This window comes from Phalacrocorax aristotelis, chromosome 2 (genome assembly GCF_949628215.1).
Source record: "Phalacrocorax aristotelis chromosome 2, bGulAri2.1, whole genome shotgun sequence".
Classification (NCBI taxonomy): Eukaryota; Metazoa; Chordata; class Aves; order Suliformes; family Phalacrocoracidae; genus Phalacrocorax; species Phalacrocorax aristotelis.
Genome location: NC_134277.1, coordinates 125,631,896 through 125,690,791, shown reverse-complemented (window position 1 = coordinate 125,690,791; position 58,896 = coordinate 125,631,896). Strand labels below are relative to the sequence as shown.

The following is a 58,896-nucleotide window of genomic DNA, read 5'->3' as shown; positions in this document are numbered from 1 at the left end:
GGATTGTGTTGCTATTACATTAAAGACTTATGAGAAGCTGTTTTAAAGGACAACTGGGGGGTGACTTCCTCTCTTCCTGCCTTCCATACCAAAAAGAAACACTAACACGGATGCAGAAATGGCTGGTTCAGTCCTTTTCAGCTTCTGAAAGCTCACTGAATGTAAAGAAAGCAGAATCCATTAATATTTACCATTGCAGAACAATCCTGTTAGTGATGATGAACAGATGTTCCCCTGTTTTACATGAAGCTACCCCTCTGGATAGAACAGCAGCCATTTGTTTTATCTCAAATTACTACCATACAACTTGCTTCAGATTAAGTGTTTATTAAAATTAAAAATCACAGAAATACAATAGAAACTATTTACATATTTAGCTGACAGGCTGCTTAAACTGCACAGTTTGACTGAAGGAAGCCAATGGAAAAGAAAAGCAATGAATATTTATGCTGTTGAACTTCAACTGCAGGCATACTGAGGCTTTATCGAAAGGGATTTAGCTTCTGCAGAGTACCGTTGCCTAAATAATTGGGCTGAGGGGTGGCAAAGATCTACCAGGTTTCAGCTGTAAGAACCAGTGTCCCTTGGGGAGCATGGGGGGGGGGGGGCAGGGGTGAGGAAAAAAAAGAATAATCTATGGTGTAGTTACATTGCAACTGCACTAGCTCAGCTGTTTGCAATTTGATGGAACAATTCTATATGTGCCGCTTAGGAAACTGCATTCACTTTTATGAATTAGATTTCTATACTGAGCAACAAACCTATAGTGTCACTGCACTGTAACTTGATATCCCATTGCATATTTCCACAAATTGGTTTTGATAGTGCTAGGGCTAGTTTTAGCTTTAAAATAGATTTGAGGTTAGCTGATTAAAGCAGCAAAAATGTAAGGAATATGCTTCAATAATCACAGATGATAAAAAATGTAAGATGAATATATTTTCACTGAGCAGTCTCAACAACTGCAACAAAAGTATTAACTTCCTTCAAAATCCTGTGCTTTACCATGGACTTCAGGGGGTGACTTTGGCCTTGTGGGAACGTGAAGGCTGGATACAGAGCTAGGTGTGCTGTTGCTTCTGCCATTGGGTGTGGTCATATTGCACTTCTGCTTCTGTGATGGCTGTGCGATGTGTTGAAAATGATTTTTAATTTGAGTAATACAGCAGTAATGCAGAATTATCTTCAGTGTAAATAATTACTTACATACATAACCCTTCCTTAAAGGAAATTATGACACAATTTAGAAAGTCTTACAAGAGGTAACAGTACTCCCACTACTACTGTGAAATAAGGAGGATATAAAAATGATTTTTGCAATATACTGTATTTCAAATAAGATTAAGAACATCACTATATCTTACATCTGTAAGTTCTCCTTCATGGCTTTCTTTTGAAAACAGCTGTTCATGCATCCTCTCACCCCTTTTATAAAGGTCTCTGTGTAATGTATTCCATGACTTAGATCCTAAGAAGTCATCGTCAAACTGTACCAGTGCGTGATCGCTTTCCTCCTCCCTCCCCACCCCACAAAGCCTGCTTGGTTCGGGATGTTTCTGTGGATGCAAAACACAGAGCATTTAAGGAGAACTTCAATCTTTAGAGGAACTGTTCTAACCAAATAAAACCATGATTATTTCTCTGCAGAAGTATGCTTCCCTTCCGCATTTCAGTTTCCACACTCAGTTAAGACATCCAAACTTGAAGTAATTGGTTTGACCAGTCTGTTCAAATAATAGTCTGTGCCAATGATCCATGTCAACAGAAAAAATGTTCTTTGTTCTATGGCTGTTGTTGATACTGCCCTTCTGTGGCTGTGTAGAAGTCATCAAGCACACTCTGTAGATAATCAAATGTTGGCCTCTCTTCTGCTTTGTCTTTCCAGCATGTTTTCATGATATCGTAAAGCTCAGCTGGACAGGTTTCCATGCGTGGCATTCGATACCCACGCTGCAGAGCAACCATCACATCTGAATTGCTCATACCTTCAACAGAAAAAGGACGTTTTGATCAAATAATGATCTCAATTCTGAAAGAAATTTTTTATTTACTTTGCTCTAAGCATCTTCACCCAATACTATAAGACTATTACTACTTAAAGGTAGCTACTACTATGAGATCAATAAACAAGGCTGAGCAGTGTTCTGGAAGTGAGAGACTTGCTTTGAAAATCCTAGGGGAATATTTCTGTTTCCCCAGTTGAGTGTAGCAACCTCTTTAGTGCCAAGTCTAACAAGACTGGGAGGGTAGATCATAATTCTTGTCTCCAGAACCAGCTCTGTTTGGTTCCTTTGACCAGTCCTGCCATGTTTATTCTGCTTCCAGCATTGGTGAGATTCACAGCAAAAGCCTTTGTCTCAGCTGCAGAGCTTCTAACCTGCTTGCTGTGGACCCCATCCGTACTGAGACAGGGAGCAGCCTGCCTGTTTGCCCACGCTCCCAGTCACCCTGCCCAATGTAGTAACACACTTTCAGATTTTCTTCCACATCAGCTTTTGTGTAAGTGCTGCTGATTGCAAGATTAATGTTGTCACTCACGATATTGTTACTTGTAGCAGGCAATTTCCCCTCCCTTCTTCCTCATCCTATTCCTATTGTGCAAAACCATCTTGCCAGCTGTGCAGTGCTTTGCTTTGTTTCCCTGTTACGGTTTTCTTCCAGAGAATAAGAACTCTAATTAATTAGCAGAAGTGCATTCTGACATGCCAACTAACGTCACGTGAGAGAGGCCTCCCCTGGACTCCATCCTCCTCCTCTCTCCCCTACCTCCCTTTTTAAATCCTGGAGAGATTGGTTCACTGAACGATTTCGACACCTATTCTCGGAAGGTCAGCTATATGGCAGGGCCAACAAAAAGGCTCACCACTTCCTACCCAGAAACCTGCCTTTTAGCTTGTCGCTTCCTCTGCAAATCCTATGCATCCCAGTGGGTAACTGTGCCAGGATTACCTTCTCCGGGACAGACTCTGAGCTTTCTGTACTCCTGTGAATGCTGTTTCTCCTGATGACTGGGCACATGGGAAGCACCTGTGCTTCAGCCTAGATATTTGCTACTGCCAGTGAAGACTCTCCCTCTGTCGAGAAGGGTATGCCAGAACCCACAGCCACTGGCTGCTCCGCAGGCTAAGCGTTCCAGGTGCTGCAGGGCTGCCTAGGTCTACAAGTTCTCATGGTTTTTCTCAGGCAACTCAGCTTCCAGTGAGGTGCGTGTGTGAAGCTCACTGCTCCTGCTTATGCCAGTTCCCCATAAGTCTGGGGAGATCAGATACGCTCTGCTGAGAGGAGGCAGGACAGGTCCTGCTCCGCACAAGGTCGGCAGTGGAGGTGCAGATGCGGTGCTCCCCCAAGTGCAGCTCTGTTGCTGCATCTTTGTGCATGTTATCTGCCTACTAAAGCTATGATTTAAGCCACTTGGCAGGTAAGAACACATTTGAATTACAAACAAATTACAGCTTTATCCAGTATAACTACTTTCATTATTCAAGAAAGATGCCTATACTTCATAGAGTTGACTTCAGTTCAAGCCTTGGAGTCTGGGTCTGGATCAGAGTGCTTACTTTGGGCACATCTTTTGTATTTTTAGTTCCGGTTTGGAAGGAGGAGTGAAGTTTTTCTGAGCTAACATTGCACATGTGCGTAGAAAAACAGTATTTTGAAGGTAGCAGTGGAATGGCATGTTGTCACAGAATAAGGAATTACTGCTATATAAAGACAGAATAAATATAGGAAGTAAGCTGATGAAGAATTTTACAGAGAACAGTGACTGCTTGAGCTTAAAGAAATGGATTGTATGTAATGTATGCAATAACACAGTTATTCATATTATGCAAAGTCTTAGCAAACTGTGTGTAACGCATGAGGACTGCTACTACTGGGTTGCACAGAACGGGGCTGATTCTCTGGGTTTAAGTACTTTATAGGATTGTGATTAGATCTAGTGTCCGCAAGACTGATTGTTAATATCCTGAATGCCAAGGACAAAGCCGGTGTTTCAGCTAACTTGCAGGAAAACTATCTATCTGTTAAAAATAGTTTAAAAATAGTTTAAAAATTTTTGTCTTGTGAACTTTATTTATCAGTATTCCATAGTAAATACAATGTCATGAACATACTGGCATATGTTTTGGGTTTTATTTAAAACAGAAAGGCTTACCTGTCTGCCCCACAGTCCATGCAGTATTCTCAAAATAGCTACTTTTTAAACTTTTCCTTTTTTTTATTTTTAATTTTCCTTTTGGCTAGAGAATTACCTGTCTCATCAAAACTATATCCTAATCAGTTAAAGAAATATATTCCACGTGCACATCTGTTACACTTACACCCTCTTAAATGCTAGCAAAGGACATTAGCTCTAAAGGTTTGTTACATGTCTGTTAATTTACACGGGGTTCTACCTCCACTGTGAGCACAGCGGTACGGAGGAAGAATCCCACCATACAGAAAGTGGCATATCTTGTGAAGAGCAGCTGACATAATTGGAATCACAGAATGGTGGGCGTTGGAAGGGGCGAATGCAAGTATGGATCTTGCCAGTACTCAACATACTATATAATCACCTGGAAATCAGTTTTAACAACCAATTCAACTTACTTATTTGCCCAGAGATTCAGATACTTGTTTCTGAAACTATAGTCCCACTAACTGCTTTGAGTTTCTCTGGAAGAGAAACAGCTGTTGGAATTTAAGAACAAAGGTCACAACAGCCCCAAGTTTCTTGGCTGGAAATGCTTCCTACCAAGTTGCCTGCCTAGATTTTCTTCTCAGGTATTAACTACTTGCCAATTTCAACTTGAACTATTTCATATGCAGCTTTATGCTGAATACTGTCTAGTTGCTGGAGCCGGTTAATAATCGGAAATAATATTTTGAAGCATTCCTGTTAGAATTGAAAAATCAATTTACTGATTCTCTCCAGTGGCTGCTTATTACAACCTATCACTGGTTACTCTTGCCGTGCTGGGGTAATTTGCCCAAACCTCTCACATCTCTTCATGAAAAGTAATTTGGTCACCCATTTAATTTTGCCATCCTTCTGATATTCAGTATCATCTTTCAGTCTATTCAGGCTATTTCAATTTATACTTCCATTTAAAATAGACGTATATCCCTCTTCCATTTTAATCCAAGCAATGCCTGCAAACTATTACAATCTTCCAGTATGCAGTCAAGAAGCTTTCCCTTCTAATTGCTGGTTGACAGGTGAATCCACAAGGTATGGGCCTATTTATGGTGCTCATAAAAATGCTCCCATATGAAAAAAAAAAAATTGCCCAGACTTCCCCTAGAAGAGAGATTTTCCCACAGTAGAACAGCAGTACAGTGTCTGCTGCGCAGATCGATTTTTTTCCTTAAAATAAAAATACAATATGTTTTATGGAGGCAAAGAGAGAGCAGTCTTCGCTGCAGACTTAAGCATTGGATTGGGTTTTGTATTTCTGTAGTGATGGTTTCCAGGCAAGCTCATAGGTTTGCTCACGGAAGGACAATTTTCAAGGCATCTAGAAATAACTTTGTGAGCCCAGCTCAACTGTCGGGATACATAGGCATGTGCTAACGGGGAAAAAAGTATCCTGACTGTGGGAAGAAGCATGCATTATTCGGCTGCATACAGCTCCCATCTGATCTTTCCTGGGGACATGAGCAGTGTTTAGAATAGCTTTGGGAGGACCTGCAACTCAGTCACATATTTTATAGCTCTTACCTAAAAACCAACCCAGATCATATGTTTAAACACTTAGCTGTGCAAGCAGCCCTATCATCTCTTGAAATTTAAGGGGGCTACCCTTGAGCTTACGTGCTTTCCTGGTCTGGAGCCTTACCGAACAACGAGAACGTCTGGTTTGGCTCTACCTCTTGCATGGAAAGTTGATATATTCTTCCATAGTATAGTGTAAAGCCGGCCACCATCACCCCTTCCCCGCTGCCTGAGTCTAGCGGGAGGTCCCGTCTCCCTGTGCCCGGAGGTGTTGCGCCTACTGTCGTTTCAGGACCTGGGACACGGGTCACCCAGATCTGCCCCTTTGACACCTCTGGCAGTTCAGGATGCAGAATTCCAGCTGCTCAGGAAGTGGTGGTGAAAATATTTTACTCTGTTTAAACAGCAAGAGCTGCTGCACTGGAAGCGCTGGGAAAGCTTTGCTTGGATGAAATATCTGTTCTCCCTTTACTGCCTGTAAACTGCAGCATCCTAAGGGTTCTTCTCCATCTGGTCACTCCATCTATGAGATGTGCAGTACAGGTGAATATGGCTGTACTTTCCCCGTTTGCCCACAAAATCAGAGAATTAAGGTTAATTTTCCGTAACCCCAGTAAGCTTAAAGGAATGCGGTCTGCTACCCTGAGTTAATCAGCTATGCCTGACATGTGACAATTGTGTGTGAGAAAATATCCTTCATACAAGTTGCTTCTGTGTGCTGGAAAAGTTAATATGTATTCTGTTTAACAGAAAGAAAAACGAAATGTAAAGCACACAACCCTTTCACAGCCACTTAATGCAGCTATGACTGATGTACTCCCCTGTGGTCTCATACCTGAACCGTACGGCACAATGAAGAGTCAGTATTCCTAGCGGTACATCAGCGCTGCTTTAGGGGCTGCTGTCATATTTGTTTAGATTAGCTAACGCTGACAAATTATTACAGCCTATTTGCTTGTGAAAACACACTTTCTTAGTACTTTCACATATTACAATATTAAAAACCCCAGCAGCTGACATAGCACCATTAGAGACTGAGCTGCTGACCATAAAGCCACGATCTGTGACAATTCGGCATTTGCTGCAGTTGTAACACCTTTTGAATATGTAAAAATGACTACTTGTTCATGGTGCCATTAGTCTGTTTGCTAAAATTTACCTCAGAGAGGCACGTGGTTTATGCATATGGTGACTATAAGTTTTCAATGCAATAACATTACCTGCAAGACATTTTCCAAATCACTGCTGTCACTGCTCTCGGATGCCAGCTCTTTCCCTGCGTATTTTCTTTGCTTTTTAACACCAAAGTATAAATACAGAGTAATGGTATAAACACACGCCCGTACCTGGATAAGGAATCTTTCCATATGTAACAATTTCATACAGGAGAATCCCAAATGACCACACATCAGATTTTATTGTGAAAGATCCATAGTTAATTGCCTCTGGTGCTGTCCATTTAATAGGGAATTTTGCACCTGAAAAGAAGTACAGCCTCAATCAGTCAAAGGCAAATTCAAACACTCAACGTCAAGTCACTGAAAGGTCTTAAACGACTTGCCTATGATACCCCTAAATTGGCAAAGTTACCAGCAACTCCTGTCCAAGAGTTAGCAGCAGAGATGTGCTGCAAGATGCGTGTTGCCACACTGCATGTCCTGTGTCAGAGGTGCAAATAAGATGCCGCAAGTTACATGGCACCTTTTGACTCTAAGGGTTGGTGAATTTCTGCTAAAACCAGTCACCATCTTCCGTTCTGCCCAGTGGCCAGGCAACAATCTTACAGTTCCCATCAGCTGGAACTTTGCAAGACTTCAACTAACTTTTACTATTTTAAAGAAAGTCAGTCTACCTTCCGCATACACTTTGACACATAAAATCCCATATAAAAGCAAATTCCTTCCAGTTAAATAAGAAAAGTTCAAGCAGCCTTCATAGGGAATATACGTTAGCTGTTCAGACAACAAAGACTAATATAGGCAGATTCTCTCTATGCCCTTTTTAGTCTGCTCTATCATTCTGGCACAAAACACCAGGTAAGCTAGGAAACTTTTCTGAACGGCAGAAAACCCATCCAAGAAATTCAGCATAAAGAACATATAACCTGAAAGGTTCACTTAATCAACATAAAATGTGCAGAGCTAGCTAAAAAACACAGGTATGGGTTCTGTACCTCTGAAAACTGCTTAATCGGACCCTTCCCTCTGATCTGTTGTATTACTGTTACCCTGTAACTGCTGAAAAGCTCATCTTCCTTTAATCTCAACTGTAGTGCCTCGTTCTCTTTCTTCCTCGTACCTTAGTTCTTCCCCTCTCGTCCTACATTACCACAGTTTCCACCCAGACTGTGGGAAAATGTGAGGTAGCGTCTTTAAAATGAGAGGGTGAAAGCCAGCCAACAAACCTGCTCAGAAAAGGTACCCTAACGCAATCTGCGCACGGAAGCATAAATAAAAACTTCTCACTACAGCAAATTGACTACACGCTTCTTGACAGCATTAGCAAAACCGACATGGCGAAACCCAGACAAATTTCTTTAACGGTGTGATTTCCCCTCTTGCCAGTCCTGCCCCTGCTGCGATGTTACCTCCTGTCCGTGTGCTGAACAGGGACATGGACCCAGCCTTCCCGACACGTAGCTGAACATGCAAATCAGTGCTGCGGCTCTTAAAGCAGCTTCAAAAGATAACCGGTTCTGCTAAAAGTTTTCTTGTTACCAGCAACTACACCTGCTAGGGCTCCTTCCTTTCCCAAAGTGAAAGGAGGCGTATATGGCGCTTAAAGATGTGAAGAGAAAATAAGATCATATTTTCTTGGCATTTAATTCAGGGGGATGGAAGCTGTGGGTGTGCAATTAATTTGTTCAGTTTAGAAAATTTTGTGTGCAGTTAAGTACTCTCAATTTTCTTTGCTCTTCAAATTTATTTAAAACTAACTTTTCAAAAAGCCTGGGGAGCAAGGAAAGGTTATCTGTTTCCTTATCCTTTTTAAGAGTTGTTGGCGTTAGAACGCTTCCTCTAGGATGTTGTTATGGCACTGTCTGGCCTTGTGACCATATTGTCGTTAGATACAGCCTCACAGAGGTTGAAGTTTTAACGACAAAAATAAAAATACCTACCTTCCCTTGCTGTATATTCGTTGTCTTCGATGACTCTTGCTAGTCCAAAATCAGCAATTTTGCACATCAGTAAGTCCGAAACCAGAACATTCGCTGCCCTCAAATCTCGATGGATATAATTTTTTCTTTCTATGTATGCCATCCCTTCTGCAATCTGTAACAAAAGACCCCGACTATTTTGATATTTCAACACCACACAACACCACCAGCAGATCTGAGCTCTCTGTTCTTTCAGTGTATGAGCAAAGCCGCATCCATTTATTCATTGCCAGCATCTCTGGAGCAATTTTTAGATGGAAGCAAGGAAAGGGTGATTGCCATGGAAAACGTATGTGTAGATCCAGTCATGCAAAACTATCCTTACAGTAGCAGCTTCAAAAGAATTGTTTGGGTGACTAACAGCTGGCAGGATTAGAGATATTTATTAGAGACATTTCCTGAAACAAAGCCTTAATTAAAATGTTCCTAAGATTTCTACTGAAATATTCTCTTCCCCAAATTATTACCAGTTTATTTTCAAAATACGAAGAAAATGGAAGGAATTAGTAAGTTAAACAAGATACACATGTTCTTTTAAAGATTGATGAAGCAACAGCGCAGAGACAGTTAAAAAAAAAACCCAGCAACTTTCTATTTACCCAGTATAGGCCTGGACAATCAGGAAACAATTACTAAGATAGGGCAAACAACTTTATTTTCTTCAACAACATGTACCCGTTCATACATGAGGAGTGTTTGGCAACAGCCAGCTCTCAGATACTATCACAAGTAAATTTAATTCGTATTTCAGCAGCCCAAATTAATTTCCAAACCAAATTAAAGATGATTAATGTCCTCAAAATATGTACTGGGGATGATTTTTTCCCAGACTAACTTTTTTTTTTCCCCCGCTAAAGAAAAACATTTTACTTGTCAGAAAAAAAGAAACTGAAAGAATAGTTTCTAAAGTCAGAGCAACAAAACTGATGTGTAGATCGTATTCTGTCCAAAAGTTTAACAGGAGCTAGGGAAAAAAAGAAAAATAAACCCAGTGCCTGTGAGCTGTCAGTTTTTCTCTCCCTGTGAGACTGCGGTGATGGGCCATTCCCAGGCAAGGCCCACGGTCCAACCTGTGCCACAGGTACTTCTCCAGGCTGCCTGCGGGTGGGTAACAGCTGGCTCTGGGCCAGGTGGCTTGGGGAGTGCACAAGCTCTCAGATTTGCTAATGAAGCAGCAGCAAAGCAGTAGGGTCCTTTTCAGGTGCCAGCTCCCCGCACACACATACACAGGCTCTCTCCACCTCAAGAAAAGACAAGTGCACGGATCCCTTGTCAGCACCGGCGTTGCTCCTTTAGCCGTGCGATAAGGCAGGCAGGAGCACCTGACCAAATTTTAAGGAAACATTAACATGAGTTCTTCTTACCCATTTTTAAAAAGGCCCCGTGTGGTACTGCAAAGGCACACACTGACACCACTTACAACACAAAACCACACGGTCTTTGTTCCTCTTTTTCGGTTTAGTCAATGGAAAAATAGAGACACTTGCCCTCCCACCTCCTTCCACTGTGAACCCCTTCTTACAATGCAATATATTCTTCAGAGCAGAGCGTTACGTTGCCTTGTACAACACAGGGGGGTTCTGGTTTAGAAAGAAACTCTGATGATGAAGAGAATGAAGAACACCTGCATTTCACATTTTCTAGAAATAAGTAAGATGTTTTATAATGGAGGAAGCAGCTACTAGTGAATAATTGCCACAGAGAGTCTCACTAGACACGTACAGACAAAATAGAAGAGTAGCATTTGATCAGAGTCTGCTCTGCCTGTCTCTCCTCCCCATGCGATTACTTGGATTTGGGGACGAAGGAGAGATGAAAGGGAAGGTCTTGCTGTAAGATCAATGCTGAGATTGGACTGGTCAGCTTGGCAGATATGACCAAAATGAAAACATTAGGTCCAAAACATCAACCATCACAAAGGAATCATCTTTCCTCCTACTTCCCTGCACAGATTTAACATTTGGGCAAACTGCTGGTGGCTGGGGAATGAAGAACCACTTCATGAGAGAGACATTCGTAACAGCAATATTTAGTTTCCAACCCCAACCAAGCAAAGCCATTGGAAAGACCATTTTATTTCCTCTTACTTGTGCCAGACTCACTTAAGTCATCATCTGATTAGTCACAAATGAAGAATGTGACATCAAATGATCCATTATGTTTTCAGTAAATAAAAACTACATTTCTGTGAAGTTCCAGGGCAATGGTTTTGACTGCATTGAATCAGAGAAATTCAAAGAAGCGACGTATGTGCAAGCATTTGGGCATGCAGAAAATTCCCAAGTAGGAAAAGAATAATAAGCAAGGAATTTTGAATGGGAGAAGGAGGGGAAACACAGCAACTGGACAACTGAATTCATACATCTGGTCGCGTTAAACCTTTGCTTGTGGGAAAAGAAAAGAAAAAAAAACGAGGATTTTTTTATCAAGGAAATGGGTGCCAGAGCCCATGTGATAACCCTTTATGATAATTGTTGGGTTTTCATTGCCAAATGATATGTTAAAGGTAGAGAAATTCATGTGAACAAAAGAAAATTAAAGCCTTTTCCCCCCTCTTTTAATGATCATTGGTACCTGTCAAGACTGTTCACCTACATGTAACTACTACTAAGGAGCGGGATGGGAAAGCTGATTTGGGCTTCTGCAATACGATTTATGGCCTTTAATAGAGGATTCTGCCCACACTGCACAAGTGTTACTACCAGGAAGGGAGCAGTTTCCCCTTCACCTTTAATGAACTACTGACACACTTCTAGAAATACCCAAGTTAAATCCTTTTAAAAACAACCAACCAACAAATTTCTCAATGCTAAGAACCATGCACCCAGGGTAAGAATGGAAGAAAAGTTTTCTGGAAGACATAAATCACTCCACAAGACAGCCTCCGTACTGTAAACCCTCAGCTAAAAGTCACGCACTAAATGAACGACTGAGCTGCAGTTCTGCAGACAGCCCTGCCACCCATTTGGGGCGCGATTTCAGCTGGCAGCGCTCCTTCCTCTCTGTTCCTGCTCCTTCTACCTGTAAAACAGGGTAATTACTTAACTTTCCAGAACACTTGTGGGTCATTTCACGATCAGGTATAAAACTCTTTCAGAATCCTGAAAGAAAATGGTAGCAAAAGCGTGGTGCATAGGATGGTGCTCTGAAACATGCATTCCCCGCTTTCTGACCCATACTTTCAGCTTCTGAAGGTGTTCGGGGAAAGACGTAAAAGCAGCAGAGGACTTTGAAGTAGGGAGGGGAGAACCCACTGTCACAGAAGAGCTACACTTTCTGAAAAGCAAAAGTGCTTGGTCACAACTCGAAGACTTCCACGGTGAAACATCACAACAAACATTAAACAGCACGTAGAGAGATGGGCAGTTTTGTGTTTTTTTTTTCCAAAGGTGAAACTCAGCTAATATTTTTTTTTACTGCAAAACCAGAGAACTTCTGGATTCCTTCTCTTCCTTTGTTTTTCAAATCAAAGACATGCTTGATTTCAACTTCCATTCCAAAGGGCTGTGATCCTCTTTTGCAAGTTATTTCAAACAAGGCATGTTTTACACTTAGTTTGCCATGCTGTTTCTTCACGCAGAGATGGGCTTACGGAAACTCGTGTAATGGATTCCGCTTGTGCATTTCTAGGCTGTATGTAAAAATGTGGAATACTAAAGAGGCCAGATGTGTTTGCTTAGGGTCAGCCTGATTGGATGTTTTTACCTCATGCTGAGAATGCATTACATCATGTTGAGAAGGAAATTAAGTGACAGGGATCATGAAACAGAGTGGAATGAATATGAAAGGGAATGAAAGAATAGCAAAATATGAAGATTTTTTTTTTTTATTAGGAAAGCAAGTTTTAAACAACCTGGAGGGCTGACAGGTACAACCTCATGGAAAAAAGTCTCAGGAACAACCACACCATCAAAAAAGCCCAGCAATTACAAGTGCAAGGGCAAATCACAGTTATTGTAAAGACAGTGCCTGATGAGAAAAATTTAGAATAGAATAGAATAGACTATTTCAGTTGGAAGCGACCCACAACGACCATCTAGTCCAACTGCCTGACCACTTCAGGGTTGACCAAAAATTAAAGCAAGTTATTAAAGGCATTGTCCAAAAGCCTCTTAAACACTGCCAGGCTTGGGGCATCAACCACCTCTCTAGGAAGCCTCCTTTTTGGTAAGAAATGCTTCCTAATGTCCAGTCTAAACCTCCCCTGGTGCAGCTTTGAACTATTCCCACACATCCTGTTCCTGCATCCCAGGGAGAAGAGCTCAGCACCTCCCTCTCCATCTCCCCTCCTCAGGAAGCTGCAGAGAGCAATGAGGTCATCCCTCAGCCTCCTTTTCTCCAAACTAGACAAACCCAGTGTCTTTAGAAGCTCCTCACAGGACGTTCCTTCCAGCCCTTTCACCAGCTTTGTTGCCCTCCTCTGGATATATTCAAGGACCTTCACACTCTTCTTAAATTGTGGGGCCCAGAACTGCACACAGTACTCAAGGTGAGGCCACACCAACGCTGAATACAGCGGGATAATCACCTCTTTTGACCGGCTGGTTATGCTGTGTTTGATGCACCCCAGGATGCGGTTTGCCCCCTTGGCTGCCAGGGCACACTGCCGACTCATATTGAGCCTGCTGTTGACCAGCACCCCCAGGTCTCTTTCTGCAGGGCTGCTCTCCAGCCACTCCTCTCCCAATTTATGCTTGTGCCCAGCATTACTCTGTCCTAGGTGAAGGATCTGGCATTTGGACTTGTTAAATTTCATCCTATTAATCATAGCCCGATGCTCCAGTCTATCTAGATCCCTCTGTAAGGCCTCCCATCCCTCAAGAGAGTCAACAGCACCTCCCAGTTGGGCATCATCGGCAAACTTGCTAATGGTGCATTCAACTCCTGCATCCAGATTGTTGAGAAATATATTGAACAGAACTGGCCTTAGGATTGAGCCCTGAGGAACACCGCTGGTGACCAGCCAGATGTAGCCCCATTCACTACAACCCTTTTAGCTCTGCCCTTCAGCCAGTTCTTCACCCAGTGCATGGTGAACCTGCTCATCCCACAGCTGGACAACCTGTCCAGAAGGATGGTGTGAGGGACAGTATGAAAAGCCTTACCAAAATCCAGAAAAACTACATCCACCGCCTTCCATTTATCAACCAGGTGGGTGACCTTATCGTAGAAGGATATCAAATTAGTTAAACAGGATTTTGCCTTTGTGAACCCGTGCGGACTGTGTCTGATAATTGTATTATTCTGCAAATGCCTTTTAATACTATCTAGTAAAATCTTCTCCATAATTTTTCCAAGAATGAAGTCAACTCTGGGAAAAAACAGAAGGGTGTGACCTACAATTTCCAAAATAATGAGGAGCAATTTGGCTCCTTCCCAAGAACCTCCCCAGTCCTCCCCAGCCCTATTTTATCTATGATTTTAAACAGAAATAATGTAGAAATTATTACTTAGCGATGGTTTAGGTATACTTTTAAAAGATTTCCCTTTGTCTTTACAGATGTGGCTTTCTCCTCTTTTCAGGATCCATACTACAAAACTACATGTGGAACCACAGGCAGTAGAAGGCAGGGATTCATGCAAAAAGGCAGCTTCAAAATTCTGACTGTATTGCTGCTGCCCGCAAGACAAGAGGGGCTGAACCACTGTGCTCGCTCCCTGGGGCTGGGATGCTGCCCCTGAGGGTCCAGCCATGAACAGGACATCCCAGTCACATCCCTCATCCTTTGCTCAGCGGGAGGGGATGGTGGCCTCAAAGCTGGTCTCAGCTGCCCACCAGCTCAGGCCCAGGGCTTGGCGGATGCTCCTGCCAAAGCAGGTAAAGCAGCGCGAAAACCAGATTGGAAATAAGTCCAAAGCACTTAGGGTGGGAGGGAGCATCCTGCTGGTAGAGTTTAAACAGAGGAAATAATAGAGTATTTCCTGAGGTTCACACTGCCTTATGTTTGGTAATTCTCAGGTCCTAGGGAAGAGCCCCATTAAAAACAGCCTGCAGTTTTGAAAGGTTTGAAGCAAACATGTGTTATTGATCTGGACAAGATCGTCTTTGGTCTGGGATTAACCAAAACCAGGTTCCTTTAAATAATGTCCAGATGCATAATAAAATAAAACATACTTCTTGATCACAGAGTTTTCAAAAAGAGAGTTCATCTTCACGTGACTGTCTATGAAGAGGGTGTAGACCCTTTGTATCTGGCAACTGAAAACTGTTGTGAAATGGTCACATTTTAATCTTCAAGTGATGTATCAGGGTAATACCAATTTTCAGTTTGCAGTGGTTCTTATCCTAAAGGTGAAGTCAGAAAAGGCTGCTAAAACATATTCCTCTTGCTCAAGTCAAGCAGCTATGTACTCAAAGCAGATCCACAGGGGGGAAAAAAAAGGATTATTAAAGTAACATATATAATTATGCACTGGAACATTAGAGGGTATCATTAAAAATTAAAGAAACCTTAAAAGGAATATGGTGAGACTGCAGTGGAAATCTCCCAATGCCAAATAAGAATTAAAATTAATTCTGATTTAGGACTTTCCCTTTTCCCTTTAAAAAAAGGAGAGAGAAGGATTAAAGCACTGCATCAAAAATATTAATTTTATTCTAAGTGTATTATAATTTTAATTTGTAGCCTCAAAAGGCAGAAAGAAGAGGATAAAAGTTGTCAATGAAGTTGGAGATCGTAGAAGAATTAATGAAAGCATCAGCGCTGCATGGGAAAGAAGAAAGACTATTTTTGTGACAAAGCTTTGACCAGTCTGAAAGGTGTGATGTGAGTATGTTCAGTAACAACTGATATAATTTTCTTAACCACAGCCACTACACGTGTGTGCGCTACACGGTAGATAATGGATTTGCATAAGCAGCAGGAAGAGTTTACACATGCAAAAGTTTCACTGAATTTGCGTCATACATTTTCAGCAGCTCTCATCAAACAGAAGCAAGTGTGATTTCAAGAATTATCTCTGGGGCAAGATGAAAACCAACTAGTAAAATCCAGAGTTTGCTGGTCACTTTATTCCTGAAGGAGCTAGGCTGTTGCCTGTAGACGACCAAGGGGAATACGGGCAATGTCCCTGGGGACTGTCTTCGACCGCTGCATTAGCAAGACTTGGCGGTACAGCTCATGGACAAAGCAATGAAATTCGCTTCTCCTCCAACTCATAACTGGGAACCAACAGCACCTTTGGGTTCCCTGAGCCCGCTGGCTGAGCTGACGGGCAGAAGCCCCAGAAAGGGGAACCGCTTGTCAACTGCGTCAGCTAATGCCTGCCAGACGTACAGCAGTTGCGAGACCAGCTGATGAGGTTGCCGTGCTGCTGACCCTTGCACCAGCACTGGTCACGCAGGCAAGGAAATGGGCCCAGATTTACTTTCTCCATATTCCTGGCTGGTTCTGGCATGTCTGACATACTGACAGTTTTCCTGACTTCTACGGTAGATGCCGAAGCTCTGCTCTGTACTAAAGCAGATAGTATGTGCTTGAAGGTATGTTTGCAAAACTCAGCTTCCTTTAAAAAACACTGCTTTCAGAGACTTCTAGCATTCATCTCTAGTGGCCAAAATCATCTTTGCCAGGGCATAGCTAACACGAGATTTCCCCAGCACCTACTCATATGCACTAATTAAAACACAAAAGAGAAACTCCAGTTCTTTCAAAGGGCAGATTGCTTTAGAAACTGAGCTGGACCACCTTCCTAGGAAGCATTTTCTTTCCATGTTTTCCACAAACCCCATTTCATAAATGGTGATTCTTAGTACAGAAGAAAAACCCCATAAGAATACTGAATCCACAGCTGTATGCCAACGTAGTCACTAGACGGACATGTAACTAGAGTAGAATCACAGAATCATAGAACAGTTTGGGTCAGAAGGGACCTTTAAAGGTCGTTTAGTCCAACCCCCCCCTGCAGTGAGCAGGGACATCTTCAACCAGATCAGGTTGCTCAGAGCCCCGTCCAACCTGGCCTTGAGTGTTTCTAGGGTTGGGGCATCTACCACCTCCCTGGGCAACCTGTTCCAGTGGTTCACCACCCTCATCATAAAACGTTTCTTTCTTATATCTAGCCTGAATCTACTCTCTTTTAGTTTAAAACCCTTATCCCTTGTCCTGATGCTATAGGCCCTACTAAAACCTCTGTCTCCAGTACTCAGCTATCGCTATCAAAAATGGCACTCAGTGAGTGTGGATGTTAAGCTAACAGAACAGCAAAATCAGTGTAGCAGAGTAGTATATTTGATTACTTTCTTGAAAAATGCCATTTTTTTACCAGGTGGTTATTTCACCAGGGGGAGCAGTCCTTACTTTTCTTTTTGCAAAATCAGAATGTTTCACCCCTTGTAAATGCAGATTTCTTTCAAGACTGTTTAAGGCAAAGGTGTTACAAAAACAGCGAGTGGAGCACTAACAGCAGTGTAGCAATGGAAACACCAGCCTACACCGCTTGGAAACTAGGCTTCAGCTGGGGGTTCATGTTCAACTACCTGCACTACATTTTTCACTTATCTGGTTGTCACAGAGACCACATCCTCCCCTCCCTTTCTCCCATTCCCAGTCTCTCCTTATCCGAGGAGGCCATTGTAAGGTTGCAAAAGTCATTCCTCTGGATAAAAAGGCAACATGCTAAGTGGAAGCTCCTCTTGCCCCTTTTCTTCCTGCTGTATCACAAGTCTGTTGCTAATGTACCCTTGTGCAACGGGTCAGGTTCTTTCAGTAGTTTTTGTTGCAACAGACGTCTTGTCTGCACACGTGTGGATGTGAGTCAGCCAGCTGTGTAGCACGGTGGGGAGCCGGCCAGCCTAGCGCAACGATGCAGATGCATGAGGGGAAAAATAAGCCAATCCTCAGCTACCATTTTTTTTTGCATTTTCAGTCTTTCTGAGAAGCTGGGATAGTCTGGTAAACTGCCTTGCCAGAATGGTGTGATTAAACAGTCAGGAAGAGCTCAAGTGTGTGTCCACCAAGGCAAAAAAAAAAAATGCCTGATCTCATTTAAGTAGTTCATGATGAGCTTCCTTCCATGCTTTTTTTTTTTTAACCTCTTCTGAAACATAGCTCTCCAAATTTCTTTCCCTTTAGGTTGTATGGAGAGCTTAACATCCCTGTTGTAAGAATAAATTAGTGCTCCATTTGTACAAACCAGAGTCACACTAAAAATACTAGATGCATTTTATATTCTCCTTTATATACAGCCTGCATTCTGCAAAAGTGTGATCCACAGGTCTGCAGTAAAATTACCATTACCTTAGCAGTAGGCCAACACAGTAATTTCACAGTAATTTACATAAGAATTTGAAACCAATAATAGTCCCTTGGGTTAAGAGAAGTGTGACCAACTGACCTAACTTAAGAAGACAAAATGACACATCTATTAACACTGAAGGAATCTCATAAACACAAACTCACAAAACTTGTACCTACACTTTCAACACACAGCCGCTCAAATTGAAAGCAGCTTTTCCACAAAAGAAAGCGGCCGCGTACCACTGCCATCTAAGTAGGGCACCAGCGGTATCTAAGAGTTAAGCGTAACTTCACATAATCCCTTTGCAACCTCTTTTATCTATTCCTTCCCTTCAAGTAACCTTATTTACTCAGACCAAAACTTATCTGAAAATTAATTTCTTTTTTAATGCAAAAAACCTTCGGATAGAGTTTCCCAGCATGAGTTTCAGACCATAAAGCCTATTATTTTTGAGCATATTTCTCAAAATTTACCTGAGCAGAGAAGTCGATTAGCTTTGGAAGCAACAATTTACTTCCTTCATCACTCTTCAGAAAATCCAGCAAACTTCCTGTTACAACAGAGAAAGATTAAGTCAGTGTAGCTTATTACCAAAACAAAGGTCGCGCCAGGTCCCCAATTTTCTGGAACACAAAATTTTTGCAGTGAAGTGGATTGATGTATTTTCAAGTTGACTCCAGTAAGGCAGTTTTTTTTTTTTACATGATTTAACAACAGTAACATCCAAGTCAGCATGTCAGGCGTCCAAATTTTGCCATTTTCCTGGGTATAGAAAACTCCCATCAGAGTATACCTTAGTTCACAGTAGTGTTGAGTTTGATAAGTACTCTAGTCTACAGGCTATCAGGAAAGCTGTCTAGGAGAATCACACATATCAATCCTTTCCAAGTCATAAAGAATAAGTGGTTCAACACTTGTTTACCAAGTTATCAGCAGAACTGCTTGAAAACAGAACAAAACAAGAAACACTACCACCCAAGACAATCTGAGAAGGAAACCTCACTTATTTTGTGCAGTAATGCTCTTATAAAGGCTGTCCTTTTCTAGTAGTGCAGCCGCCCTTGTAGGACCACTCATCAGTCACCTTATTACAGACATATTTATCAATTCAAGGGACACATAAGGCCATTTCTAAGGTTTATTTTAATTGCCTTGCTATGACACCAGAAACAAAGGTTAGGTAGGGAGCCCAAAGGAACCAAAGCTATTTTGGGGGTTATGCCCTGCATCTGAAACAATTAAAAATGCTCTATTTAAGAAAACTGTAAAAATAGTTTATTTCACAAATGCAGCAATGAATCATAAAATTAAAGCCTCAGCCCACCTCTAGGATAGCTGGTCCTTCACTTCATATCAGAGCATTCAAAGAATAATGCTAAAATCACAAGTTTTCCCTTTTTTATTCCTTTGTTTTTAAAGAAAGGGGACTGATCTATGAGAAGCAGAAGAGTTTACCAAAACACTGCTTGCAGATCCAATGTTGTTCTCACCTTTAGCCATGAATTCTGTTATAATATATATAGGTTCTTCTTTGGTTACTACAGCATAAAGCCTAACGAGCTTATCATGCTGAAGTGTTTTCATGAGGTTGGCTTCCTCCAGAAAGGCTTGCACAGACATTGTTCCAGGCTTCAGAGTCTTCACAGCCACTTTCGTACTGTTATGATAGTAACCTGAAAGGAGGGACTACGATCAGTGCACTTGAAGTCACTCTGTGCTGCACAGCGCCTCGACTAGTAGGAATTTGTAAAGCAGGTGAGGTTGGATTCCAGTAATAACTCAGAGCCTGAGAGCAATTGCCAGACTTAGCACAAATATTTGCACTAGAATTCCTTTTACTTTGCAACTGATACAACATTGCAGTGAAAAAATCATACATTTCCTAATTTTAGAAATCAGTTATCTGAAAAAAAAAATTGTCTTACTTCTTACCGAGTTTTCATTTACAAGGAGCCCATAAAATATTCAAAGAGTCAAGAGATGTTTTAATGAATGTCCACATAAATTGTTTCAGAATCTAATAGAGTCCATGGGTTACTTGCAAGATTCTGGAGCATCTTTATATGCCATTATTATAAACATATTATACATGTCAGTCTCATGCTTAAAATCCTTTCTCTAACCCTCAGTGCTCAAAATGGAGCATTACAGAAAAGTGCAATCAAATGAGGATTCTCATGGCCAACTAAGATATGCTGACAGGACTGCAATCCTCCAGCATTGAGAGTAAGATTTAAAATGTGATAACTTCTTATCCCATAGCCCATGCCAAGAGTGGAAGAGACTGGCTGTTTCATTTCTCTGTTTATCAAACCTTCTAATGTGATATTTATTTATTTATATAAAAAGCAACTCTTAGTAAAGAGGAAAAGCAGTGAATTATTTTCTGCTTTAATGTTTTCCAAATGTAAAATAAATGTTAAAATATAGTTTTTTAGAGAGTAAAATGCTCTGTAAGGAGTAGCAAGCGCTGATCCTAAAGTCTATCTTGTGAAGTAATTTAATTTGAAAAACAAAAGAAATAGAAGGAAAAGAGAGAGAGAGGGAGGGAGGAATGTAAATGCAATTCTTGTCCCCCACCATACCCATTTCAACATTGTAAAAATATTTCTCGGAAGAGGTAAAACTTTCATGACTCAGTGAAATAGCCTCATTTCCTTATTCAGCAACAACCCAGTATTACCACAATGGATACACCTCTAAACTGGAGCCCACCATTTCCTTATACAATTTATCATGCTATTAAATAATTTATCATATTATTTATTATGTTAGGGTAACATAAGAAATCAGTGGCAAAGCAAGGAACTGATTTCCAGATCTTAAGGGATTGCACTAATCACTGCATCTTCTATCACCTTTTTTAAAACAAGGAACATCACCTGAAAAGCCATTATGTCTATCACAAAATATTCACCTGCATGATTATTAAATATATTTTTCCAAACGTGGTCAGGTCAAAGCAGTACAAAAGTATGCCTCTAAGCAATCTAATAATAAGAAATGACAACTACAAGTTAAATCTGCTGTAAAAGCTCAGGTATACAATTTATATCTATCAGAAAAACAGATGTTAATATATTGCATAATTATGTATAAATTATATTATTATAAAGTGAGTGTTTCAACCGTATAGAGCTCAGCGATTGTGATTATGAGGTCGAGTGCTTATGGGTAAGGATGAGGGGGAAGGCGACCAAGGCAAATACCCTGCTGGGGGTCTGTTATAGACCACCCAGCTAGGATGAAGAGGTAGATGAAGTGTTCTACAAGCATCTGGCAGAAGTCTTACAATTGGTAGCCCTTGTTCTAGTGGGGGACTTCAACTTACTGGACATCTGCTGGAAATACAACACAGCAGAGAGGAAACAGTCTAGGAGGTTCCTGGAGTGTGTGGGAGATAGCTTCCTGATGCAGCTGGTAAGTGAGCCTACCAGGGGACATGCCTCGCTTGACCTGCTGTTCACAAACAGAGAAGGACTGGTGGGAGATGTGGCGGCTGGAGGCCACCTTGGGCTTAGTGACCATAGTACGATTGAGTTCTTGATTCTTGGCTAAGTAAGGAGGGGGGGTCAGCAAAACCACTATCATGGACTTCCGGAGGGCAGACCTTGGCCTGTTCAGGGCACTGGTTGGGAGAGTCCCTTGAGAGGATGTCCTGAAGGGCAAAGGAGTCCAGGAAGGCTGAGCTTTCTTCAAGGAGGAAGTCTTGAAGGTGCAGAAGCAGGCTGGCCCCATGTACCACAAGATGAACCAGCAGGGAATAAGACTGGCCTGGCTGAACAGGGAGCTTTTGTTGGCACTCAGGAAAAAAAGGAGAGTTTACCACTTTTGGAAGAAGGGGCAGGCAACTCAAGAAGAGTACAGGGATCTTGTTAGGTCATGCAGAGAGAAAGTTAGAAAGGCAAAAGCCCAGCTAGAACTCGGCCTGGCCACTGTTGTAAGGGATAAAAATGTTTTTACAAATATATTAACAACAAAAAAAGAGCCAAGGATAATCTCCATCCTTTATTTGATGCAGAGGGGAACATTGCCACCGAGGTTGAGGAGAAGGCTGAGGCACTTATTGCCTTCTTTGCCTCAGTCTAATAGTCAGACCAGTTATCCCCAGGGGTATTCAGCCTCCTGAGCTGGAAAGCAGGAGTGGAGAGCAGATTAAACACCCCATAATCCAGGAGGAAGAATTTTATGACCTGCTGAGCCACCTGGACACTCACAAGTCTATGGGGCTGGATGGGATCCACCTGAGAGTTCTGAGGTAGCTGGCAGAGGATCTCGCCAAGCCACTCTCCATCATTTGCCAGCAGTCCCAGTTAACAGGGGAGGTCCCAGGTGACTGGAGGCTTGCTGATGTGACGTCCATCTACAGGAAGGGCCAGAAGCAGGATCCAGGGAACTACAGGCCTGTTAGCCTGACCTTGGTACCGGGGAAGATTACGGAACAGTTTATCTGGAGTGTCCTCACCAGGCATATGCAGGACAACCAGGTGATCCAGCCCAGCCAGCATAGGTTCATGAAAGGCAGGTCCTGCCTGACCAACCTTATCTCCTTCTATAACCAAGTGACCCGCCTAGTGGATGAGGGAAAGGCTGTGGATGTTGTCTACCTGGACTTTAGCAAAGCCTTTGACACTGTCTCCCACAGCATCCTCTTAGAGAGGCTGGCGGCTCACGGCTTGGATGGGTGTACTCTTTGCTGGGTGAAAAACTGGCTGGATGGCCAAGGCCAGAGAGTTGTGGTGACCAGAGCTAAATCCAATTGGTAGCTGGTCACGAGCGGGGTTCCCCAGGGCTGAGTTCTGGGGCCAGTCTTCTTTGATATCTTTATCAATGACCGGGATGAGGGGATCAAATGCACCCTCAGTAAGTTTGCAGATGACAGCAAATTGGGTGGGAGTGTTGATCTGCTCAAGGGTAGGAAGGGTCTGCAGAGGGATCTGGACGGGCTGGCTGGATGGGCCTAGGTCAATTGTACGAGGCTTAAGAAGGCCAAGTGCCGGGTTCTGCACTTTGGTCACAACAACCCCATGCAACGCTACAGGCTTGGGGAAGAGTACCTGGAAAGCTGCCCGGCAGAAAAGGACCTGGGGGTGCTGGTTGACAGCCGGCTGAACATTAGCCAGCAGTGTGCCCAGGTGGCCAAGAAGGCCAACAGCATCCTGGCTTGTATCAGGAATAGTGCGGCCAGCAGGAGTAGGGAAGTGACTGTCCCCCCGTACTCAGCTCTGGTGAGGCCACACCTCAAACATTGCGTTCAGTTTTGAGCCCCTCACTACAAGATGGACATTGAGGTGCTGGAGTGTGTCCAGAGAAGGGCAACAAAGCTGGTGAAGGGTCTGGAGAACAGGTCTTATGAGGCTGAGGGAACTGGGGTCTGGAGAAGAGGAGGCTGAGGGGAGACCTTATCACTCTCTACAACTACCTGAAAGGAGGTTGTAGTGAGGTGGACGTTGGTCTCTTCTCCCAAGTAACGAGTGATAGTACAAGAGGAAATGGCCTCAACTTGCATCACGGGAGGTTTAGGTTGGATATTAGGAAGAATTTCTTTACTGAAAGAGTGGTCAGGCATTGGAACAGGCTGCCCAGAGAGGTGGTGGAGTCACTATGCCTGGAGGTGTTCAAAAAACATGGAGACGTGGCACTTCAGGGCATGGTTTAGGAGGCATGGTGGTGTTGGGTTGACAGTTGGACTTGATGACCTTAGAGGTCTTTTCCAACCTTAATGATTCTATGATTCTACTTTTCTATCCCATACCCTAAAGCAAAGCACTAGTTCCACTCCCAATTTGTTGAATACTTTACTAAACGTACTCATTAATATCACTATTTCTGTGAAGCAATTGTGAGCAACACACTCAACATTAACGATGTAACTATTTTACATTCACTGAAAAGATCCATCAAACTATGGTTCTACTTACAGAAAGTTTATGTTACTACAACACCTCACCCATACTGATGTTTTCTGCAGGAAAACGGTCCACCCTGACCCTCTGGTGGTAACAGACAAAGCAAATTAGCCAACGCGAGCACTAGAGAGAGTTGATTCTGATCTCTCTCACATCCATTTATTTCATCAGGTTTTGGGAGGGATGGGACACCAAAACACTGAGGAAAGGCAGACATGAACTCTAGGAGCACACACAACAGCATCTGTAAAAAATGGACCTTTGACAGTCTGGCAAAACTGTTATTTGTCACTTCTCTTGCCCACCCATTATCAATAAAACCAGCGTTAGCTTGATTTGGGCTCAGGACCACATCAGACCTGGAGCAGGCAGCATCTTTTAGTATGCGTCTGCACCACCCCAGTTTAACAAAGTCCTAGGCCTCATGTCAGGTCACTTACCATTACCATGAAAACCTCTGTGGTAAGATCGCCTGCTGGCAGACTGTACAGGTAAGAAACTGCAGCCTTTGTGCAGGCAGAGGGAAAACTGGTGACCTCAAAGTGCTTCAGCTGGTGACAGCAAATTTAACGTTCAATCTGCATCACAGAAGGGTTCCAGTGACACACAGGGAGCTGTGGGAAGGGGTGGCTACAGCACTGCATCACTCCTTCATACAGTACCTGCAGCTCTGAACCCCTCACTAACCTCTGCCTTGGCTGAACTGAACCTGGCACTTGCTGTGCCATGGTATTCTTTGCCATATAATATGAATGAACATATGGTCAGTTTGCTGCCTAAACATGAATTAAAAAAGGTAGGTAAGCAACAACATTCTTGCTTACATCTAGAACACCTGACACAAAAGTCAGATTCTTTGCAACATTCAACTCATGTAAAGCTCATGTACTGTAAAAATCCATTTCCAGTACTGATGAGATGTAACAGAAAGTTTTCTTGGGTCATTTTAGATGCCTTTTATTTTAATAATAGAAAAACCAGAGTATATCATACAGCAGAAAAACTACAACTGCATAAGAAAATACACATCCAAAACGTGTATTACTTATATTCTAATTTGGGGGTTACCAAATGAGAGAATCTTTTACACCTGAGATGCAAGCAAAATGTGTCTCATTAATAAAATACACTATAATGGCTCCATTTGGCTTGTTAACTTTTCTCTTAGCCCTGCTTGAGAATTCTCTTCATGGATTATTAATATGACAGAGCATTATGGTTCACATCATATCAGTGCACACTAGGAACAAAAATGCATAAAACATAGACCCTGCTCTTGCAGTGCTACTCTGGTTCATCACATCACTAAAGAAGCTGCCCAGATGCACTGAAATCCACGGTCAAAAAAAACCTTTCATACCATGGCAGGAAGCAAGTCTCTCTGCAGTTTAGACTTCAGTTAAAAATGAAATGTGATGCAAGCAAGAGTATGCAAATCTGAGGAATGTAATGATGTCTCACATGGAGAGCCATGTTTTTCTTTACATGTTAGAATAGAATCCTCCAAAAATTGTTAGTGTTTCAGGTATTTATTTTGGAATTCATTATGATTATTTTGACAAAGCAGTATCTTGGACAGCCAGGTTGCCCCCAGATTCTTGCATGGGCTTAATCAGGCCAAGCTGTGATATGAATTTATAACAGACAATGAGGTTGAGCCTCAGATCTCCAGGACTGAAGATGAACGACTTTGTGAACAAGCCTACAACATGCAGCTTTCTCCTCCCTCTGCTTTCACAATAATTCCCTGCAAGGTTATACTGAGAACAATTTGTCTGAGCTATGGAAGTACGACACTGTTAGAAGCCAGATAACATCTCAGGTCATTACAACTGCAGGAGGTTTTGGAGAAGAGATTGAAGAACAGCAGCTTCTCTGCATCCTGTTGTGTGTCAGCACATCAACCCTCCTTTACCAACTACAGCCATCACTCAGCTGAAGAGCAGAGGAATGCGACAGTAGCTCCATCTCTAGCTCATCTCCATACAGCCCATTAAATGTGAAGGCAGAAAGCACAGGCTGCAGCTTTCTAACCGCTTCCATGGTGCGGGGTATAAAATGTGAACACAACCCTGCCATGCTGTTTTCATCTATCATGTCAGGACAGCTGATGCCCAAAACTCACATATAAACGCTAACTTGGTAGCCTAAAACCAGGAAGTCTTTATAAAATGTATAAAATTACACACAGCTGCAACAAAGCAAGACATTAAATGCACTTGCAGTGATAGACAAAACTGGGAAACTGATGGTCATTTATAGCAAGTTTTCTCTGTGTTGGAGGAGATTTACCTGACCACTTCATAAATGACAACAATTCCCTCCACAGGTCACACAGGAGCGCAGCCAAGTGCTTGGGGGATATGGAGGTCTGCTTTTTGCTCCTAGGGTTTTCTTAGTCCTCCCATAACATAAGCTAACTCCCTCCAAAGCACGCAAGAGGAAGATGTTAACTTGGAAGCCCAAAGAGTACTTATGGACAAACTAAAAAGACAAGGCAAACCCTTAACCATGCTCCTGATTCGAGAGGCCCTGTGCCATGCAAATCAACTTCTGTCGCTTCAGAAAGAAAGCGGAGAAGAGGAAACACAGCCATCGCTTTCACAGTACATTAATTTTTCTCACAGTGCAGCAATTCGAATGCAGGGGTGAGGCCCAATTTAGATGTTAAAATAATGACACAAACAAGAGGAAACATCTTGAACCAGAAACTCCCTTTTAAAGTTTTACACCTTTGTATGTGTATGTGCAGTAGTAGTCACTTCCCAAAATGATCTACGTTTTCAAGCAGGTGATTACCTTCTGCCACAAAGTCTTTCATAGCATTTCAGTGTCAGTTAAATATTTCTTGCCTGGGTTTATTAGACAGAAAAAAACCTGCAGAATGGCTGACACCTGTCTTAACTAGTATGTAAATTGTCACTCATGTATATCATAGCTAGAGGGTTTCGTAAGCCTTTTCTCATGAAGGCAGATAAAAGGCTGCATTTGGCTATATTATATTATAGAGATGCGTTGCTTGCATTTTTTACATGATTTATATCAAAAGATTGAATGACTGAATTAGAGCTCCTGATTGACACTATCGCTGCGTGTGGAATTTGCCACTCAAACAGCACCACTCTGTGCTTTACTTTCCTAAATGAGAGCATCTCTTCAAAGCAATGACATTCCTGTCAGCTTGCCACACTCCACTGGGTCATCAGGGACCCCTTTGTAGCTTTGCTTCTTCTAATAAATTTCGGGATACGCTTTTAAGTTGCTCAGGAATGCCCTGCCTGTACAATCTTGGTGAAAAAAAAAAAAAAACACCCAACACAAAACCACAAAAAAAAACCCAAGAAAAACCTTTCTATTATTATAGTAGCCATTTTATTACTATTTAACCTCCAAAAAGGAGATTTGGGGAAGAGTTAAAACAATGATCTGGCCTGAAAAAACAGCGTAATGAAGACTTTGGGAGAAAGGTATAGTTTACCTCAAATAAGATGATAACAAGTAACAAGCATGTAAGTAATGAATAGCACAAAGAACATGCAATATGGAACCCAAAAGAATACTCGGATCCCTGAATAGACAGCATTTCAAAAGCAAAAAGATTAAATATTTTTGCAGAATGTGATCAGAGTGATCATAGCTCCCTGCCACAGGAAGTCACTGAGGCTGAGAAAATAAGATGGTTCATAAGCGAACAAAGCTAATTATGGTTATAATAATTGATGTTATACTTTTTTCTAGGTATATATTAACATTTACAACTTGTATGTCTGATAGCACTTTGGGAACCTGCATGATAGTTCAAGGTAGGGGTGATATCTCTAATCTTCTTACTACATATATCACCTACTTTCTCAGCAGCAATCTGGCAAGCGATAATGTTGGATTAATTATCCCTGTTTTTCACCCAGTATGGCAGTCCCATGCATTATATTGCAGCCTCTTCTTTACCTAGACACAATGAAAAAGCTATACAAAATTCACTAAAAGATATTACTTCTTTCTATTTCAGGTTCTTTACTGCTTTCTGATTTGAAACAGAGTTCTGAGATGCCAGCTGATTTTGAGAATCAGGAGTCACATCTTACTATAACCTTCTACTTCCCCCACAAAACACAAACAAAAAAAACCCCTATTGTCTTCAGTCCTCTAAATTACAGTTCTTACTCACAAATTGTTTTTTCTTTAAAAGACACCAAAGGATTTATTCCATGATATCAAATATCTTCCCCCTTGCAAATCCTCTCTCCTCATGAGAGGGTATATTCTGGGCCTGGCTGTACTGTTTCACAAGTATATCGGACCATGCTCATGTCCGCTATTATTCTGAATGACTCTGAAATGACACTTCTTTCAGCAGATTTAAATACTCTTTCCAAAGGAATAAACTTACCCATCCAGACTTCTCCAAACTGACCAGCTCCAAGTTTCTTCACTAATTTAATTGATTCCCGTGGAATTTCCCATGCATCTTTATCCCATGGTTTTTGAGGCTTGGGACTAATACAAGCTTTTTCCAACTTTCTGCATAAGCCATCTGATTGCTCTGGTTTTCAGAAGAAAAACCAAATACAAAACCTGTTACATTTCTGTGCCTCATGACTTGAGATAAACATTACTTAATTACAGGTGTGCACTAACCAGCTCAATTTAATTTTCAAAATAATCACGTTTTGATGAACATGTACCCTTTCTAGTGCTTTCATGTAGTTGTAAGCACCTCTGAACTGAAATTTGTTATTCAGAGACAGATTTAATAAAGAAATGTCACATGCATCTGGGTACCATCAGATTATTAAGGGTTTTTTTAGTACAATTTGTACCAACCAAATAAAATACAAGACCTGCTTACTGACAGCATGTTAATGAAGATGCACACTGGAGTAGCCTTGGAACCCGTATTCTGAATTTGTCATTACATTTTCTTTTAGCATTGTTTCAGACACATGTGCATACAAGCATAAGTAGGTCACCATTATTTGTGTTCTCCAGACACTGTGCAGCTACAACTTTAATACAAATACATAATAATTCTCAGGTTTTCCAGATGTGCCAAAGAATTACCACACATGACTAACAACTCAGAGAAATCTCATGGCCAAGTCTTCAGCAGGGCTTTGAAAAATCACTATGCGATTTTCTGTCCTACCTTTTTAATCTCCTCTGTCTTCCCAGTTACAAGACTAAAACCCACATATTTTGGAGCTATCCACCACGAGGTTATGCAGAATGAAAATTCACTTTTGTAGCTAAAATATAGTTTGAAACTTGTCCCTCCCTCCCCCCATTTTTAAATAATAAATGTATACATTCTATGTGGGTGCAATTTTCTTTCTTTGAAGTCAATGGACTTTTACTTTCTTCAAAACATCATTTACAATAAACAAACACACAAATAAATAATTTTATAGGAAAAATAAAAACAATTCCACACTCAACACTGTAAGAAGACATTCACAAGTCCATACTTATTTCTGCTAATTGTGAATACAAATTTACTTTCAAATACAGAATGTATTTATTTACAATGCAGTCAATGCTAACTGTAGTTTCACATCATCATAAATTTGATGAGGTGTTTTATAAAGCTATTCTTTCTTTCACCATGGTATGCCACAGAGTAAGCAGCATTAGGTCTGGTTATGATAACAATGTTTCCTGGGTTCCAAACAGTTTTACTTTATCTTCGATAACATGCGTGCCTGGGTTATTTAGGAAAAAAAAAAAAAGATGAAAACATTTGAAACAAAACAAGAAGCTATTTATTTTCCTTCACAGGAAATAATGGCTGTATTCTATTAAATAATCCATCAACCGATTTAACTTACTTTGATAATGTTTGATCATATCATTGATGCTGGGAAAAGTTATTCTTGGAGAGATGTAAAATCCTCCATTGTCTAGACTCCTAATTTTGTAGTGCTTAATAACATCGCCATGCTGTGGATCATAGTCTCTTATGGAGAGAGAGTAGCTGCCTGTGGACAAAGAAAAAACGGTCATTAACAGATAGCAAAAGTCAACAGTGTCCAGGCGTATACAGCTGAGCCTAACAAAATCACCTTTTCTCTGTTTTTCTTTTTACTCCCTTATTTCTTCAAGAAGCATTTTGCAATCAACATGAGGAAGTTAACCAATAGCCGGTCCTGAACCAGTCACCAAAATGCTTACAGTCACGCTTTCTTTTTCAATCTTATTCAACCAAGTTAGGAGTTCCATAATCCAGACAGCTCTACATCCCATGCCCACTTCTGCAGGAAGTCCCCCCGGCTCAAGTGGAACCCACTGGGAAAGCAAGGCCAGGGCAGAAGCTGAAATTCAGAGATCAGCATTTCAGAAAAGAAAACCTTGGAGATGGTTTGGGGGACACAGGAGGGAGGGCAGATCTGTTAGTCCTAGGGAGCCTAACCTCACCTGGGGTTTAAGATGGGGCAGCAGAGTATCTACCCCAAAACTACAGAGCTCTTAATTTCTTCTACTTATACAACCCTTGAGGTTCATTTTCAAGGCTAGGAAACCACCGTAGCCCCTTCTCTCTCCCCACATACAGATGCAGTGACAGAAAGATTTTAGGCGTATTTTGCCTTAGTCCCAGCAGCCTATGTTGAATTTAGATGTCTGTCTTCATTGGAGAGCACAGAAACAGCAATATGGGCCCATTACAGAGAGCTACCTAATCAAGAATCTGCAGTATTACAGCCAGAAAAACCACCCCTGTGGGAAGGATAGACATACAATCCACAGAAGGGGTCCATCCATCTTCCTCTGGAGGATGCAGTGTTAGAGTCTCCAGCTGGAGAATCCAGTCAGGCTGCTCTCAGAGTCTAGAAGCTGGGGCAGAACCTCCTATGCTTTTCTGAAAGTTCCAACCAAAGAGTCTGGAGACTTCACTAAGCTTTTCAGTACAAAGAACTCTGTCTACAGCAGAAACCTTTGCCAAAAAGCCTTTTTTTGGGGGGGGAAAAAAAAAATCACACTACAGTACAGAAGTGTAAACCCTCATTATGCACTAACTACATTTTAAAACTATAAACCGAAGCACCTACTGTTTACAATTAAAAGCGTCCTTCGATAGAAGAATCACAAATGTTAGGAGAGGAAAAGATCTCTCCATTCGTTCCTACTCCTTGTCAGTGCAATCATGCAAGCATACATACACACACACTTTTTTTTCCCTACCTCAACTTTAGGTGTTAACCTGTAATTCTCTTCTCTCTTTTCCTGGTGATTTTCTCATCCTTCTCACTTCTACGGAACTTCAGAAAATTCACACAATAGGACACACTAGGACTACTCCACACCCAGTGTCACTTGATTCCAATTTTTGTGAAGACAGACTGTATGTTTTCAATTCTAGTATCCGTTCCGAAGTAACCCACCCCAAAGCCTACCTTTTAATGTTTCACTTTCCCTGATAAGGAAAGCTCCAGGACCATTTCCAGGAGCCAGGAGTTGTCTTTCAGCATCTTTTCGGGTTATGTCTTTGAAGAACCATCTGAAAAATATTTCAAACAGTTAGGACCCTTTCTTTCCTCCACCCAAAAAGGATACACCACCAGGGCGAAAAAGTTTGCCAGTATTTAGAGCCTGGGAGATCTTACTCTTCTGTTTCCAAGGTGTTTACTTTTGCTACGTAGTTGCTGGGAATGAAGCCCTCCTTCCTTGTCGTAAGAGATTTTGCTTTCCACCATTCTCCCAGTCTGCAAAACAGAAACAGTAGTATTTAGAGGAGAGGAAAATTACAAAGTGTATTTGGGTTCTACTGTGCTGAGAGCTTTGCCTGTGCTGGCGAGAGGAACAGCATCTTTTCTCTGAGCTCAAGCCCCCTGAGAAGCCATTGGCTCCATCATATCAATGTTTGATTGCTGTTACCAAGGGCAGCTGCCAAGTCCTACCAACAGCTCCATATGCATTTGTCTTTTCACATGTAAGGGAGCTCTCTTACCATTAATACACTCATGTTATGAGTAGGATATAAAAAATTATAAAGGGAATTAGATGAATCCAAAGAAAAACTACAATACAATCAGCACTGTCATACTTACTCCTCAATAACTTTCAACTTTTCTCCTTTTTTGAAGGACAAGTCATCTTCATGAATGCCATCATAGGGATACAAAGCTATCACAATGACTCCATGTTCCTCTGTTTCTACAAAGGTGGAAAGCAAAGGCACGCTCACGTTATTTCGCAGGCTGACATGGGCATAGCACACAGCTCTTCAGATTCCTACGAAAACGTACCTTCACTGACAAACCTCTGTCCTGGTAACAGTTGCACTTCTTGATTTGCCTACAATAAAATATGTCTTTAATTAAGCAGTTTTAGATCTTTGTGACAATCTTACATTACAATTATATATTATTCACTTTGGTATCATCTCATGCGTCAGTTTAAAAGGAAACGCTCCAATTTTTTCCCACCATTCTTCAAAAGAAAATTACAACATATGTAAGTCCCCACTAGAGTTTGAATTACGCAGCTCAGACCTCAGGAAGGTGTGGCACAAGCTGTGGGGAGGAAGTTCACAGCTTTGTTACTTCTGCTGGAGAGGCTTTAGGCAGGGCACTCTAACAGGACAGTTATTAACATGTAGCTGTCATGCTAAAGAATGACAAGCATGGTTATGTTGCTAAGATTGTGCAAGAAAAAAAATAGTAATTAGAAAATAAAAAAATGGTAGTTTGTGATGTGTGTACATTGACTGAGGGCCCGCTCAGTCCACTGTGTCAGCTGGTGAGAGGGGAGAGAAGGGTGTGATTCACGCGCAGAGAGCATGGCCCCTGAGTAAGGGCAGCCATGAAATAACAGTTTCCTCAGCACAGTAAAGAAGGCAGAGGAAGAAAAGGTACCAGTCAATCTGCGAAATAGCAAACCAATTTGGTACCTGACGGGATTCCCCTTCCCGGCACTCTTCCCTTCTAATGCCAGGCAGCGCACACGGAACTGCCATTAGCTTGTTCCTCCTGCAGCTCAGCGCTGCTCCCTTCGCCGCTGCACCCTCCGCTCCCGTCCCGCCCCTACCTACGCACCTCATGCAAGGTCAAGTAGTGGCCTTCAGTGAGCAAAAGGAAAGTTGACTAGAGCTAGTAATGAATCACCCCTGATTACTTCAGCCTTTTTAAATAGAATAATCGACACCTGGAACCCACAGCTATTAAAAACCGAACACTGATGCTTTTAAAAACAGTTCTAAACTACTTCAGGTTTTCTAAAGTCACCTAGCATTCTTCTACAGATGTAGCTATATCTAGATCAAGCATTATCAAGGATTACTGTTTTCATGCAGAAAATTATGACAAACATAAAGTAATTAAGTAACAAACCACCAATTTTTACTTTTTATTTCTTTAAGTACTTATTCATTGAGGGTGAACTGCATAACACTAAAAGCCCAATTGTGGACTAATGATCATTTGAATTTCTTCTTGCATGTGTTTTGGATTGAAATTTAAGTTATGCCAGTCATGCTTTGATCTTGCTACTGGAATTCTCCCCTGAGACTATCTACTTACTGGCCTTTGCTGTTTATTGGACGTTGGATCCCTCACATAAATAGTTCGTTCAGTTTTACGTACTGGTTGATTCTTCAAATCTAGCCCATCTCCATGCAGACTGTCTTTCCTTTTTGATTTTATACATCCCATATTTCCTGTTGGAATAAAAAAGGTATTAAACAAAAAACATTATGCCGTAAACCAAACCATTTCCCATGCAAACATCTGGGCTATGCAGCAAAAACGTGCTTCCTTTTAATACACAATAGTTCACGGGAAGAACAACTGAAGGTTAGGAACACAGGCTGAACGCTCTTTTCTGCTGCAAAGAAAAGAAATCACTTCTTGTCTCAATTGACAGATGTAGTAAGTCTTTCAAAATAGTTATTTACCATTTCAACATTTTCATTTTTTCTCCCCAGGCCACCCCGCTCCAAAATGCCTTACATATTTCTGATACTTCTGTGAGCTTCAGAATAGATAGAAGAATAATATCATTACTGTAGTGACAACTTATTTCTGTATGTTTTAGAGAAAAGGCTGCTTTGGAAGATGTAGGAAAAAATTCCAGTCCAAATGATGAGAACTGCAGCTGGAGTTAGCAACACCTATATCTCCCCACTTCACAACGCGTATGCCGGTCTAGCAGGGAAGTCCCTTTGATTCAGATCCCCATCTCACATGAGCCTGATGACTTGGGCAGTCCCAGCTCCATGGCAGATACACTGCTACTCTGACCTTTAGTAATGAATCTCCTTGTTCAAACAGGCCTGTTACGACAGTCTAAAATAGCAGATGTGTGTATCAGTGATGGCAAATCACCACACAAGTATTTCTTCTTCAATACAATTTAGAAGGATAATCCTTCTCTTAGGATGTGCATCCATGCTAAATCAGATGAGATACAGCTGTTAGCATCTACATGACTGGAACCTGACTACTAATCCCATGATGTAATTACACAGTTCTTCAGCAAGCATATATACATTACCTCTATATTCCTCCCTCAGAGGAGAGTAGTTATACTTACTCTTCAAATAATCCACTGTGAATGCTTTTCAAACCTCCTTCCTTCCTCTCTCCCTCCTTTCAGGTCAGTGCTCTAATGCTAGGTTCACAGTCACATTTTCCCTTGCAGGCACACACTCTCACTCCCTCCCCCCCCGCCCTAATTAATCTTTAAAGCCAGTTCTTTGAAGAACAATATAAAATCTAAAATAAGAGCTCAGTACATATACAGACTCAAGTAAACCAGCACTGACTAAAACACAGCTGGAGAAGCTAAAGCAGATTGTAACACCCTATCCTACATCACACCTTTACCTTCATCTCTAGGATAGAACAGGTCATCATAGCAAACAGTTAAAGTAGTAGAGGTGTCCACTTGCAGGCACAACCATTTCAATGGGACGGTGCCTTATGCACCCCTACCCCTATAGGTAGAAAAATTAACCATATTGGTCTGGGTTCGTATTAAGACTTGTACTTTTGTAAAAATACTGATAATAACCATAATCCTAACTGCCTATAACAATAAACCAAGGCCACAAGCACTCCCACGTGGCAGGTCTCAACTTCCCGCATCACCTTCATTTAATCTCCCCTCCTGCCATCAAGGAAGTACCACATAATGACAGATGCAGTGTCCTATCCATGGGCTGAACATTTGCTTCTAAACATGAAAGGAGGATACCTTCTCTCCTACCATTTTTGCAAATTATATGTCACCTATTGCCAACAAACCTTGAGCGTCCATAAAATTTCATCAGTGACACAGTGAAGTGTGATACTGCTTTAAAAGCAGCATGAGAACTCATTGCTCCCCTTCTCATCTTCTCTTGGAATAAAAATAAAAGGAATCATACAGAAAATCAACAGGCACTGACCAGGCATCATCATCCCAAAGAGGCAGAGAATACAGTTTTCTCTTCTTGTGTGTCAACATTTCAGTGTTCCCATACTCTTCTGAAGGCACTGGGGGGGAATCTTCAGCCAGGATCTTCCCTTAGAAGCAAACATCTTCACCGCTTAATTTTAGTTTGTGAAAACACCCATTGGGAGATTTTTCCAAATTCTCAGCTCTACATGGGTTACATACCGGTTACTTCGAAATACTGAGAAGGCTTTTTAAAATTTATTTATTTATAATTGTGAATATATAGATGACTCTTGTTCTGTAATTAATGGTTCATAGGAAATTTCTGTACACCCACAGGCAGGCTGGTGTTTGCATGCTCACCTTAGACATCAGGAAGCCCAGTGTTTAATTACCTGCTGTATCTGCAAGATCAGGTATTTAGCCACCTAAGTGCTAACCTTTTGCTCTTGAATAGTTCTGCTTCTACAGAACAAACAGCTAAAGTGGAGGACATAAGGTAATTTGATCTAACTTGTCAGCCAAAAATCCCTTTCCCTATTGCTGTAAGGAAGCTGAAGATATCTTTAGAGATGGCAGCTTGCCCGGTGCCAGTGTAAACTCCGAGAAAAGCATTTTTGCTCAGATTTTTCTCCTGCAGCTTAAAGCACAAGAACAGCTGTGACTTAAGCCTACTGTGCGGTTGTGCTGGTAAGCTCAAGGTTAGCATTTATTCATGACAGTAACAACAACGGATCAGTAGTGCCAATGTGCAGGTGCTCCGCAATCACACAAATACAGTATGTGAGTTAACACATGCGATGGCACCAGAAAAGAGAAGATCCTGAGCCTCATCATGAAGCACTGTTGTTTTTTTTTTTCCTCACGGAGATGAAAGCCTGTAGTCCTCACAGGACTTAGCTAGGTCTACATCAGCAAATAGCCCCAGCAGTTGGTGCTGAAGCCCACACCTGCTTCAAGGGCGGTTGTTACCCCAGTCACTCCAGTACAGCCCCAAGGACCAAACATTCAGTAGGAGCAAGACCACAGCAAGGGTTTATTTAAAGGTAAGCCCCGCACTGCATCTTCCTAAAGCAGTCCCATTCTTGCACTCCAACTCTGCTCCACAACACGAACTGCAGTCTAGCAAGTGGGGACAACTGCTTCAGGAGTGGGATCCCGATCTAACTAAAATGCCAACATAGACACATCCTGAGACTTTCAGCTTCTATATAAGACAAGCCTCCTAAATCTTGCAAAAGAAACATATGGAAAATATGCAATACCATAAAATGAATGTTTAGCCCTTAATATATATCAGTATAGTTAAGTAGATGATAGATAATTCAATATTAAATTTTCTGACCTTACGTTATTTCTAAACAAGTATAGCCAGACAATGGAGACAAAGCATAAACAAAGTTGAAAAATAGTTTTTAAGCACTAGAAACTGGATCAATAAGCACATGCTCTGATACTGTGAAACAAAATATTAATGAACTCTTCAAAGGCCACAAGTTCTTATATTTCTGTACACGCCAGCCCTCTATAAAGCTGTGTGCACTGCATTGCAGACTGCACATTTAAAATTCCATAAAATCAGTCCTATGGCCAAAGCAAACGTAACCATCTTGGTTTCAAAAGCTTCTGCTCAGTGACTGCTCAGTTCTTCGGCTATACCAGATGTATTTGTTTCTAGCACAGTTCTATACATTTTTACTGAAATCTGATCCAGTTCTTTCCCAGGGTTTTGAGAGTGGTATCAAAGTAAAGGTTCACAGGGCCAGTATAAACAGCAGGCACTGACAGGAGAGTTTCAATCAACACATGTAATGGATTTCAAAATACAAAGTGCTGTATCATTACCAAAGTTAACTTCACAAATGTTCGACTCCAGCAAATTACCCATACAAAAAAGAAGCTTTGAAATACAAAATGTGTATGCAGTGTACATCTTTCTTAGTTTATACAGTAGTCATAAGGAAAATCTGAAGGGGAGAAGTTCATTCATGCATAAATAAAATATTTCACTCAGTGTAAAATGTTTATTTGCATAGCTCTCTGTTGCCATATCACAAGGAGCATCAAGGAAGAGTTTTGTGCAGATATAAAGAGAAAGAGAATATGGTAAGCAAAGAGCAATCCAGAGAGCACAGCATCGTTACAAATGAAACTATGTTATTGTGCATCGGCGATAAAAATAATTTAGACATCAGAGGAAATTCTGTCTGTCCCTACTCAGGCGGTTCCCATTCCAACAGTCTTGCAATACAGGAGACACTACTTTTCATCCATGCTTTTCATTTATGGGCCTGTCTGCACCTCTAGACTTGAAAGATAAACATTTAATTAAAAGAAAGTGTATATAACATAGCTGCTAACTTTTATAAACAGGCATCTAAAAAAGTAACAGCTTCTCTTTTAACAAAGAGTGTATTGTATTTCATGACTGAAAGGCAAAATACAGGTACTTGAGATAACATCTGCAGTGTTGTGACAAGAATCAAAGTTCAGGCACCCTTTGAAAAGCTACAGAAGTACTCATAAGAACCATGACACAGAGCTTCTGCAGCAGGTTGTTCCACAGACGCTGATTTTGATGTCTACAGAGGCATTAGCTTTGGATTTTCCCTCTGAATCCCCTATTTTGTCTCGCTACAGCAGCACTTGGGTCCTAATTCCAAAATGGATTGGGGGTGGGGGCCAGGAGCTCGTACAACATTTTTCCAGGGTTAAAATGCTTTCTATCCCCAAAATACTATTGCTTTATCTGCATTTTGCTAAATTACCAGCAGAGTAATGTGTCTAAAGCCACAACACTTCCTACTGCAAGCAGTCAAAGTTCGTGTGACCATCGCCTGTCCATCTACCCTCAGCAGCATTTGAGGTTTCGTTTCCTCACAGCGCTTATCCTTTGCATCCTCTACAAAGCCAATCTCATCTTTCGTTTTGCTCATGGTCACAACTATTCTCCTCCTTGTGATTCTATTACATACAGAATTTACGGTTGTACATTAGAAACCTCTCCTAACATTTCCTAAAAATCCACCTCACATGGCTGGGCTTTACTTGATCGAAGTCATGCCTTCATAAAAATGATTCTCAGATTTTTCAACAGTTTAGAGAAAATGCAAACTTTTAAAAAACAACTAAGATTTTACTTTGGCTTTTCTAATACTAAAGTAAGTTTTAAAAGAATTAGAACTACAACATGGAGTATACACGCTACTCTTTTAACAGATAAATATCTGTCGTTCAAAAGGTCGGTAATCATGTATATAAACACCAATTCTGTGGGTGGCTTAGGCTTTTAACAGATATATACATATGTATTTTAACCGGTACGTAAATAAAATAAATTTGTATTCAATTACAAGGTTTATAAGCAGTAAATTCTTCATTTCAGTCACAAAATTTCTTATGCAGATATATATACATGAAAGACGTTCCTCAGCAGTTCAAATAAGAGAGACAGTGCATTAAGAAGTATAAAGACAAAAAAAAATTTTAAAAATTAAGACCCCCATATTATTCTGAGTCTTGAATGTTACTCTATATTTAAGCTTCTGACTTGAACAGGAAGCAATTGTTTACACCTATATATAAAAAAAACCAACTGGTTTTAAAGCTGGAGCTTTAAAACAGCTTAGAGAGCAGAGGGGCAAATTTTATTTTTAACACTTCTTCCAAAAGTTGAAAAGAATATCTTTTCCCTTCTCTGTTTTAGATGTTTTATTCTGGCCTTTAATGACAGCTGATTTGTTGCTACTTCACAAGTTATAAAGCCAGAGGTAACACACTGATGCCTTCATCAGGTCTCCTGAATAATCAAGAATGTGAGACTTCTCTGCATTATCCTCAAGGTCAAGGCAGAAGTGTCTTGAAAAACAAACTCAGTGTGATCAACTTAGACCTAAAACTGATGGGGAGGAAGAATTTTAAGTCCACTCTGCCCATGGAAACAAACACCTGAATTCTAAGTACACCATCCAACTTTCCACATCACTTCAATCAACTGCTCAAGTTTCTCATTCCAAGAAAAAAATGGGAAAAATCTTAAATTTAAGGAATTCATTTATCTTAACCTTTATTGCTGACTTCCACTCTATGTTGATCTGCTTCCACATCATCTGTGGTACCTGAGTGTTGCAATGATCTTCTGTACCTCTGCTATTGGGACTATGAGGAGGACCATCTCTGAGGGGCCTGGGTTCACTTCTGACCCATCATCACATGGTGCAGAATGGCAAAGCAACCTCCAAGGAACACAGAGGAGGAGTTTTATTTGACGCAGTAGAGCTCAGGAAAGCCTCATCAGTACTGCTCTATACATATTTGTCCCAGTGAAGATGTGCTACTAGACTGGAGTGAGAATAAGAGTGACAAAAATAAATTATCTGTGGTCAGATGTAATGTGAAAGAATTAAACTGGAGAGCAACTGAACAGAAGTGGATTCCTACTTATTGCCTGTCTCAAAAATTATCAGTTTGGGTTCTGTGCAGCCTTGTTCTTATACCTGCAATTCATCACACATACATATATAAGAATTTATAAAATATCTATATAAAAATAATAATATCTATAATATTAGATAGATATAAACACATTTAAATTTTACTGTAAGTCCTGACTGCGTGGTGACTTTCATCAAACTAGACTCTTGCAAACACAGAAATCCTGGGTCAGCTTTCATCTTGGGCTTGTTTCACTTCCTACATCTTGTTTTTGCACTGGAGACCAACTAGGGGAACTCAGGCAGTTTGTTCTTCCCTTGCCTTTCTGCTGAAACAGTTAACTATGTCTCAGTCACTCCTTGCCTCATGTACTGTAATTTCTTTTTTAATTTAGCTTATTTCTATAGGTCCAGGTTACATCACCTCTATGCCTCCCAAACTGAATTTATCCCTGATATGGTACACATATACACGGGCATATGTATATATACACACACACACGGGCTCCCTGCGATGCATATAAAAAGGAAGATGAATAGCCTAAATCTGCTCAGTGTTTAACCATAACAGGCTTGCCCAGTGTAGGGTCCTGTTGTTCCTGTGATGTGAGAAGCAGTAGTCCAGCTGACAGAATTTTTTTGAAAAGGAGAAAATTTGGGTAATTCTTTAGCTCCTTCAATCTTTTTTGGGGAAAAGGTGAGACAAAGCTAAAACAATATTTTGACATACATCTATATAAACAGGCAAAGAAGAGAAACAAGTTAATCCCCAGTGTAACCATCAAAACCCAAATATTACTGTAGTGGAAAAGTACGCAACAAGCATGTTACTGAGAGATTTCCTCAAACTTATTCATGTTTAAGTCAAACCCTCAAATTTTCCAAGGGTGCACTTCTATCAGAGCAAGATAACAGAGCCACCAAGTTTATCAACAATGATTAGGGCCCAGGACTAAAAATTACTTTCTGGGAAAGGCAGACCTGTTCTGAGCAGCACAATTGAATCATACAAGCTCAGAAGCGAGTTTGCTGTGCTCTGTTTTTAGAGAGGTTAATGGGCAGTGGTGGAGAAGAACAAAATATTACTGCTGAAAGGTTGCAGGACCTCACTCCACTTGGCTTAGAAGCTGTCTTGTAATTCCCAGTCTTAAGCATGTTTTGGGGATAATAACGGCATTTAGCCCTTCATCCTCTCCGGCAATTAGAAAAAAGTCACATCTCTTTCAGCCTCTTTTCTAGGCTTTAAGGACCAAGCCCTGTCAGTCTTTTCCATTTCCACTGGTTATCCTAGGAGCCGTTCTCCACATCTGTTTCAGTTTGAACTCATCTGTCTTAAAGACAGGAGGCTGGAGTTTGGTCAGGCGTTCCAAGATGACTTTCAGCAATGCCTTGCAGCAAATAGTATTAATATTTCTTTGACCTACCGAAATATGTTGCCCAATAAACTCCAGAAATTCATTATTTTCACACTTTCATCACACTAGCCTTTTATAATCATCTTGCGATCCATTAAGACATCCAGGTTTGTCTCATTTTTCATAATGACAAACTTGTCACAGCAGACTTTCGTATCTCCAGTGGCATGACTTTACACCCTGATATTAAATTTCTCCCCAATATTTTGCTAGACCATTCTTTCTGCACAATATTCTCAGCCACCTGTGTGTTTCTAATGCCTCCTACTATCACAAGGGGACTCCTATTTTTTCATTGCAAATAAAAATATTTAAAAAAAAATGTCTTAATGTAATGCTAATGTAACATTAGGCAACAGAGAGTGGTCTTGCCAAGAGTTTGGGGAAGTGCAGCAGACAGGCACCACTACCCTGTTCAGCTTCTTTCACAATTCCTTCCTTCGCAGTTGCACCCAAGACAAATGTTCCTTTGTCTATGTTGTCTCAGGTTATTTTTTATGGTTTTCCTATATCAGTTACAGAAAGTAGCACCCTGTCACCTTCACGATCTCCAACATTTGCATTCCTACTACAATTACAAATCTGTCACATTTCTACTTCCTCTGCAACATTGAGTTTTAAGCCCCACACCAGTATTTCTGCTCCTCCTCTTTAGAGCCCAGATTCATGGCATTAGCACACAAATATCTCAGTCCAGCTAAACCAATCTGTGTTGGCAGGATCCTTTTTTGAACTCATTACCAAGCTGACTACGCTTCTCATTGACGTTCTCAACACCCATTCTTCCCACCCTTTGGTGTCCTGCGTTCCTTTCCCACATTGGCCTGCATATTGAAAACGGGTAGAACTCTGCAGCATTCTTAACTCTGGTCCACTTCTTAATTTAAACACTTTTCATATCAAAATTCAAGTTAGAACAGGGAAAAAAGGTGTGCTGCTACTTGACTATAGCGGAAGTGGACTGTGTATTACATCATACAGCAAGAATCCCCAACAGCTGAAAAGAGAACAGGAAACTTTTGGTGAGAAAAAATACCTGGAGCTGCTGTATTGAGGTGTTTCTGGAAAAGGCAGACCCGTTCTGAGCAGCACAATTGCATTGTACAAGGAAAAACCTTTTCTCCTGTACCACCCCCTTTTTTTTTTGTTACTTACTAGACCAGGCATTTTAGCTATGCAATAACCAACATTAATTAACACATTGCTATACTAAATGGAAAATAAGCAACAAGTTATCACACCTCAAACTTCCAAGTATGAAGTGATCCAATACAGCTATACAGAAATCAGGTGTGGTCAGGCGAGGTTTGAGGATCATGTACTTCCCTCCACAGCCTTTGAAATAGGAATGCTTTGGTAAAAACAACTGCGTCAGATCAGGTAAATGGTTTTCTGTATTCAAATGATACTAAGCCACAGTCCAACCTTTGCCTGTCTTGCCTTTAAGTCTCTGGGGAGAGGATAAGTTTATTCAGTGCTCAGCTAAATGATACACAGTTTTTGTTGGAACTCACAAATGACAGCAGAACATATACAATAAATATCATCATAGCTGATGACAAGAAAGATAGCTCTAACAGGGGTGGGGGGCCTTGGTCAAGAAAGAAGCATCTTCTGTTCTTCTACAAATCCACCACAGTTTTTGCCTAGATTTGTTAAAAGCTTCGTTTCATGTAGGGATTTAGGCTGTGTTAAAAAATAAACTAAAATTAAAATTAAAAAAAACCACTGAAAATAACTAATGTCATTATGGTAGTATAATAATGTTATAATGCTTGCAAAAGGATGAAAATAAAATTCTGAAACAAAACATTAGATTGAAATGAAGTGAAATATAATTTATCCAAACTACTGATCCTTGTTTATTCAATTGAATAAAAATAACAAAACACAAATAAGTTAATTCACACAAGATTGTAATTTTGTTAACATTGCATAATAGACTTTATATATTATGAAAATGTTCCAGATTCATGTAGTCAGTATTTTTGGCACTAATTTTAAACCAAGTCTTACATTAAGCTAACATCTGTTTTCTGACCTTATAACACTCGCTTCATTTTATTACAATCATTTGCCTCAACTGCATCCTCCAGAATTTTGAATTGATATCAACAATGAATTAATTCACTTTGCCAGCCCTTGGGCAACCACATCTTCTATTTCCTCAACTTTTTTTCTGCTGCACTATATCTTTTGAAGATAGGGGAAAAGGTCAAATAATATCTTAATTTGACATAATGGAATAAATACTTCTATCAATTCTTAAAAATGACCATACAAAATAGAACAGAGAAAAACTATGCCAACATGTTAACCAACTTAAAGGGAAGGTTCCCAAAATACTTTTCAGACTTAAAAGTGTCATGCAAACTATAAGCAAAAATGTCATTTTCTGTACTGATAAAAAAACTCAGTAACAACAAAGAGCAGCTCCATATAATAAAATCTCCATTTCCAGATGAAAATTTGGCCAAACCACTACATTGAAGAGGATCGATATTTTTCCTAAGTATTAGGAAGTGTCCCACTCCAGCTAGCAAACCCCAAGGACTATGTCTACAATCCAGTCTGGGTATATCTATGACTCACATACAATTTTTTCAGCTTTAAATTGATGGCTTTGGCCAATAATGCCAGTATGCTAAAGTTTCAGGAGTCTAATATTTGCCCTGAGTTTTTTAGATGCTTATGTCTACCACTAGTATAAGGATCCTTCTCCCCTCCCTTTTTAACGATTAGAGCAATCACTGTGGCATAGGAAAATGAGAAACTACCCATAAAAAGGACAAGGTGGTGGGGTGAAGTCCAGGAGCAGCCCAAAATCATCCTCATAACAAGTAATGCGACAGAAAGGCAGAAGGACAAGCTTCACACAGTTTCTCTGGAGAACACAGATCTGGGACCCATCCTTCTTCACCCCCAACAGTACTTACCCAGCTCCTCACTCTCCCCTTCTCCTTCACACATACACTTTGCCTCCCAAACCAAGGTATAGTTGAAAGGCGAGCAATAAGGGTTTCTGCAGCAGTCCAAAAGGCCTAGTTCATACTCACAGTGGTTTTACTCAGGTGTTGATTCCAACATACCCATCGCTGTACTTGAAACCAAAGGCACAGCCACACAAATTAGACTGAGTAACAAGTGGCCCTGCACGAGCTACTGTGCAGTACCCAGTGTCTGCATTTACTATGTGATACATGAAAGAGAAATGAGAGTTAGCTTCTCCCTGTTTCATGAAGCCTCAGAAGATAACATGTGACGAAGCGAGCAGCTTGCTAACGTTTAGTGAGTTTCAGGAAAATTAAGGTGTCTCTTTAATATCATCACCTGGCTGTACCCCAACTAGCTCTTCAACTGAAACATGTCACTCTGTCCGCCCCCTCCAGAAGGTGCATAGAAAGGTATATTTGCAGGTAGCAGCTGATACCCTAAACCTTCATCCCATTCAAGCAAGGCAGCCTAACACTCAACTTCCACATGCCCAGACAAAGGTATTGACAGGACGTTTGTTAGGGAGAATCATTAACAGCTACTATGACTAAGGGGAGAAGATGGTTATTTACAAACGTGGCCTTTGACTACTTAAAGATGTTGTTGTCAATAAAGAGTATTTGCAGATGTAATCTCTTGCTTTGAGATGTGCCTGTAATTCAAACCATTGCTATACTGTAAACAGAACTCGAAGATCTTGAACTTATCACCACACATCAATGAAAACATGACGGGAGACAGTAAATTCACAGCCAACAAGCCCTGATTGAGGTTTTGAGGGTGGCCTCATAGAAAGTATACCACTTCTTTGGGTTTATCTTCTGTTTTCAGTGTGTTTAATAAAAGGGGGAAAGGCAGAGCAGATCATTAGTGCATATTAGCTTTTGTTCTCTCAAACTCAGGTAACCGTATCCCCTTGGAATAAATCAATTATTATAAACCTTAGCTGGCTTTATGCTTTCTACAGTCTGCTTTCAACATGGATTAAGATAGTTATGACTAAATAAGTGCAGAACGACTTCTGTGTCAATGGATCCCAACTCCGTACTACTAGCCCGGACACTTTGTAACTCATATTACTTTGCACAACGCTACATTTACTACCCTGCTCTAGTAGTCAGAGGGCTGCTTCATCTGCTGTCACCTCCATGTTTATATGCTGACATGTACTCATGACCAAACTTGCAACTTAAACATAGCAATTCGTGCTATAATAGCATCATATTATGCCTTGGGCACCTGTCTAAAGCATTGAATTTCACAAAAGAAAAACAGATATTTTTTTTTCATCCCCTTCAAACACCAGTGTATAGTTGAGTGGCAAAAAAAAGTTACTTCTCCAGCAGACTGTTTTGTGTTTCATTAGCTGCACAGCATTAGATATACACAGAGGTACCCTCCTGAAACACAGGCTATTTTACTGGGGTATGTAATACGGATTTCAGAATGAACTCTAAGCTCAGATGAAAATTTGGGGTTAAATCATTCATGCTGATGTGGGCTAACACTCTTATTCAGAGTCCAGTTCCTCCTAGAAGTTTGCAAAACTTGGACAAGTTTTCTTAAGTCGCAAGAGGAAGTTGCAAGAGTTCTTGAAAAAAATCAGACAGTGTCGAATCCGGTGCCAGTAAACTACACTAGCAGAAATGGAGTTGTGTGCTATTTGATTTTTACAGGGGTACTGCAAGAACAACCAGCACTAACCGTGTAATTATTCCTGTGAGAAACCACCCCGACTTGTTCTCACTGGTGTCAGTAGCAGAACCTCCCTTAATTTCAAGGGTGTAAGATTGTACTCTGGGTTCTGGCACTTCACAGAGGTCTATTTATAACTCATTTATTTTACTTAATTTTAAACACTGTGTTAATTATATTCCTTTGAGGCCATGAATCTAAAACAGGCACGTTCCCGTTGATTTCTCGCCCAGCTCAGTGAACTGCTCTAAGCAACTGTTGCAATTTGGGGTACATGTGGGGGGACCAAAGGATATTGCCTGAACCAACAGTTTGCTGCAAATATGATAAATAGAACTAAAAGAGCTATATCATGAGCAAATTTTGGAGGTTTTTTTATACTAAGTCCTTGAGATCAGGGTTTTTTAAAAAGATGTGAGTACACTTTGCATAGCCTACCAAACATATCCTGAAGGACTACAATTTGCCACTAATTCAGGTCTGAAAGCCTGGCGTGTAAAGACAGAAGCACACTTTAACTAAAGGCTTGTGAAACTACATGCTCAAGCTGGGGTGACAGTGTGAGTGTAAAGGAAATACGTCACTGGGTGAACACAGAGTAAGAATTCACATCCAAGTTTCTAAGCATGCTTTTCACATTTGCTGCACACATAAGCATGGATAAGAAGTTTCTCTAAAGTTAACCAAAATTAAAAATATTTTACGTTCTTTCTATTTTCAGAGAGAAGTGAGAGTAGGAATCTGGAAACTCTCTTGTAAGGGAGGGTTGTGACTTGCTGGTGTTACAGTTCACTTGATTGTTCCTGCTTCAAACATTCTAAGGAAGAACCGGAGACCTTCAATTTTAAACACATCTACATCTTCGCATATTATCTTCCTCAAGGGCAAGAATGAGCACAGAGTTCCCCAAATCATCAGTACAGCAGCTATGCAAGAATATTAACTTGATTAACGTTCTTTTATATTTGAGAGAAGTTACTCTACGCTAAATAGAAGTTCTGAGAGGAGGACTGACCTGAAGAAGCATGTTGCATTTGCTCAATATGTGAATTTATTTCATTTTCAGAAACCGATTAATACTTTGACTACTGCTAGTATTTTGACTTTGCCTTGACATTCCTTGCCTTCTCTCTCTCAACACAACGAATATTGCTGTATTCGCAATGTATTGTTACTGGATTGCACAGCATTCAGTATTTTCTGTTGTTTCTGATCCTGCTTAACAGTTAAGAGCCTTGCAATTGATAGCAGATGAAGACCTAGCAGTTGCAACCATAGCCAGTTCCACTGAACCAGGCTCTGATCCTGTAAGTGACTGCGTACGATTTGCAAGAGCTCTACAGAATTTGAGAGACTCAGGCCAGGACTTTCTAAACAAAAAGCAGGACACAGATCTTCATGAGTAGGACAGCATGCATGACAATTTTGGCAGATTTAGACTCATGGTAAACTGGAGGTCCATGACAAGAATTATTTTCACATTCATACTGCAGACTGCAAGAATTTTACAGCAATCTTAGTACGACCATACTGGCTGCTCATTAAAGTTTATAAACTTCATAACTTCATATATCAAATATATAGCTCATAGGCAGGCCACATGATTACACTGTACCTAACAAAAACATCTTAGACTGTGCACAAGCCCCATTGATTATATGTGACTTTAGCACTCATGGTTCATGCAGCTGACTTTCCAAGTAAGAAGAAAGAATAAATTGGTGTTCGTGATGATTACCCAAGTTTGTTTCAGGAGAACTGTAATGGGTTCACAATGAATTTACATTTGAATTCCACAGAATTAAGCATTGTGCAAAGAAGATGCTTTAAAAAACAGAAAGCCCGCTTAATAATTAGGCATACACAGGAAGTTCTGAGGATAACACAAACAGTATAAGAAAAGGTGTAGGAGAGGAGGCTGAATTCCCTGAGACGTCAGAATTGGGGTTGAAGCTGAGAAATAAATGAAGAGGGAAGAATGTGTAAGCAAAGGGATAAAAAGAGAAAAAGCAATCAAATAAGAATGCAAAGGATGATAACTAATGGGGTAGAGACAAGTACAGTCCCTAGGAAAGCACATAATCTCAATCAGTACGACAAGATACAGAACGTGCAATAAACATAACATAGTCACACCGCTGAAACTGTATTCTGTGCTCAAAGGAGAAATTACTTTCCTGTGTCACATCGTACCAAGCATCTTGATATTTTTGCTTTTATTGCAGGAGGAAGGAAAAGGACTTTTCACCCATCTAAACCTAGCAAAAGACTGCCATTGTACATAGACAAATACATTACAGAAGGGAATACTGTTCTGATCTCCGATTCAAATAAGCTATTCAAATGCGAATTTTGCATTTTCTGACATTTGTATCCCAGTGCCGTCAGACTTGCTCAAATGATCTATTGAGAGCAGAAACATCTCACCTGAACCACCTTTTTCCCCACTTGTTCACTCCACCAGCCAAATCTCTTTTCTGCTGGTGCCGGCTCCACTGAAGTTGGTTCTTCAAAAATTGCACTGCCTCCCCAAAGCTAAATTTCTTAAGTTTCACTTTCTGTGGGGACAGATCATATGGGGCACGTCAACACTGAGGAGCACAGCACAGAAACCCTGGAACAAGAACTGTTGCCTCAGCACTGCAACCCCACAATACCAACCCTGGGTTTCTTCTTCCCCGGCCAGCACCCATACCAAAAAATCCACGCTCTGCTTCCCTGAACCAGGTAGATTTACAAGAACAGTCAATGCTTGCTCAAAAATCTTTTACATGTGTCACCACACAGCACAGAAAAACTCCTGCAAACAACAGAAATGAAATTTGACCAGAGAAGGTCAAAGTAACATTGCAGAATGGCAGGCAAAGGGGTAGCAGACAATCCACGCTGACCATCTTCAAGATAGAAATTAACCTGTTCCAAGTCAGGCTGAGGTCACCATTTTAAATCAGATGTGGTAAACAGAAGTAGTTGGCTCTGAAGACAGATCACACCTACACATGATACATGCTCTAGGCAGAAGAGTCTTGCTGGCCATCTATAGAAATACAAAGCTTTCTTTTAAGGAGGCACAGGCTTCTTAAAACACTGTGAAGACCACGTCAGTAGTGCCAGGTTAGTACTCCATTGGACTTCCTACCTCTTCAAGAGGCTGGGGGTACATATTTCTGAGTGCGTATTCCCTGATAAAGTAGTACAAGTAGATTACAAATAATAATTAGATTATTAAAGGAGCTGAGACTTATTTTCTTGGAAGGGGAAAAAGAAAAGTTGCTGCCCAGAGATCCGAGTCAAGAGATGAAATAAACAGCTTATACCACTGGCAGTCATGAAGACAAAGCTGGAGAGAGAAAGAAGCAGCAGAATGGTGCTGGGGAAATAGAAGAACGATGGGAGAAGAAAAAAGGAAACAGCGGTAGGAAGGGAGTACTGCCACAGCAGGGTAAAGACTGAAACATGGCTTTTTCCAAGAAACTGGTGAGAAAAAGCCCCAGACAAACAGCACATTACTACCAGTGAAGACATTTGAAGCAGTGTGGCTCTAAGACTTTTTCAGACACACTTGTAAGCATGATGGCAGAGGGACGGGAACTGCTACCAAGGAAATTTAGTAGGATATTTTCAGAAGCAGCAAGCTCTCCTGGTCAGGCCTACTGGCAGTAGTGCTGTCCATCGCCTGCCTAGCAGAAACCATCAATCAGGCCACCTACATCCCAAGGGAAACTGGCTTTGCATTCACCTCAATATGGCTTGGTGCTTCTCCACTGGTGCCAGGACAGCTGCGCAATCTCTCTCACGGCCAGTGCAAGTACAGCGGGAAATCGATGACAGAGCAAAGACCTCACAAGACAGAAGAAGGAAGACAAAGTGCCGCGCCAGCAATACAGCAGGGGAGTTGCTTAAAAGGCGAGTTTTCCTATACCCCTCGCAGGCTGCAATGCTTCTCTCTAGCCTTTGCATAGTTTAGAAGATCTTCTGCAATGGTAGGTCTCTAGTTACAAAAATGTACTTTGAATCCTATTTGCATGACCTGCTACGCCATAATGACACATTCAAATTACTTTTGCAAGGTATTTTGAACAAGTTGAACTCAGAACATCCAACATAGGATTTCCTCTTTCTCCTGCCCATCCCCTTCCTGTGTGTTTATGAAAAACTTTCACTTCCTCAGTGGTGCTGACACCAGCTCTGGCCATCACTTAACCCTGTTCTCCAGCTCTCGTCCGTTCACACCTGAATCACAGCTACCCTAGGGCACTCAGCACTTACTGAAGGGTTTTCAAAATCCTGTCAAGATACATGGCTGGGGTTGCCCTGAAGAAAACCATTTTCTCTCCACTGGACCTAATGAATATAAGCCTCCTGATGCTGGCAAGGGACACTTGAGCAGGCAATTTCAATAAATGCAACAGATGCACTACTATCCAGATCTTCTCCTACTCCGTTGATACTACCGGGAAATATTTTCTTTGTCTGAATAGAGTAAAACTTAATCATAGATATGTCAGACCTACTGATTTATAAATACGTTATCATTTTGTAGGAATTCACTCAAACATACTCTTTACCTTTTAATGTTAATTTTGTTCTAAGACCCTAGTACAGTTATCCATGGAAAGAACAAACCTGCTTAGCAGCCAAATATACTTCTGCCCTAATTCCTGTAATACCGTGTTGTTTCAGCTTATGTCCAGGAAAAAACTTGAATAAGATTTCATCAAAAAATTGATCAAACAGGTTTGTATACACCTATCTGCACAAACTAATGAAGCAAAGATGAAAAGCAAAGCAATATATTATAGATGCCACATCAGAAAGCCCACTTAACAGACTATGCCTTTGCTGACTAACTTCCTGAAACGGCTTTCTGTTAAACCAACAAAGGAGTAGTTAAGAACACATCCCAGAGGGAGTCCATTCCCTCTGAACTTTTATCATATCCAGACTTCCAGCAGCCCTCTAGAACAGAGAAAACTGCAGAAAATGCCTTTCCAGAAGAGTAGCTGCATCCCATTCTTCAACTCCTGTGGTAAGCTATCATATTTTCCAGATTAAGATCACACAATTTGCTATCACAGGCACGTTCAAGAAATGGCTTGGTCACAAGAACATGCACAGTAAAAAGGAGGCCTTTGCAAATTAAAGTAGCGAATTCTACAACATATCAACCACAACTTAGACAGGAAGAAGTAGCCTCATGCTACGCACAGCAGAGACCATAGAGGAAGAAGGACACATTGTTTAGACTGTTTATCATTTGAGTCCTTTGAACTGAAGAAGTAAGATAGTATGCTGTGCAAAGACAGGAACCGATTGTAGATACTTAAGATGCCAGCAGTTTGAAAAAGATAGACAATGCTAACCTAACGGCATAGAAAATACTGGCCTGAATGGGGATAGTCTACCCTTTTTCCCCCCAGAGAAAGGAGATCTAACCATTCCCCCCTTCACCTCTCCCTGGTCTCCTAATCCTTCTCTCCCCAGTGAAGTGTCACTGTTAAAGTACCATCTCTCTTCTGATGTTCAGCTGACAAAAATAACTAATCTATTTACCTCTATGAGTAGTTCTTTAGGGGACGCAACAAATTCAGTATCTCATAAGTATTTGGAGGAAATGCTTCCAACACAAGATGAATTCTGCCTTTGCATTTTGTTCCATGAACTCACATTTTCAGGAAAGATGCTGAAGTTGACCGTGAATGATTCAGCTTCGGAAATTACAGCATTTAATGACAATGTCAACAGGAAACGTATTTGAATCAGGCAAAAATAAATACGAAAGCACGGACCTTTCCATCCTTCCCTGAAGGACAATTAAGTTTAAACTAGGAACAGTCACACTAAGGACAGTTACACTGTATTTGCCTTTTATTAGTAGAAGCTGATTTCTTTGAGAAGGTACCATTACTGTTTACAGTATGGCAGTCTCCTTCTCCTTGTATGCTTCACTGAAGACTGTTTTCATACAAATATAATTTTACATTTTTTTATCTACATAGTTTCCTGTAGCATGGCTCGGCAAGTCTGGAAGCCTCTCTCTACCATCTCTAGCACTCCTACACTCTCATGAAAGAGGGGACACAAATAAATGGGAGAAACAGGAAATAGGAGTATGATCAGCAGGAGAAAAATCCTAACTCTCAGCTGGGCAACAGGCTCTTCTACAGAATGAAGCTGCTCTTCTTAGAGATAGAAATCCTATAGAGGTAAAAGAACAATAAATGCTACTTAACAGAGTCATGTGGTTTGGTGTAATTATTTACACAGTCAGCTCCACAGCGTCAGAAGGAAGCATCACCTGCTGCACACAAAGCTCACGCAACCCTCAGGATCTCCAGCTAATGGATTCTCCTCCCATCCCTTGCATTAGCACGTGACGGCTCACATCCTTCAGGGCTCACTGGTGCTGCAGAAACACACCTCTGTGTACAGCCATGCTAGTAGAGCAGAGTGCCAGGAATCCAAGTCTACACCCAATACCCACCCCATGCCTTCATTTATTTGTTTATTTATTTATACCTTATCTGCTTGTTTTCTGTGTTCATGCAGTTTTGCAAAGGGCTCCCTGAACCCCAGGAGTAAAATTGGCTCTACAATTCTCTGGACACAAGAAATAAAGTCACTCAGTCACTCAGAATATGCGCATATGGAAAGGAGGAAAGACCTCATCCCCTGCCAGGTCGCATAACCCTCTGAGAAAAATAAAAATTTGTTCATGGTCAACATTTTTCCATCCAAAAACCTCAAAGATCCCCATTAAGATTCCAAACAACGTGTAAATTACAGAGAGGAAAACACCTCCTTTCTGCAACAGAAATGGAATCACATCTGAGATTAAACACTGCAGTTCTTAAACCATCCTGAATACCTACAGAAATGTCAAACGCTGCACAGGAAGGGCCAGATGCGGCGTTTCTGGCCTTGTGGGCCACCGCACTGAAGATCAGCTACCAGGCTGAGTGAGGAGGACCTTGGGCCTTTTTCATTGCCTGTTTTAGGAACTGCTTCGCACAACACTTGCTGTCCTGTGATGCTATTTATCTTACAAGAGCCAACAAGGCCATAAGAAGATAGCTCACTTCAATTACATAGATAAAATGGGGAGAAAAGTATTATGACAGTTACTTATACATTCATAAATACATATTTATAAATACATGCAAGAAAGAATTTCACGTTTATGGAAACTGTCTTGAAAGGGTAGCATTAAAAACTGGAATACTAAATATCTTAAAGGCAATGGGCTTCAACCTCATATGCAAAAGTTTCATAATTCATTGCACTGTCAGAAATCATTGTGCAACTCCACTCGACAAGGAACTTATAAAGAAAGGCCTAAGCCTTACCTCACCCTCTGTATATTTATATAGGGAAAAAACATTATTTACTCAAAAAAAAAAAAAAAAACCAACACAGAAGAAAATAAGAACAATTTCAAGCCAGCCAGCTACTGTACAAAGACAATTGTTCTACACCATTACAGTTTAAAAAAGTATATCTCAACAGCACACAATTAAAATAGATTTTTATGTTGTTAAATGAAGCATTCTTTTCTAACTAGTCTGTAGCTCACAAAGCTGAAATGGAGAACGAAAAAAGCTATAGAACTCAGAAGAGGTCCGTAGAATGAGACATCTGTTGATCTTGGAGTGCGTTAATTTAAATCCTTGCCCAAGATTTCATAACCTCCTATTAACAGTATCTAACTGATTTCTAGCCTGTCGCTACTTTTTCAGATAAAACTGTTTGATTTTTTCTCATCCATACTTTCAGTGCTGTTGATGGTACCTATTTTAAAGATACAAAGTTCCAACATATCAAAGATAAGTAACACCTACTCTGCATTCAATACCGGGTTGGAAACAATTCACACAAACACAGTTTGACTATCCCTTTGGTAAAACTGAGCTACATTTTCCCAACATAGCTTTGCAGTTTCCCAACAAAAATCTTCTTTTTTTAAAAAAAAAAAAACCACCACAACTCTTTAGTGATACTATGATGAGTGCAGATTCATCTACCTGGCACTCACACTTTACAGGTACTTGCACCTAATGTTAAGATTCCTAAGTTACAAAAGTTAAAAAGTTACAAAAGCTAAAAACTGTAATTTCCAATTTGTATTACCATGAGCTAAAATACATTATGATTGGTCAGACTGTTTCTTTCTTTCAAAGGTGGGAATGAAAGGCAAGAGATGGGATATTCATTTGGGGTTTCACATGAAACAACAGAATAAGAGCTCAACCTCTGTGCTCTCTATGTGTATCCACAGTAAAAAGATCTGGCTAAACAAATTTGAGGTGTTAATAATCTCCTTGGTCTTTAGTGCCAACAGAGACGAGCGAAGCAGCAAGATGAGTTCTCCCAGACCCATTCATGACAAATTCTTAAGAGATGCAATTTCAACAAAAACTCTTAACCACTTTACTGAAGGTACAGTATCAGCCAGGAAGATCTAGCTTGACTTTCAGATCCTAAATTAAAATCGGAAGGAGAAAACCTCTCCCGGCCATTCCGTAGGCACACAGTACCATTGCAATAGTAGCCAGCAAGAAACACCACGCACCAAACATCACCGTGCCATTTTCTCATCTTTCTTTTGAGCTAAAGCACATTTGAACATACAGTTAAGAGGAAGCAGCTTGAACTTGGAAGACGCTCCGGGAATTACTCTACTTAGAAAAAAGCAGTGTAAGAAGGAATACCCAGAGGCCACATTATCTCTCCTAAATCAGGGCTATCGCCTTGGCTCGAAACACCGACTGCAGACTTTGATCAGCTAATTTTACACGCTTTCCAGCACAAAACAGCCAGAAGGCACCCCAGCCCGCAAGACCATAGCAGAAGCCGGGCAAAGCGGCAAGGGGAAATCGTGCTTTTTGAGAATGATGATTTTTTTTTCTTTTTTTTTTTTTTTTCCTCCCAAATGCCGTATTTCCTTTACGACCCCATCCAGTCCTACCGGGAAGGTCAGGCGGCGGCGGCAGCAGCTCCTCCGGGAGGCAGAAGCGAGGGCAAGCCGCCCTGTACGTGCCGTGCCGTGCCGTGGGTGCCGGGGCCGGGCACTCTCCGCTCCCGCCCGCTGCCCCCCGCCCTCCGTGGGAGAACCCGGGAGACCCGGGGCTGCCTCCCACTCATCCCCGCCCCCTCCTCCCCGGCCGCTCCCGGCGGGGCGACGGGCGAAAACACTTACTTTCCCGGGTGCGAAAGTTGAACGGGCAGCGAGCGAACTCCACGGTTACCGGCGGGGCGCGGGGCGGGGTGTCCGGGGTCCGGCGGCGTGCCGGCGGCGTGCCGGTGTGGCGGAGTGGCTGCCCGCGGGGCGCGGCGCCGCTGTCCCGCCGGCCGGGAGAGGGGTTCGGCCGGCGGCGGAACCTGGCGGGGCCGGCGGCAGTTGGCTCTCGGCCGCGGGGCTCGACTTCCTGGTGCCGGGTGAGATTTGCATGCGGGGCTGCGAGGGGAGAGCGGAGCGGGGCGAGGCGGGGAGAGGGCGGCCGCTCGCTCGCTCGCTGCCAGCCGCGCCGGCGGCTCTCGGCGGGGAGGCGCGGCTCCTCCGGGCGAACGGCGGGACGGGGAGCGGGGGGACGCCGTGGCAGGGGCGAGGTGGGGCAGGAGCGGTCGAAGTGGGGGGGAGGGGGGGGTTTTGCCTCTGAGGAGCTGCCTCAGGGCCGGCGGGGCTGCTGCACCCCAGGAGTGGGCGGCACCCCAGGAGTGGGCGCCCCCCCCGCTGCACCGAGGAGCGGAGTGCCCCTCCGCTGCGCCCAAGGAGCAGGTCCCCCCGTGCCCCAGAGCAAGCTTTGTGAGGCGAACGAGCCTCTGTTAAAAGTTTTAACTGAATAAACCCGTGTTAGTCCGAGAGGCAAAACAGAAAAGGCTGTCCTGTTCCACCAATAGCCTTAAAAACCATCATGAACTTCTCCAAAACTCAACTATAGCAACTTCTAAGGTCTGTAGGAGGATGGGTAGGAAGAAAACAAAAAACGAGAAACCTTATCTTTTTTTAATTTTTTTAAGAGATTTTTTTACTAGCCTGTTGAAAAGTGCGGTAAGATCTCATAATCTCATAGGTCAGCAAAACAGGAAGTGTGAATGTGTGGACATAACACCCAGAGGATGCAGCTGAAAAGCTCTATGAGAACTGGAGCCAAGGTGCGGTATGTGTACTGCCAGACCACCTGGACGAGTTCAGGTCATGGAGATTTCAAAGGCAGAATTTATAAACAAAGACATTTAAGCTTTCAACATAAAGTGCAGAAGACAGTGGAACGAGTTTGGGGGACAGTCAGGGTGGTACAAGATGCTCAAAGGTATCTCTGTGACCTTTCTTGAAGTCCACCAACAAGGCCTAACGAACAGTGGGTTGGAGCAGACTGAGGAGCTGGTGAGGACTTCCAGCAGACCATCCAAATAGCTGGAAATGGCTCGATGCAGCTCACACCCTATGGGTTTAAGAGGAGAACGTGATTCATGTCAGTAGGACTTACGGATCTTTGGCACTGATGTAAAGGCCTGATGCACGTGGCCATGTGCAGCCGGCCCAATCGCTTCACTCTAGTCCTGTCCCGAGGGTGTGACTCCAGTACACAGGCCACTACCTTGATCCCTCAGAAGATGCAGTCCATAGAAGCAGTCAGACCACAATCTGCCATGTTTCTGAATCAGTCCCAGATGTTCTGGGGCATCTGTAGAGCTCTGAAAAGTGGAGGGCAATAGGTGCTTGTCATCTTTGAATTATATCATCAGTGGTTCAAATAATGTCATGTAGATGCTCAGTGTAGGACCAGCCTCTAAAAATATTGTAGGGTAAGACAGTAAGGAATTCCTTCAAGTTCTATTAATACAAAGTTGGTAAATGTTTTCTCCCTTCCCCCAACTTATTTGAAGGTATTTAAAAAGAAAGAGAAAAACCCCACAGAACAACCTTTTCCCCTATGAAAAGATTATACAAAAAGGAAACATCTGATTTAATTTACATTGTCCTTGTGTTTGGGGATTTTCTTTTTTTGTTGTTGTTGGAAATTTGGATTTCAAAAATTTATGCAAAATGAGCAATCTCTGTTTGGAAGTGCTATCACAGAAGATCAAGAGAAGGTACTGGTAATGCCTCATGTTTCCACTTTGCTCTATAGGATAAGCACCTCCATCTTATATATTTCTTCTTAGGGAGGAGAAATGGTGCACAGATCCCACATCTGTCTTGGCCTCCCTCTTTTCCTCCTATTTCTTCTTTCCATTATCAAGTATTCTGGTGGGTTTCAAATTCACCTTCTCCTGTCAAAGCATTAGTGTAAATAAAACAAAATTTAGTTTTATAAATGCATAATAGACTCTAGCAGCCTAGTGAAATACAATCTTACCTGTAATGTAAATAATTTGGAAAAATAAAAAAAGTGCTGTATTACCCTTAATAGCTGCTGTGCATATTAGATTGAGGAGGCATAGCATGAACTCATCAGTTCTGCCCTGAAAGAACTAATACGAAGAAGGGTCGGAGTAGAATAAATACACTGCTTTATAAGACCAAAAAACAAAGACAGGTTGATAGTATCATTTGAAATAAGTCACGGTTTTATGCATCCTCCTTCCCACTGATAAGATACGTAAGATATGTACAAAATCTACCTTAGAAAGCATAAGAAGGAAAGGAACTCACTCTCTCATCATATAGTCACGAAGAGGGAAAGAAAAAGCTCCAGCTTTTAGGTTCCCTTTTTTTAGGTTCCAGCCTCCCTACATCTCTAGATCTACTGTTAGTCACATGTTTTAAATGTTGTTATGTATAGATCAGGAAAGAAATTTCAGGCCTGTCACTGAAGTGGAAGTTCTTATACAAAGGACTGTGAGCCACATTAGCCAGCTAGCGTTCATGCTCAGCAACGGATTTTCTGCTTTGGGCCAGCTTGACTCCCAGACTATGTCTCTACTGCTGAATTAAACATGGCTGCAAGACAGTGCAGCAGTACTGAGGCCAGCTGGTGCGCTAAGAGTCCATGTCTGTGCTGTTAAATTCTCTTGGCATCCAGCACATGGGGACTACACCAAACTGGTGTTTGAGTAGTCCCTGGTCCAGGTTAACTTCGAGATCAGCTCTGGAAATTTGCTGAGAGTGGTAAAGCAGCCTGGGCCAGGGATCAATCCTGCAATTTGTCAGTAGGCTCAGAGGAGCATCCAGGAAAGTTTCCTTGGGCACTGTTAATTACTGACCTATACGTAGCCCTATAGACTCCAGAGCAACCCAGCTACACAGCTGTGTAGGTAGCTGCTGGTCATTGTTTGGATTGTGTCCAGGAGTATGAAGTGGCACAGACTGCAGGGGAGAGTGGCCCTGGGCAGTAAATCAAACTTGGTCACAGACAATGAAAACAGACAGCAGATTTCACTCTGTGTTTTTATATATTCCTTAATACCATCTTTGCTGAGCACTTTCTACAGTATGCTTGAACCCAAAAGCAGAGCAGTAATAGAAGAATACTGGTTAGCCATGTAAATATAAGTAGCACAGCCAGAGCAGTAATTTGAGAGAGATCCTGAGGGATACTTGGGTTCATTCAATAAAAAAAAAGGGAAGGGACAAGATCACTTTATTCAAAAACAGGTTTACAAATATTTAAATTCTCCATAGAAGAACAGGGAAAGAGAGAGCAAAGGTACATAAAACTAAAACATTAAGACATCTGGCTTTTTTGAATGAGCCAGTGTTTTGGAAACTCATTCTCAATTTGTTGACTCAGTAAAACGTCTTTTTCTAGAAATTCCAGCATTTACATGGTCACCGCTTGCATTGTTTTTCTGTATTTTATTGCTTCCTCAAGGGATTATCATTAAGTAGTTGAAGTCCAAATTGTTAACCTGCTTTGGAATAATGTAGCAATTTTTAAACAAGTAATAAAGAGTGGATTATAAAAATAAGATCCAAGTCACATGCTTGTTCTTCACACAATGTTATTGGACAAAAAAAAAAAAAAACCCAAACCCCAAGAAAATA

General features: G+C 41.4%; 1 protein-coding gene across 8 annotated transcripts; it reads right to left on the bottom strand.

Annotated features, from left to right (window-relative positions):
- Nucleotides 1–311: 311 nt before the first annotated feature.
- Nucleotides 312–55,429, bottom strand: LYN (LYN proto-oncogene, Src family tyrosine kinase). 8 transcript variants are annotated; one of them, XM_075085044.1, is made up of 13 exons: nt 55,105–55,429; nt 33,514–33,650; nt 32,242–32,290; nt 32,044–32,149; nt 31,600–31,698; nt 31,390–31,493; nt 29,827–29,976; nt 28,392–28,544; nt 19,583–19,765; nt 18,566–18,642; nt 8,814–8,967; nt 7,042–7,173; nt 312–1,985 (listed from the first exon to the last, which is right to left on the bottom strand). In XM_075085044.1, the coding sequence occupies exons 2-13, from the start codon at nt 33,643–33,645 to the stop codon at nt 1,783–1,785; spliced, it is 1,542 nt and encodes a 513-aa protein (XP_074941145.1). In that variant the 5' UTR covers nt 33,646–33,650; nt 55,105–55,429; the 3' UTR covers nt 312–1,782. The 8 variants fall into 8 exon arrangements, with proteins under 8 accessions (XP_074941145.1, XP_074941142.1, XP_074941138.1 ...); XM_075085041.1 differs by having other exon boundaries at nt 33,577–33,650; nt 55,105–55,248; XM_075085037.1 differs by lacking the exon at nt 55,105–55,429 and adding an exon at nt 54,874–55,005.
- Between the last annotated feature and the right edge of the window lie 3,467 nt (nt 55,430–58,896).

Excerpts from the sequence above, each read along its gene's own strand:
- LYN (XM_075085044.1), bottom strand. The coding sequence starts at position 33,645 with ATGGGATGTATAAAATCAAAAAGGAAAGACAGTCTGCATGGAGATGGG. Across the intron at positions 32,150-32,241 it reads ACAGAGGTTTGTCAGTGAAG|AAACAGAGGAACATGGAGTC; the intron begins GTACGTTTTCGT and ends CCACCTTTGTAG. Across the intron at positions 31,699-32,043 it reads AAGTTGAAAGTTATTGAGGA|ACTGGGAGAATGGTGGAAAG; the intron begins GTAAGTATGACA and ends TCTGTTTTGCAG.